A 71,624-nucleotide genomic window follows, 5' to 3' on the forward strand; every position below is an offset into this window, starting at 1 on the left:
GGACAATCAATATGAGAAGTGACATTGCTGCATTCCAAGCACCACTAAAACATAAGAGAAAGTGACCTCAAGTACAAATAAAAGCCAAGGAAGATGCTTCTCCTGAACATCAACTCTCATTAGAAAACAGGAACTATTGGCTCCTTAGTCACATATCTATAATACTTAAGAAGATTTCCCTATGATGTTCTGGGGAACTTCAACTCAAATGATGTGAGCTGGAGGGCTCACACTGCTGGATTTGGGTTTTTCTATATGCCATAGAAGAGTGTTTCCTCCCCAGAACCAGAAGGATCTTCAAGAAGATCATCTTGACAGCTGGAGAGCTGATCACAGACACAAAACCTAGCTACAGCCAGCACAGAGGTGACCCCGTTTCGATTACATGTGCTGGGCACAGACAGAAGAAAGGCTGAGCTGAGAGTAGATCCCTTTGCTTTTCAATCGTGTAAGCCAGGTCACCTGGAAGATTTAAAACAGCAGAAGTGAATGATATTGGGCAATTCTTTGTTTAAAGGCACACTGGCTTCTAGGGAATCTAGGAAAATCTCAGCGTTGGGAAAGAGAAGGTTGTTCCGGTTAAAAAGGGAAGCTCAAAGGGGAGCAAGAGTAGGTTGGAATTCACAGAGAGGAAAGAAAAGAAAGCGAGTAATAATGAACATAACCCGGCCCCAGGCAGAAGGCTGTTAGGTGAAACCTATGGCTTGCAGAGCCGAGGGCAACAGGGAAGCGCTCTTTAGATATAAGAGACTAAAAGTAGTTGTCTAGACAGAATAGCAGACATTAAAAAAAAGAATGCATAAAAGGCAGACGCTAAATATTTAATTTCTCTATTTTGGGGAAAAAAGCTAGAGGAGGTAGCGATGTAATGTGATGATGTGAAGTATCTGTGGTTCCAGCTCAGGATGTTAAACAACTGCTGCTACAGCTTTTATTGTGATCAGCAGCCCTCAGTATTCAATGCCTGAGAGTTTTAGACTGTGTCCCAGGAGCATTCCAGGGTAAGGAGCTTTCCAGAAGCCCGAAGCAGCGCTGACACTGTGCCAATGCCTGAGCATCGATGAGGAGGATGACTTGTGTAATTATAAATCTGATTGTTTGATGTTGATTTTGTGAGAAAGAATGGGAGAGCTGATAAGGGCCTTGATTAATACCAATTTAAGGAGAATAACTAATTACAATCAACACGAGCTAATGGAAAATAGATCTTATTAAATGAAATTGATATAATTTTTCAAGAATGTGATTATAGATTTGATTGATTTAGTACATTTCATCAACACGGCTAAGTTTGACTTCTGCGAGGCGTTTAACTTAATGTTGTCTCATTTATTAGGAAGCTAAAACAATGTGAAATCAACACGGCATGAGCTAAACGGATGAAAACCCCGCTGATATGTTTAAACATATCAGAGAATCATCCCAAGTGGCTGTGTTTCAGTTCATCATTTTAAGCACATGGTAGAAAATCAAAACTCATTACAATCAAAGCTTGCCGGTAAGATTTGGAGTAGGAGCACGGTTGGGATGTGGCTCTGTCTCTTCTTCAGACCTGCGTCTTTTGTGAACCAGATATAAGCAAACACCAGGAGATTTAATGTGGGCACACTTCCAGGAACCAGGATTTCACTGGGAGGAGGAAAGATCCTATTACACAACTGGATAAAGCAGCAGAGTGAAGTATCTCCAGTGTAACATCTAGTGGGACACTGCAGCTATTCCTGGTGTCCGCAACTCAAGAAGGATGGTGATGAATGGGAGAGGGCACACAAGAATGACTGAAGCATTGCAAAACATGCCTTATAGTGACAGATTCAAGGACCCCAATGCGCTTAGCTTAACAAAGAGAAGGTTAAGGGATGGCTTAATGACAATTCAGATGTATTCAGACAGAAATGCAGAAAGGGAGAGCTCTTCAATCTAATAGACAGAGCTATAAAAAGAGCCGGTGACTGGAAGCTGACACTGTAAAATCCATGCTAGGAAGGGTATATTTTTTAAACTGGAAGAAGTAACATCAGAACAACTTCCCCTCAGATGGTTTCATCCTCACTGTCCATTTCAAAGCAATTCTGGGTTTTTTGGATGTTGTAAGGCATATCCTGCATCCACCAAAAATCACTGAATTGACAGAGACACCCACACCACACAGATGGGGTGGTCCTTCTTTGGTTTTATAATGTTCCTAATAACGAGTATGTAAGTCATCATCCCAGAGCACTGAGTGGGACAATTCACTTTTGTCAGAGTTATTGATCTGGCCTTGGTGGAGACTCACACAGACACCTCAATGTTATTAGTGCCTCATCTTTGGCAGCGGAAAGACTGGAAAAGTACTATAAAACCAAATAAAACCAACCCTACCAACACCTCTCTGCTACAAGATAACCCCAAAACGCAGTGCCGAAGAAAGCAGCTCGAAACAAGTACATGAAGAACCTGCAGTGGTGCAGTCAAGTCGTGCTGATCCCTCTCTGCTGTTTTAGCTTGATAGAACTGTTCAGGGAAGTGACACATCCGTAATCCTTAAAAGGTGCTGAAACTGTGAGTAAAAATGTGTAGTTTGGTAACACACTCATCTACACCCAGGGAATCGCAGAATGGGAGAGCCAGGATCATGCACAGGGAAGCTTTCTGGAGGAGCTCTTCCACATCTCTGCTCTCTGGCTTGGGAGCTGCTGGAATTTCTCCTTTCATGGCAATTCTTCAGCAGGAGCCTGGCTGCAGACCCCTCACTCGGGCAGCTCCAGGAGCCACTCACTGTCTTCTTCTGGGACTGACCCACAAACCTGAGCACACATCTTATTGTGCATCCGGAAGTACTGGGGACCAAACAGGTATATGTGTATATAAATATATATTTTTATATATGCTATTTAAATTATTTTTTTATTTGGGTACTGGGACATTATTTCTATGTTTTCAAGCCTGAAAACAGTGGTAGGAAAAGAATTTCCTTCCAAAGAAATACTGTGATGGGTGGAGGTGAGTAGATACCTGATATCCAAAAGCTGGATAATTAAAGTTGGTTCATAATTGGTTATATGTAAGAGACTTTATGTTCTGATAAGGTCTTTACCTTTAAAAGCAAGTCTTTACCTTATATAAAGAATATGAAAGAGATGGAATTTGTTATCTTAACTTGAGCAAAGAAAGACTTTCAAGCCCCTTCACTGCTTATTAGTGATTTCACTGTGGTTCTTCAATAGCAGAATCTATGCAGCTGTAAATTTAAGGGTCCATCCCTGAAGCTGGGAGGCTGGGACCTTGTCCTATCCCTGTTGCCCACACCACTGGCTGAGAACCAACAGGGAATCAGCGTCCTGAGCTGTGCTGGATTTAGCTCTGGGATCATTCAAGCTGCCATTGCTGTCCCCAATGCCTGCCACCTCTTTGCTGCTGTGACCAGCACCGTAGAGGCACATTTGTTAATCCAGTTTATTAATTAGTGGGGAGGAGGCAGCACTGCAGGATGCTGCCAAATGCTGTAGCTAAACCCACACGCACTCCTGCATCTCCTGCGCAGAGCAGAGGGCACCAGGCAGCTCCAATTCAGTCTGCAGGAGTCCTCTGCTCCAAACGCCATTTAATCCAGCTCCATGTTAGCCAGCCAACAAGATTTCCATCGATTTCAGGATTTGGCCCAGGAGCCATAGAGCTGCTTTTGAACTGCATAACTTCAGCACAACGCTTATGTTTTGTCAGTAAAAGCCTGAACCAGCAAAAACTCTTTTAAAGCCAGGGCAGCATCATTACCATAGACATAAACACTACTTTAAGGTGGTTCACCATAAAACAGACTGTTTATTAAAACACTTCACCCTTTAATTTATTCAGCATTTTATACTGAAGAGTATTTTCATTAGGATTCCACTGCAAAACCGAAGAAAGCATTAAATCATTTAATATACTGACAGCCCACTTAATTCATTTAAGCACAGGAATCTAATTCAAAAAAGCAGACCTTACACAGAGCCCTGTGGTTACAGCCCTGGCATACAGGGTCCTATTAATTTCAGGGTAGGGTTTTGTATGAATTTAGCTTGAGATCCAGCTGCATTCTCCTATTTGGTCAGCAACCCACAGCACTGCTGCACCTGCAAGAGGTACCTTTAAGAATCCCGGTGCACACCAGCTTAGATCCATGCCTTTTGCTTTTGCCAATGCTTGTGAGCATCTGGCCTTTTGCAGTTAACATCTGATTTTGTTTGGTCCTTGATGGACCACAGAGCAACCAGCACGGCTGCAGCAGTGGAGATCAGCAGGGAACCAACCGCAGATGCAGCAAGCCCTGAGGTCCTCAATGAAATCTTCAATTTAACTCCCATTAATTGGTATTCCTGACTCTGGAGCACTTGGTAATGGATGGGATACCCACTGCAATGTGATCCTGTATTGGTTTGTATTGGATTAACTAGGAATACTGAATTCTTCAGCTCTGAGGTGGTGTTATGGGGAGGCTCCACCAGCCCTGCCCTGGGAGGTGCTGAGCCCCACTGGGACAGTCACATTAAAGTTGTGGCATCCTGCCTGAAACAAGTCCTCCACTTGGTATTCTGGGTGCTCAGCTCCTTGGACAATCAAGCCCTTGAGGCTTATTACTGCTGTCCCCAGGTCTGCCATAATAAATGGTGGAGAAGAAAATTATCACCTCCCTCAAAGCCCTGCATGATATTGAGGTCCTCAGTGGCTTCTGGCTTGGCTGCTTTCCAGGCCTGGTGTTGAAGCAGAACCTTGGAAACAATAGCATATTGTCAATAAGATGCACAGGACATCATTAATAAACATTAGGGAGATTGATATGATCTGGCAAAAGCAGTGCAATGAAACAAGGTACCAAAAACAGGATGGAGAGGAGGGGAAGAGGCCTGAGCGGGGTGTTTAATGATGGACCAGACTGTGAAATGCAGCAGGGAGTAAGACTGGGATAGAAAACCCTTTAATGAATTCAACATGTGTGCACCCTTTGAAGGCTTAGCTCCCCATTCCCCAGTAATGTTTGACCCACCTGAAGATACCGATCATATAGCAAATAATAACCAGTAAGTAATAAGAATAATAGTAATAATAGGAAGAGCAGGACCCTCATCTCCTATTCATATTTATAATCCAGCAGATATCTCACCTAAAGCCAGAAGATTTATGGGTTTGCATCTATAATTAATATCCTTCCTTAAGCAAGAAAGGGTATATTTTCATACAAATAAATCTGGTGCTCTAGGCCTGGATTTTGAAGACTAATATTTGAATCCCCAGCAAGACACAGTTATTGATTGTACAGATGCATATACAACAGAGACACACCATGCACGTATCTAGATAGCATCATATATTTACTTTCAAAATAAATAGATATCATTTCTCTTTTAAATGCAATAGCTGAAACTTAAGTAGGAAAAAGGAGGAAGATGGGGAGGTCGGCTTCATGTCTGCTTCAAACCATCCCTGCTTCCCAAAGATTCCATTTGCATTAGGCCTGTTGCTAACGGCAGGGCTGTTCCTGGGCGCCAAGACACATAAAGGGCTTTGAGACAAAGGCGATCGATCTCGGTTTGGTTTTATGAGGAAAATAAACAGTTAGGCTGATATAACAGTAAAAGGGTCAAACAGGGTCAGGGCTAATGAAGTGACTCACAGCAGGGTAAAACACCCTTCCTTTTCTCTGTCCTCCTTTGCATAGCTCTCCTCTGCGAGTGACCGAGTGCCTGCCCAAAATCGCATGCGTGGGTGACAGCAGAACATCAGCTAAGGGCTCATTTGGGGCTAGGGACAGGACTTGCCTGAAGGTTTCCTGAAGGTCGAAAGCATCTGCTTGAGGGATGGAAACCTCCAGCCAAGGCAAGCTCTGCCCTTCACCTCCTCGTCATGGCCACAGCATGGACCACACCACTGCACACTGACAGGGATGCTCAGAGGTGCCCCATATCACTCATCCAGGGCTGAAGTGGCCACTGGTGATTGGAGGCTTCCTTTAAGGAGCTGTGTTGTAGGCTTGGAGCTTTGCAACCTCAGGGCGTGACAAGAGTCTCTTGGGGTAACCCCCTTGCTACCTATGGTGGGTCAAGACCAGCTTGCTCAGCTTCTGCAGGCTCTGGTTGCACTTGGGGGGTTCCTCACTCTCTGAATAGTCTCTACTGTTTCAAAATAGGTTTCAAAAGGTTTATTTGTTCTTCTTATTTTCTCAAGGGTTCTCTTTTCACTTTCCTGAGTCATAACCAGCAGAATGGGAATGTGCTGGGCAAGCAGTTGAAGCAAAACTAGGAAAGGACAGCATCTCTGGTGCAAGCAGGGATTGATCTGAACAACACTGAGAATTACTGGAACTTTAAATGTAAGCACTGTTCCAAGGTCAAGGGTGTGAGCATCACCTCACTTAGTGATGCACTTTCCAATGGAGGTAAAGTACTTCTGGATCCAAAGAGTAAATGCATGAACAGAGTCCGAACACTTGTATTTATACTGTTCTAGGCTGTATAACATCCTCATTTAACTGAGATTTTAGTTATTTGTGTTTAAATACTATTCATTTAAAAAGTCCTTTATTTGTTTGGTCACTTAAGGAGCTCATCAGTGATAGTGCGAGAACCCCGTTTAAACCTCATAGCATTGGATGCTATGAGAGGGAAGGAGCTTCTTCCCCCAAATTATGGGCTTCCAGAAGAGAGATTATACCCATGGGAAGGAGAATGAGGGGAATGGCTACAATACTGGTGCAGTGCAGCCCCTGGCAGTCTGGCTGCACCCTGCTTTTGGGTGTCAGCTCCATTCCCTGTGGGCAGGCAGATGGTCTCCTTCCTCCAAATGCTGTTTTGCCATGTGAGGAAGCCTCTGTGGAAGGAGAGGAGAAAAAGAAGCAAAGGAAACATTCTGGCAAGCACACGCAGGAGCTGTGCTGCTCCAAACCCTTGTCACTGTGGAAATGCTTTCCCTATAGACAAGCTGCCCAATACACTCCCTATATGATTGTTACCTCCATGAAAACATGGGCTGCTCTGCAGCTGTGAAAGGGGGAATAAATTCATGGCCATTGCTCCTCAAGGCCAAGTACAAATGGCAGAGGAGCTCTGGAACCTGCAACCAGTGTGGGGTACTGAGCTGAGGCAGAGCTTTGCTGCAACTTCATTTTCATGGTTTAGCATCCCTGCTGTAAATAATTGATACTAATGTAAGTGAGATAAGAGCCAGAGTGTCTGTGGATAGGGAGGGAGTGGATCCGGGTGACATCCACACGCAAATGTGCTTGTGGGTTTATCTGACATGAAAACAGTGAAAAGCCAAACTCAGAGTCAAAGAGGTGGGGAAGGAGGAGGGATAAGGAAAGTAATCTGGGGATCAGCTCCGAGGGCTCTCATCTCTCTGAGAAAAAGCTACCGATATTAATTTCCTTAGAAGAGGATTCCTGCACTACCAATTTTCAGCTCTCCCTCGACATCGCTCTCAGGGTAGTCAATAAGCTGTGTTCCCACATTGCCAGGGAGCTGGGTGGGTATTAACATGGTTTAAGGAATTAAAATGTCATTACAGAGGTTCATGGAGCGCACCCCTTCTCATCAGAGACAGTGCCAACAGGAAAACACCAGTCAGCTCAGTATGCTTGATGCCTTTGGCATCAGTTATCTGCAAACCAGCTGAGTACCAGGAATGAGCTCTCCTGCATTTTAGTCTTTGAAACTAGAGAAGGCAAAATCATATATCTGGCCCTGCAAGGGCAGGCATGAGACGAGGGATGGAGACGGCCACTGCTGGGCTGGAGAAGAGGAGATCTCCCCACTGGGAGCATTTGAATCCAACGTGTCCCAGGGGCCATTACACAGTATCTAAATCCCTATTTTTGAGGCTGCTATTGGCTTTTCACGTCCTTGGAGCAGTCTGTGCCCAGCAGCAGACATTCACTTCCCCTGATGTGACGTGATGCCTGTTTTCATCCTGTCTAGCATATATAAACAAGGATAATGACAACTGTAAAACAGTGACACCAGCGTTGGGCCACCTTTCAGCTCTCCACTTCTCTCTCCTATGTCTCCATCTTTACACCCCACCTGCATTACCACTTGCTCACCGACTCAAGGACCTTCCAGCACCCACTACAAAAGGTAAGCATGCCTGATGGTTTTAACTTGCTGGAGGATGCTGCACTTCAGTCAACGAAATCTGCAGTGGCAATAACTTCATTTTAAGCTATTTCCTTTTAGAAGTAGCACGGGGTCCCTCAGCTCATGGGTCTCTCATGCCTAGAGCGAGCAGGTTTGTTGTACTTGCGTCCCAAAGGCCACAACTTTACACCTCGGTCTCGTAAGCACATACTCAGAGCTCTGAATTTGTTTTAAAATATACTTCTTAACCCCTAGGTTTCATGCAGGAAGCCAGGCTGGCTCGGGAATGCTTGGAAAGAGCAGAATTGACTCATCAGTGGTACAGATGAAGAAAGCTAGAGAGACTTTCTCAGCCCTAATGTGATTTTATGATTCAGTGAATAATGCATATTAGCATAATACTAACTAAAAAAAATCCATACTCATCATAGAATCATAGTTATCAACATTACCCTGTTATTAATTATTAACATTTACACTATCAATCAGCCCCTGGCTGGCTGATAGCTTAAAATCTTGCATAAAGGTTGTTGCAACAATAGCTACAGTAGATCCCATAATGTGCTTCACAGCCAGGTTGTCATATGCTCATCTATAAGGCTTTTCACTAATGCACTTTACAAAGTATCTTACAGTACATGGATGAAGAATGTGGCTGCACCCAGTAATAATTCCATTAATTATGAATAAAGCATTTACAAATGACATCCTTATTTAAGAATGGTGATGAGCACATTTTGTTTTAACGTGGATGCGCTGTATGATTTGTAATTCCATAAAAAGCAATGCTGGCAGCGTGGGTCAAGGAAAAAGGGCCAAGATCCTATGATCTTTACATCAGAAAAGAAAGGGGGAAGACCAGTGGAGAAAATGAAAGACACACAATAAACTGTTGGGATAAAACTGGTCCAGCTCCAAGGTGATGGTTGGAAGGAGCGATTCAATGCACCATGCAAAGCAGAGAGGCAAAAGACCTTATCCAGTGACCCTGCATTGCGGCTGTGTTAATAAAACTCCATCCTATATTAATAAAGCCTCTATTTCCATTGCTTTCTCTCATTTGTGATGTTTTGAGCCTGCTGGCAGCTCATCAAGAATCTTTAGCCACGTAGAGTTTGCCTTTGCAGTGCCTCGGTGCTGCTTTGTCCCATAAGCTTTCTGAGATGGCAGAATATTTATTACATACAATATTTCACTGAGGCTACTTACGTCAAGAGGCTATAAATACATTACTCTTCCTGGTTTACTTAAGGGATAAAAAGTGAGTAGCTAAGTTTACAGATCAGGCTCAAGCTCTATTAATGTGTGGTCTGTTCATTTTCATATATCTCAGGTTTTGAAATTGTTTTCCAAATTAATCCTCTGAGTGATTCTGGACTTCCTGATCCTTTCCAAGCGCTGCTGGTCAGGCTGCTGGTTGTATCCAGGTTATTACATATATCACACATAAAAGGTTAATTTAAACTCATGATGCTTTTCGGCAATGAAGCTGTGAATATTTATGTTGGTCATAGTTTTCAACTGAGAGCCAAGAGCTTATACCAAAGTTCAGCCATTTAAATGTGTGCTAACTGGGGATGCACAAATGCCAGCAGCTCACTTCTGACTGCACTGGTGGGTGGCTCAGAGCTTTGGTGGTCAGCAGAAAGCAAACAAACTCATCCTTATTATTTTCCCCTTTAAGTTCACCCTATTTACAGCAGCCTGGATACATGAGGTGCCTGGATAATTCACAGGCAATGGTGCATGGTGGATGCTGAGTGCAGTGCGCATCTCTGCAGAGTCAGAGTCCAGAGAAAAGAGACATCATGGGAAGATAAAAGATCCCCTACTTTTGGGTTCAGGCAGACCTTTTTACAGACATGAGGCTGCAACCTGGAGCCAAGCCAGGCAGGAATTGGATGTGAGTTATATTCAGCTCTCCATTCAGGTGTTCAGAGGCGACACAGTGCAAAGCATGACACCTGACACAGCCCTTTCCCCACATTTTCAAGTCAATAAACATAGTAAAAAGTTAATATATAGCAGTTATTATGAGCACTGCCAAAGAGAACATTCTGCATTCCCCTCTCCTCTCAAACCCAGGGAAACCCAGGCAGTGTAGGAGAAGCTGCTGTAATTACAGGTCCCCTTGTGCAAGGCTGCTTTGAAATTCCCAATATTTCTCCGAACCAGCAGCGAGTTGGTTTTCAGAGCTGGCTGACAGAGGATTTATTCATTTCGGGCTTGGCTGTTTGCAGCAGTAGTTGGGCAGCAGCAGTTCCACAGTTATCAAGAATCTATTTCCTCGCAGAGTCAGAAGTAAAATAACAAACCCCCTCTGCAAAGCCGAGAGCAACATTTACATTTTAATCTCACAAAACACTTCGGTTTCTGACAAACTGGGTTGTTTTTTTTCTTTCAGGCTATGTGTTATGGAGAGGAAAGGCAGTGAGAAAGCTTTATAGCCCTGAGAGTGAGCACAGGCTGCTTGGTGTATGTGATACAGCCAGAGTGGCACAGGACCTCCACATCCACAGTGACAACCAAGACTGTCACCCTTCAGCACTGCTGCAGCCAGGTGAAGAAGAGAAGCAGCCTGGCCCCAAAAGTTTTTGGTCCACCCTGGGTTTGGTCAATGATAGCATTTTCATGTATCCAGGGCTGGAGGTGATGCTGGCTGCTGTGCACAGTCACTCCTGGCTAAAACCAGAGCCAAGACAGGGGGTTGAAAGGGGGCTTATGAGGGGTTTGCAGTGGTCATCTGCAGCCCTGGCTGACAGGGACGCAGGAGCAGGATGCACAACTCTGAGCCAGGCTGGACCATACAAGGCAAAGGGGTTTCTTGCACCCCTCAGCAGGCTGCACACACAACAGCACCTCATCCTTCTCCCAGTCTGAGCCCTTAATCCCCTGTCTATTCACATCTTTTCTTATAGAGAAGTTGGTGTAAAATGGAGGTGTTGGCTGGACCCAGGATCTACAGTTTGCTGTCTAGCGACAAAAAGCATCTCTCTTTCCCCTGTTATTACCCATGCTGAGGTCCCGTACTGCCTGGGTAGAATCGCTGCAGCGAGATATGAATTATGGATGAAATGAAAAATCCCAGCCCGGTGCACAGAGGGAATATGCAAAGTGCAGAGCAATCACCTCTGTTGCATGAGCCTTGCTGTGAGCCACCTGAAAAGCTCTGCTCAGCCTCTGCCTGCGACTCCCCACAGGGCTCGGGATTCCCTCCTCCCAAGGGCTTCAGGTTTTGAAATGATGACATTCATTAGTTTCAAAAGCAACATCCCTTTATGCTTTGTGGGATCATCATGTGGAGGTGCTGAGGGTGCTGTATGGAGAAGCTTGCTTTCAGCTTTACACACAGAGCATCTCCAGTGGCGCAGGCATTAGGCAGGATGGGTGTCTGCTCCCAGTGTGAGAAGTGCTTGCCCTGGGGCAATCTGGCATGCTGCAGATCCCCCCCTACTTCAGATGTGCTCCTGGGCACAGGAATGCTTGGTTGCAAATGAGGTGATGCAGGGGAGCTGTGGGTAGCATCCGAGGTCGGTTTGCAGGGTACCCCACTGGATTTCCCATGGGTGCAGAGGTGATGGCTGGTTCCTACCAAAGCCCTTTCTGCGGACACAAAGTGGAGTGTTGGACTTGCTCTGGGGAAGCTCAGTCTCTCTACTCATAACTTCTCTTTCAGGGAAGAAAATGCCTCTCAAATGGCGTTTTTCAAATGTCTTTCAATTTTTAAATGCTTTAATTCCTGCCTTGCAAACGCGGCTCTTTGGCTTTCATGCACTGTCTAATAGCATACTGTAAATGTGTTTCCGCGCGGTCATTTCTGAGCGTGCAATATCAACATCTGTGCTAAAACCAAGCAGAAATTTCTCCCTGAAGCAATATTTTGTTCAGTATTATTGTTACTTTTTCTTTTTAACGGTTTGCTTGTCACTGGGGCTCTTCAGCCTTAGTTTGAGGAAACGAAGGCTCCCTGCTTCTTCCTCCTTGTCAAAGCCAGCCTTGGCAGGCAAGAGCAGCAGAACCCTTGTCCCTCCTGCTAAGAGTGTTTTACTTAGCGCTCTCTAAAACTATGCTGCACTGAAGGACCTGTTTGAACTGGGGCTTGGCCACCCTCTTCATCATCATACAGAGCCCAGATTGGCGTGTCAAAGCACTGGAGAAAGACCACTCGCTGCAGCCAGACCAGACATCCTTTGTTGCTGAACTTTGCAGTTAATGAAGACTACTGCTTGGAGATTAGATAGATGCAAAATAACTAAATAGAGAGGTTGCTCCTATAAGAACAACCCACAGGAGGCAATGGTTACCCTCCTGCAGTAGCTGAGATGTTTCAGCTGCTGCTCAAGGTCTGGTGTAGGTAATCCCAATGCCATGCTGTTATCCTATCCCCAGCATGAGCATGCAGGTCATGTTCCAAAAGCCAGCATGGGATAACTGTGGGTAAAGAGGTGCTCATTGAAGATATCAGCAGCACCTGTGTTGAAGGTGCTGATGAAGGTCACAAACAGCTGAGCAAAGTGTGATTTCTGCCTGGGAACTGCATTTAAGTGCTGTTATTTTACCAGCATCCTCTTATAGGAGCTTCAGCAGCCTCTTGTGTTAGACCTGGCTTGCTGCCTCCATGCTTTCCTTTGGAAACTGCTTTTCTAGGCCAACTCATTGCCACTGGGGCCACAGCCCTCCCTGTGCCCACCAGGATGCACTCCTCCAGTAAGGACCAGAGCTCAAGCAGGTTGTGGGATGCTGTGCAGGTGACAATTGCTGTTCTGAGGAAGGGCTGATGTGCAGGATTGGCATGGGATGGGGAAAGGGAGGCTTTTGTACAGGCTTTGGAATTTCTCCGATTAAGTAGGTGCTAAATATCATTTTTTCCCTATCATAACCATAGTGATGGTCATTCCCCTGTGTGTGTATTTAAGCTATCCAATGTGGGCTGCTTTGTTCTTAATTTTGCTTATCTTAAGAAGCCCGTTAGCCCATCACATAGTTCCCCTAGATGAGGATTTATAGGAAGGTCTTGGGAGGGCTCAGAGCAATGTTGTTCCAGCAGCAAAAGCTTAACCTCCTCTTAGATCTTTATTTCTGCTTTGTCCTGGGTTTGACATGGAGGTGGTGGAGCTGCAGCAAGTGCTTGGTTACAGCTACCAGGATGAAGGAGATGTGTTGTCAGTGGTTTTGAGGGTTTTATCCCGTTTGAATGTGTCAGTCAACTGCCTTGAATCAAAGCAAGTGAGAAGGAGCCTTTAATAGTTGTGATTAGGAACTTCAAACTTACCTTGCTTTTTTTATTACAGATGCTAAGTAAATGGTGGGCGGGCTCTTGTAAATCATAACATGTCTATATATATATCAAAGAGGCTCTCTGCTAAGCTGCTGGCAAAGACAGTGTCTATTCCTATTGACTTCCCCCTTCAGATTACTTTTGCATTGAATAAATTCAAATCATAATGTTAAAAATCAGGGATTCTTAACAAGACTCACTAACGCTGTGATTAATGGGAGTGTGATGCAAGCTACTGTGCAGGCATTAGAAGCCAGTTAGCCAATTAGTGTAATCACAGAGGTGGAAATAATTAAAAGACCTTAAAATAGAGGTAGCCTAACAACACCACTTTCCTTTGACCCAAAACTGGTGAGATGAGGATGGTTTGCTGGATTAGGGACAGAGAAAGGTCTGGGACTAATCACCATCAATGGGGTCTTGGGGTTGGATCAGACAAGAACTAAAGCAGGTTTTACAGCAGTGTAATCTAGGCTGCAGCAGAGTCATCTGGCAATGGTGCTTCATGGTACAGCATCCCTCTTCTGTCTTTATCCATTGCCACAAGTTTAGTGGCAAATTAACCAAGACACAGGTACTTGTGCTGAGCCTGGATCCGTCTGGCTCTTTCTTTCTTGTTTTTGTTCCCTTTCATCTTTCCCAGGTTATTAGCCACCATAGTATTAAAACTTCATTCACCTTGCAGTCCCTGAGCCCTCCAGTTTCGGTTTCAGGAAGGGAAGAAATCGGTGTCCTAAGATGCTTAAGAAGAAAATCCTGTTAGGGGATTGCCTATATTTATATAGCTTATAGTGTATTTATGTCTGTTATTCACTGTAAGTTTCACAGGACTCTAACAGCTGGTTGCAAATCTCTTGCTAAGAGGGAAAAGCCTTTCTGGGCAGAGGAGAGGGTGGCAATGGTTGTTAGAGCTGTTCCCAGGAGCTGGGTGACAAACGGACCCACCACCCTGTTCAATCCCTACCCAGGTTGGTGTGGACAGTCCTGACTCCATTGTGCAGTACAGGCACGTTAGTGTGGTGGTGAATCCTAAGCAACCCCCAAAATGCTTGTCTGGAGCTTCTCTGGTCTCCCAGACAGGACTGTTGAGACTCATCTCTTGTTAATGAGAGACATGAGACAGTGTGATGAGCTGGATCTTGCCCTTGGTGATTAGAAGTGACCTACCTCTTGCTGCTGGATGAAATAGCTCCATGTAACGGGCTATAAAAACCCCTAACTGGTAATTTTCCAGTTGGGATGGGTCACCACTATGGCCACCTCCATTGGCTCTCATCATTTCTGCCACGGTTCTGTGCACGGTTCGTTTGACCTGGGTATAATGAGCAAAGCAGACTAAAGTAGCTGCAGCCACAATCAACAATCATCTGCTGAAGCTGATGAATACACCAAGACTGCAAAATGGGTCTTCATTAGCTATTCACATGCTAAGAGCAGCCCTTATTTATTCTGCTTTCCTAGGTGAATCTATTTTTGACTGTCTTTTGTGCTTGTCTGGAGGGTGGGAGGCTGAACAGAGGGTATCACCACTGCCAGGTAAACAGATCATTGTCATGGAAAAATAGACTGTGACACCAAGTTGGCAGCAAGTTGAAAAGCAGAAACAATGTGATGCTGTTTAGAGAAGGAAGGAATCGTTTTCCCCAATGACACCTCTAGTAGGAGGCAGAACTCTACCATTTACTTGCAGCTCAAATGAGGTATCGCAGCAGTAGCATTAACTGTGCTTCCAGCTTGTCTTTTCATTAACCTTTTTTTATTGCTGTAGCAGGGAACGCTGTTTCCAGGGATGCTTTGCAGGGCCATCACTGGAGATGCAAGACTAGGATGTCCCAACTGGATTCCCATGCGTGTGTGTTGCTACTGCAACCAAGTGGATGAGCCTGGTGCATGTAGATGGGCTTGCAATGGAGAAAGGAAACTTTATATATGTGTGTATATATATATATAATATATATATACACACATAAGTCTGCTGAAGAAGGATTTTGGAGCAGCAGGTCATGGTGAGCTCTGCTTCAGGGGACCCTTTTGTCTCCCCAGCTTGGCTGTGTGAATCACATCCTGGCCGTGCAGACAGAACAGTGCTGAACTCCTGCTAGCATCAATGTCTTCATGTGAAAGGTGCCTTTTTCATCTGCACACCTCCTTTTCCACACTGGCCATCACTTAAACTTTCTCATGTAAGCTCTTCTTAAAAGTCACAGCTTTCACTGTGCTGGGCCCAGTCGGGTGCAGATGCCTGTTGCCCTCTTGGCCCCATCAGTCTGCAGTGAAGGCTGCCCTCTCCTGACATTGGGAGTATCTGAGGGATGCAGTGGCTGAGCTAATTCCCAGCAACCTTGGCCAATGCTCAGCCTGCATCAGGCACAGTGCAATGATGTCCCATTCCAGTGAACATAGACCAACACAGCCTCATGCATCCCCTGAAGGTGCCTGATGCTGGCTCCAACCTGCATCCCCCTCCAGCAGCATGTGGGTGCTGCTTCAGAAACCATCCAGAGCACTGCATTGCTTCTGCAGAAGGTATCATAGAATGGCTTGGGTTGGAAAGGACCTTAAAGCTCATCCAGTTCCAAACCCCTGCCTGAGGCAGGGACACCTTTCACTAGACCAGATTGATCAAAGTCCCATCCAGCCCAGCCTTGAACACTGCTAGGGATGGGGCATTTCCATTTTACCTCCAAACCTGCCCAGCACCTATGTATATAATCTGGCAGTGTGGGAATGAATACAGTGCTCATCTGAGTTGTCCTCTTCCAGATGAGTCTGTAGTGCCGCAGACTGTATGGGTGATGCCACAGTTAGCGGTGTGTTGCTCTTGGAAAGCCTTTTTGTATGAAGAGCGATGCAAGCTGAGCACTTGCACCTCCAAGGTTTATAAACAGCTGACCTATGAAAGATTACTTTTCCCCTGTGCGTTTGATCTTATTTGCTCCAAAGGAAACATCATCTAACTTTCAAGGGAATACTGTGATTCTTCAATCTAACATGAGAATATTAATCTGCTCTAAGAGTGCATCCATTATGCATCTCGTGCCTTTGTCCACTGGAGTGGGAATCGCAGCATCCTGAACTTGGGACACCAGGACCTCAGCCCCATGTCGTCCCATCAGTGACACCACTGTGGGGCTGGTTCTGCACCAGTTCCTCATGGAAAAATTGGGATTTCTTGGGCTTTGAGCACCTTCAAGTTTTGTGGGAGAGGTGAAACCCTTCCCATCCAGCCCTGTGGGTCTGGCTGAAATAAAACCCAGCTTTGCAGCTCAAAGTAACCACATTTGCCCTGCTTCATCCCCCCTGTGTCACCTCCAAGAAGAGGCCATCAAGGCTGTTTCCCTGCTGAAATGTCAGGCTCTGCACACCGTGTTCAGTGAGCACAGCCCCAGCTCACACTTCTGACCGTGCGTTTCCTGTGGGTCCCTAATGGTATCTGTGCAATCAGCCTGTGCTGCTAGCACCTCCCCTCGCTATTTCAGGGGACCACAGAGGCCTTTCCGGGAAGGCAGTGGGGTTTCTATGGGGCTTACATGTGAGGGGAGCTGTAAAGCTGTGTCTGTATTGAGCTGGAGCGGCAGGGAGGGTGATTTGAAGGTGAGAGGTTATTTATTTGTGGGCAGATGTGGTTCTCTCTCTGCTCTACAGCTTTCTGCCTCCCACCCACCACGAGTGATTTAGAAGATACTATTTCGCTCAGGAAGTGCATGCTTTTAGATACAGACTGCTTTACCTGCGGTATATTCCCTCCTTTCTCTCCTTTGTGGCTTATTCCTGGAGTCGGGGCCCCCCAAGCCCCGTTGGATGCAGAGAAGGACTCGGAGCCACCTTCCCATTTTGTTATGTTTCCCTCTGGATCAGGTTGGTGACATTCCCAGTCCCCGGAGTGCTGGGGAAGATGGATTTAACTGAGCCCACAACGATACCCGCCTCCGAAAGTGCTTACTTCCCGTCTGGATCAGCTTTCCTTGTCTTACCACTAGATGGGAGAGTGAGACTGGGCTACGTCTGCTCCGTCCTCATCCCGATAGGAATTCCGAGGGGAGCTGAAAACAGAAACGCCCGCAGGTCGTTGTGCAAATCATTCCATATGGGGAAGGGAGTGGGTAACCACCAAAGTACCTCTTTATTGCCCCAAAAGTGCGTGTTTTGGGGAGGCTGCCTGGTGCACCTCAATACTGGTGTCCCAGCAGTAGCCACTGTGCCCTCATGCATGGGGGATTCACTTACACAAATACTAGATAGGTTCTTGGGATAAAATACTCGACTTTTTTCATATCCATCTGTCCTGCACATAGGGAAGTGGGAAAAGCGCTTGCAGTTCACTCCTCTCATCCGCATCCCAGATCCCTCTTCCCAGGAAACCAGGTGAGATAAAGAGAGCATCATAATCTCATCCTTCCCTTTTATACCTTTCTCCTATAGGATTCTTGTTTAAGGATGCCCCCACTAATACCATTCCAGGTTGGAAGCCGGCCGGTGCAATGACTGCACATACAGGAGGAGAGTCCATGCCCTGGTCTGATGCTGCTCAGCCCTGGCTCTGCTGCAGGGAAGGAAAGGGAAGGCACACAACTCATTAATGTTTTATTTAATTTACTCTCACTGCAGCACTTCCCATCTCCTGAGATTCTTCCCAAGGCTTTGCTGGAACGGGTATGTCTGGGAATTCTATAGTCGCTAAAGCATTTTTCTCAACCAAATCAGATTGCCCAGTTTGACTACTGTTAGTATTATAAGGTTTGGGGCTTTTAAAAATGAGCATCTCTTGTTCCTTCCAGAGATTTCACAGGATCTGGAAGAAATCTCAGTTGCCAAATCCCTGTGTGACTGTGTCAAAATACGTAATCCCTATAACCTGGAAATGATCTTTTTTGGGTTTTTTTCTGTTTGCCCAACCTTCCTAATTTGCAAGCTCTTTAGAGAAGTGACTCAACTGATTTGTTTAGTGGCTGGTACAGTTGGGCAATGAGTTGAAATCATTCTAACAACCTCCCTAACTGCAGTGTCCTTGGCTTGCCTCTCCTGGGCTCCCCTGGCTTTGCCTCATCAGAAAATACGTGTCATTATCCTGTTAGAGAGAAATAGAAACCTCTTTAGAAGAGGAAGTTTGGTTTTGGGGATTTTTTTGTGTGTTGTTACTGGACACAACTACTCCTATTTTCCATAAGAAACAACCACCCCACCCTGTGTGTGCTATGAGGCCGCTGAGTCACCGGCAAATAGCACTGACCAGCTCATACACATCACTGGGGAGGGACCCAAAATCCCCTTCCAAGGAAGAGAAGAGACATCTTTGTTCAGCTGGTGTTAGAGATGGACAAATGCTTCCTGGAAGCAATAGGGACATTCCAGAGCTGGCAGGTCCAGGGAATATTTGCCTGTGTAAATGCATCTTGTAGCTGCTGGGGAGAGCGGGGTGGGAGCATCTCCTATATTAGTGGGGCTGGGTTCACCCTGCTTTGTCCATGAGCTCTGGGATGTGTGGGGATGAAAAAGCAGCCATAGGGTGTCTTATAGATGGTTAATAATATGTCTGCTTCTGGCCATGGACACTCCTGGAAGCAGTTACTGCCCTTGGTCAACTGAGAACTAAGAGACTTAAAAACCAGAATAAGCACTAACTGGGGGGAGCAGCTACAAAGCAACTGGTGGTATGGTGCACCCTAGTGATGCCATAGGATCAGAGGGATGATGGCACCACAGAGACTGACTTCTGATCTCTGCCGACTGCAGCTTGTCACTGTCTAATGCCTTTCAGCATGCCAAGTGCAAAGTCAGGCCTGCTTCAGCAAGAAGCTGAACTGATTAAGTTTCTCTCTAATTATAACAAGGAAATGGCATATGCAAGTGTTACTTTAGATAAGAAACACATGGCAGGCACCAAGTTAAAGCTGTATCCTCTAAACCTCTCCAGTACGTGAGGCTGAGCCTTGAATTCTGGCTGCTGCAGGGCCAGTGGAAGAAGAGAAGAAAGGATCTGAGCATGGCCAAATGTGGTCAATGGGGCTTGTTTCATGGGAGCCCTGAGGGATGGTTAGGGCAGGGCCTGGTGCAACCCATGTGCATGCATGGCATTTGCTGCAGTAGTAGGCAGCTCCATCAGCAATGTAAGAAGTGTGATGTTTAACCTGATAAAGCATCCATGCAGGGACTGGGATACAGCAGCAGAGTAGCAGAGCACAGCCTTGCTGGGATATGTCATGTTGCTGCATGTTGCAACCAGAGTCCTTGGGTAGCCATCTCACAGCATCCCTATGAACCCTTGTAATGGTGATTAAAAGCAGCTCCATGAATCTGAAACTATACAGCTGGGTTTCCAAAATCAGCCACAGTGAGTGAGATCCAGACCTTATCTGAGACAGCAACACAATTACACACATGATTTCTTGTCCGTGTTTACAGGAGCAATATTTATCCAAAGTCTTTCTCTGCAGGAAGCATGTGATGTGCTTTGCAGTCACACCAGAGCTTTTGGTGCTCTCAACAATTAAACAAATCAATGTCTGGAGCAATATTTTCTATGTTTGCAATCTCTGAGCTAATTATAGCCTGGAAAATCAATGGCTATCTGGAAATCTTTCCAATAGAGCTAACTTATCATGCTGGGATATATTCTTCACAAACACATGCTGCTCGTGATCATCTCCTGGATTATAAGGGCAGGTGATAGATCAATCAATAGATGTCTGTCAATAAGCATCTGTACTTCATCACACTGCAATGGCAACGCTAACCAAAATCTGCAGGGGGGATTGGGCAGAGGAAATAGCATGGTACATGAGACCTGGAGCAATGTTTGTGTCAGCTTTTTAAGCCAAAGCAAGAAGAGTTGAAAGACTCAGTTCAACAGGGATCTTCAACAATTATTATGATATAAAGTCATTAAAAGTTCATGCCTTGGTTATAATGTCACCTTTTTCATCAGGCTTTATTAAGGAAAAAAAGTAAAACTTTGGTGGCTGAAAATAACCTCTTTCTGTAGTCTCCCAGCCAGAAAGAAGTGGTGTGAAATGACAGTTCAATTGTTATTACACTTCAAAAACACATATAAAGAGGAAGGGTGTTGCTGTGATCTGATCTCTTGCTGTACAAACATGCTGTGTTGACCATGGCAGCTCAGCTGGAGCCCAAGCCCAAACCCCTGTGTGGATGCTCTGCACTGCTTCCCATGCATGGCCCACGCTACAGGCATCTCATCTGGGATGCTGCCACCGCACTTGTTCCCTTCCTTGGTACGGGGGAGTTTGTGCTGCTGCTAAAGGAAGAGTAAGTATTTCCATGGGACACAGAGCCAGAAGCACAGCCAGTGGATAAGAAGGAAAGACCACAGTGCAGGTGATCTTCCCCACGGTCCCATTTGCACCACTGCTTGGTACAACAGAGCAATGAATTATGAGCTGTCACAACATTTTATATGTTTTATCTGGTTATTCATTGCTTTTTTTCCCACCAGTGAGCAGAGGAAACGTGGGATTGGGGTACATTGGGGTACATCCCTCTACATGGGGTACATCGGGGTACATCCCTGTACATGGGGTACATCAGGGTACATCCTTGTACATGGGGTACATCTCTGCCAGTGCTCCCTACCCAACACAGGGCATTTCTGCAGCTGCAAGCACAGCTCTCCAAGCTGGTGAACCTTGTCCTGGAGCAGAGCCTCAGCTCTAGCAACCCATGAAGGTAAGGTGCAGAGGATGCCTTGTTGGCCCCTACTAAATAACAACTTAGCAGGTTAGTTGTGCTCAAAGAATTTAAATCCTGAAGCTTGTCATGACCCATGTAATGATGTGGATTGTAATGATTGTTATTATTGATTACTGTTTGCCTTTCTGCAGGACTCACCTGTAACAGCTTAGGAGCTCCTGTTCATAGTGTGGGATACAGGCACAAAGAAAGGAGTCCTGGAGTCTGACCCAGAACATACACTCCCATGGTGTGGCTTTGCAAACCAGGGCTGCTTTCTGCCCAAGAACAACAGTTAACAGAATGTTGTGCTTATCATCATCATCACAGGCAAATATTCCCTTTTAACCCCTAAGGCTGAAACAACCTTGGTGTTAACTCAGAGCTACCGGATGCCATGCACTGTTCAGGCTCTGCAGGAACACACCTACAGCTCCTGCACTGAGCTCCAATTGTTTTCTCTTTGGGTGATGCCATCTTTGGACTTTTCTATCCTTCTTGCCAATATAAAGTCGTATTTCATTCAAATAAAACTTGATTGGAGTGCAAGAGATCACTTTCATTTCTATCTTAGGAAAGAAAGGCTGCAGCATCTGCACACCATCTAATGGAAAAGACCTGAGAATAAAAGAGCTCAGGCCCTTCAGAAATCTTTCAAAGAGAAGCTGCAGCTCTCCTTCATGTCCTTCAGAATTAACACATCGCACTTTGTACATGCTCAGCATCAAGGTTCCTAAATTTGTTTCCCAATAACCCAGAGATACAGAGATACATGGGATTGCTGCCTCTCGTGATGCTTTCAGCTATCAGCACCTTGGGGACATCCCAAACTATGGGTTTGCATGGAGATTATTGGGTTTAGTAGCTGCCAGAGGATGTGTCCCCCATTAATTTGTCTAATCCTTCCTTGAGCAGATACACTTTTCGTTCTGCAGAGCCCTCTGGCAATGGCTGCCACTGTTGGATTCCTTTCATTTACAGGATCGTTTGCTCTCATGATAACAAATGCAGCTCACGGTGCTGAGCAGGATGGATTCTGATGCTCCAGTCTGCAAAACCAACAGGGTCTCACAGAGGTAGGATAGTACAAAGTCTGGTAAATATCCCAAGGGGGATTTTCCAAAGTGTATTTCCCACTGCGAGCCAGCGCTAGTCACTGCTCTTGAAAAATCCCTTTATTATTTATTATGGTCATTCCTGTGAATGAATTTCTATCTCAAATTAGAGATATCATAAAACTCTAAAGAGTTTTAATTTGATTATTAAATTATTCTGTTATTTTTTAAAGGAAAAAAATCCAGTTCTGCACTTCCTTCCCAGAGATTTGTTGCTTGTTCTGCAACAGATGTGAGTCAGGGAAGTATTTATAACAGCAGTATTAGGAAATGATTATTCAGGCAGCAGAACTCTGTATTAGACATTATGCCTTTAAATAAATTGTTTATTTCTGTGCTAACCTCATCTTGTAAATACATGCGCACTTAATGGTATTAAAAATGTCAGTGTTCCTAGAACTAGATTTTACATGATGAATATACAACTGTTCCCTTTCTTTCCTAGTCAGCATTGTGGATCCTGGAAAAACAAGGATGGTTTTATTTGATGGGCATTAATAAGGTTTATTTCTGCACAGATTTAACCCGAAGGTTGTCATGATCATCTCAGGTCCCACGTGGCTTACAGGATTGAACTTGAAGGAACATCATTCAACAGCCGCTGGTGATGGAGTGATTCCAGGCCTGGGAATGCCTCCAGCCAACTGACTTCCCTTCTGTGGCACCAGATTTGCATTCATTAAACCCAGAGTTTTAATGATTTATGGAGATTAATACAAAAATAGCAGCCCAGAGGTTCTGACGCTCCCAAAGCTTCTGACAGAGGTACAAGACATCAGAAATCCATCCCCATGTGAAACACTGAATGAAAATCATCGTGGAAGAGCTGCAAGTGTTAACATGAGCCATAAAATCAGGGGGTTTGGTCAAACTAAAATGACCAGAGCCTCCTAAGCCCGAGGAGATAGAAACCCCTGTGAGAACAATAATTATTATAATGTTAATAATAATAATATGATTACCATTGTTAATTACTATCACTGCCCTGATAATTCTCAGCTGTAATGATGGATGGGGCAGAGATGGCCCAGGATAGAGATGGCCCCATCCTTTCAGAAACAGCCTCTGTACCAAGCCCCAGCCAAGCCAAAACCTTGTTCCTTTCAGTTTTGAAAGAGAAGCCACCAGCAGCATGAGCTGCTGACAGAGCTCTATATCCAATCTGGCTGAGCTTGGCAGGTGAGGGAGCAAAAGGAGGTAGTCCTGAGATGGGAAACTGGCAGAGGTGAGGAAGATTGAGGCCAGATGTTGCCAAGGAAAACTGATGCTCACCTCCAGCAGTGCAGGGGACCAGGCTGTGTCTGTTCATCTCCCCTCCATCTCCCCTTGAGGTGCCTGTGGCTCGCAGCAGGACAAGGACTACACTGGTGAGCACTTCTCTAATTCTTCTTCAATACGTTTCTCCCTTTCCTTCCATTGCATCCTTCTCTTTTGCAGGTTTGCAGAGCCAGGAGAGGAACCGAGTGAGGCTTGACTTGAGTTCATGCCAAGCCCCCAGTTCCCTTGTGCTTAAGTCCCTGCCACCCTGCCCTTGTTCCCCTCTGTGCTCCCCAAACCTTGCCCGGCCTTTCCACCCCCTGCCTCCCCCAGCTTTCATTGCATCACACACGCTTCATGCCTTTCTATAGCTTTGGCAAATGAATGCAAATGAATTCCAGCTTCTTCTATGCCTTAAAATAGCTGCAAACATCCAGGATAAGCCTGGTCCTGGGAAGATGCTGGGTTCTGGAGGAGCCACTCCTGCAGCAAGGTGTGCATTGGCTCATGCTGAGCCCTGGAGGCTTTAAAACTGGAGTTTAAAACAATCTTGCCCCTGGGACAGACTCCTTTCATTTACAAGTGAATCAGCAGAGATGGAAGGACTGATTTGCCATATGCTGCCCAGCAACTTCTAATGATGTCTGTAGGAGACAGGTTTCTTTCAGGTAACTACCATCTATTCTTGCTGCACCTTCTCCTTTGGACACATCCGTTCCTACTAGCTCATGCAAATCCATAGGACAAGCTTCATATCTTTACATCTTCCTCACCCAAGAGGATGAGACAAAGAAAGTCACCAAAACTGATGCAAAAGAATCCCTGTGCACCACTGAGGACAGCTTCACCAAGGGCAGGATGGACCAAAATGTACTTAGAGAAGGAAGCATAACTGAGGAGGAGGGATGCATCACCCTGAAGCTGGACACATTGATGAATGCAGCTTGGCATGGGTGAACAGGAAATGTGGAGGGGGTTCCCAGCTCAGATGCTTTTGACGCACTGCTTCACCTTTGCACATTTGTTGTCCTTTCCACCCTGTTTATTTAAAAGAGAACCGCTTTGAAACAGGGCCTTACTCATCAGTGATGCTGCAGCAACAGCCAGAATAATGCCCTAAACTTCAGCATACAGGAGAAGATTAATCTATAACAAAGTAACCTCAGTGTGTGCCCATGCAGCAAATGCTTCCTGCTTTTCCTGACCATAGGATGTCACAAACAGCTCCTACACTTAATTTTGCTTTAAAAACTTATTCAACAACTCCCAATTTAGCACAGTAAGTGAAAGCAAAACCCCTCAGGAACCCGTCCAAATGCAAAGAGCACTGCAAGGATGGGACAAAAAGGCAGCACCTTCCAGCAGCATCCTGGAGCCACAGCCTGGGATGCTCCTGCCCCTGCCCTCAGGTCCCTGTGGATCCCTGAGCTCTGCAGCAGCTGTGGGAATGATGCAGCACCACTGGCTCTGCACCAAGCAGAGGTGAGCACCGTAGGGCTTGGCTGGAGACCTCTGACCACATGTTTCCCTTCCTCACCACCTTGCACAGAGTTAGCTGGGGGTTTCCATCACCCAGGTTATCTCATGTACTTTGGGTAATGGAGAACTGATTGCAGTTTAAAGAGCCAAGTATAAAGTGCCTGAATTATTTATCTTTGAACATGCAGAAACAGGCCAAATTCCCAAGTGATGTGAAACAGCTCTTGTAAGAAATGCAAAGAGGAGCTGCATTGGGAGGCATGCAAGAGCTGCATGGGCAAACCTATGCACATGTCATGTCTGATATGTCCTGCCTAGGTGATTGATGTCCTGGAGAGTGTGGAGTGCTCAGGTGTGGATGCTGATCCGGAGGCTCCCCTGTTTAACCAGGCAAGGGCCCCACCAACCCGTGTCAGCCCAAACAGCAGTAAAAAAGGCCCAAACACATTAATGCAAATCCAAGGGGTTCGGTGCTTTTCCACACCACTCCCTCGGCTCTGCCTCTGCAATCATTAACCCAGCCGTGCCCGGCTGACAGTGCCTGATGCTTTATTGCACCAATACAGACAGCACTGTGAGAGATGTAGTTATGCCCCAGATAAAATAATACCCGTGCATCTGCTCTCTGGCTTGTTCTCCCTTTCACACGAGGTCAACTCAGTGCAATGACTGGAGGTAAAGAATAATTTCCCTGCCACAACAGCCATGGGTGCAGTTCCTTCCAGCACACTTTTCCCCTCGGTGTGCTGGAGGGATGTATCACAGCATTTCTTCCTGCCTATCTCAGGGATGCAGGAAGGCTGGGATACTCCGGGATGGGGCTGCCTGAGCCCTCCATGCGGGTTGTGAGACCCCAGGTGGGCAGCGGGACAGGAAATTGAGCGGATTTGATTAGATGCACCTGACCATAAGCCTTGCCCTCGCCTTATCCCGCTTACGATTGCTCCGTCATCCCTTCCCTTGCTGTTCCTTTCCTCCTTTTCTTCCTGCTCAACGAGGGATGCTCTCCCTGCTCTTCCTCTTTCCCTTCCCATCTTTTCCCCCTTCCATCTGTCCCTCTCCCATCCCTCTTTCTCTCCCTGCATCGCCCGCGTAGCCCCCACTTTCGCCCTGCTCTCAGTTCCTCTCTCCCTATTGGCTGCGCCGCTGTCGGCATCCGCCTCTGATTGGACAAAACGCCCGTCAGTCAGAGCGGGGGGCCTGTCCCCGCGGCTGGTGCAGGGGAGCGCGGTGGCGGCAGGACGGCAGCTGCGGCTCCGGCAGCAGGTACCGGGGCAGGGATGGAGGGAGCGGGGTGGGCACAGAGGTGATGGAGATCCCGATCCCGTTACCCTACATGGACACACACACGGCAGGAGCTACCGGGTGGTACCGCACGTGTCTGCGGGAGCGGCGCGGCTGAGCCCCGAGGAGGCGGGGATGGGCGCGGATCATCTGCCGCTCCCCGCCGGGGGATGGAAAACCTGGGGTTGGGGTTTAGCGGCGGTTCTGGGGGGGCTTGGGGCTGGGGGAGGCAGCGGTCCAGGCCTGGGGTGTGCAGGTTGTGGTGTGGGACCGGTGGTTCGGTGATAGGAGTCCGGGAAAATCCTGTCCTGCGGCAAGGGAAGGGATGGGGATGGGGATGGGGATGGGGGGGGAGGGGGGTAGTCAGCAAAATAGCCCAAGTCACTGAGATTTTCCATTTACGAGCTGCCTCCGGTGATGTTTTAAAGCTGGTGTTATCTTGTAACTGAAACACGTTACAACTGATTCATTGTGGTTTGGTGGTGGGGTTCTTTTTTCCTTTCCTTTTATGAGAACCTTGCTTTTCTATTGGAAATTAAAAAGATGCAAAGAAAAGGGAGAAAATGAGGAAAGCTGAGAAAATAGCTAAAGAAAAGCTAAGGAAATAATAATAATAATAACTTAAAGCTGAGGAAATAAAGATAAGTGGCACGACAAATTGGTCCTTAGAGCAAGTAAAAAGTATGTTATTAATAAATCAATTCTGTTTCAAGAGGGTTGTAACAAAAGTTAGAGGAGGAAGTGGCAGGCAGCATGCTGGGCTGAAATCGGAGCATTTCCACCACCTGACCTATATTACTTTATGAACCTATTTGTTCAGATGATACAAAGCAAAAGCCTTGTTATAATAAAAGCATGGTTTTCAATTCTGAGAGCTCAAAAGGCACAAGTGGGCGTTAATCGCACGAGTTGTTGCATTAGTGTTTTAGTGCTATTTTATAGGCTGGTTTTATCAGGCAACATGCTACAAACATGGTGTTACTCCAGTCTAGCACCTCCTCTTTTGATTTCTGGGCTCTTACTTTCTATAGTGCCACTTGGTTGTAAAAACACCCTAAGATAGTATTTGAAGGGGAAAGAGATCTTGAAAGAAGCATGCCTTGGAAGGCTTTAAACACAAGAAGAATGAAAAAGGATGCAACGGCTGGGAGAGAGGGTTAGTCAAATAATGAAAGGGGAGGAGGGGAAATAGTTATTTATATGCAAAGAGATGTAGCTTGCGGTGTACCAAAAATGATCAGAAACTGAAGCAGCAGCATGAGGGACAGACCAGAGCCACCTGCCCTGCCACTGCTAATGTACTGGGGTGTGAGGAGCGTGTCCAGGCGTGACAGCCTTGTCTGTTGCTCTGTGCAACAGCCACTCCTCTTGTATTGCCTTAATCCACCCTGCACGTGGGGCAAACCCATAAAGTGATGGTGGCAAAAGCATTATGTGCAAGCTGAGGATGACAAATGAGACTGGAAGCAGCAGTTCCTGTGGGGGTTGGACGTTCCTGACCAGCAGAACCAGGAACTACTGGGCAAGTACTTACTAGAAATCCTTACAGAGCTCAGAGGTTTGTAGGTGAGGGGCAAATGGGATCAGCCACTAACAAAAGAAATATCCATTGGCTTATGGAGATCAGTATCCAGCTGCTCAGTGCCCCACAATTTCTGACTGCAAGCTCCTTGAGGCAGATTTAATCTTTTTGTGTGTGTCTCTACATCATGGAGCAGGCTGGGGAGGACCTTGCCCTCTGATGTGGGGCTTTGCATCCAGTAAACTAGCACAAAAGTTAATCATGGCTCTGCTTGATGCAGCTTATTTCGCTCAGACCACCCCAAAAAGCATCACTGAGCACTGTTTAGTTTTCCTTTATTTTAACTGAGTGTATTAAGCACAGAAAACTGCATTTGCCTATGGGCTTGTTCACAACCTACAGGTGAAGGTGCTTATATGCCAGATTACCAAATACTCTGCTTTACCATTTGGGTTTCTTGTCTTCTTCACCTGGTTCCTTGAGCTGCTGCCTGTAAATTGATTAATCTGAGCCATTTGCATCTTGCAGGATCCCATTAAGGCAACAGTGAAGACTCTGCAACCACTTAGCAGAGCTGATGGGTTGTTGATAGTGGGTTAGTGAGGTACTGAGTATGATTTGGGGTGGGTGGGAAGAGGTTCCCCCTTTGGATTTTTCTGCTTAATAAACAGAGATCACCATGTTACAGCAACCTGTTGGAGTTGTTAACCATGCACGGGCTGTTTTGGGTTAAATACATTGGTGTTTTGGTCTTGATTTCAATGGCCAGAATGTTCCCCAGCTACCCCAGCCCTGTCTAGCTGTGGGACCTGTAAATGCAAGAGCTGCTCCCAGCCTGGGATCACTCTCTTTTCCCTTTTCAAACCAATCTATGGCAACCCCCCCCCAGTGATATAATTACTTTTGTTCCATCTTGCCCTTGAGTGACCTCCCGGCGTACCAGCAGTGATGCTGAACTGGAGGAGTTGAGAACAAAGAGTTTCTACAAACACTTTGTGGGAGAAATGCTCTGAGAGAGGTCAAGGACTTTGTCTGCTTTATGAATCCCAAACAAAAGCATTTATCCTGCTTCGGTAGCTGTGATGAGTGATTGTAGACAAGTACTCAGGGCTGCTAACTTTAATAGGTTTTGCATCAGGCTTCTTGTTAGTACAGCAGAGAGCATGAAGTGAGGCAGTGAAGTGTTTAATATTAACAGAGTAATGTTATTCTAACCTTAAATCTCAATTCAGGCTGAAATACCCTAAGTTCGGTGTTCTAGCATGTTGCTGCTGTCAAAAATGTCCTGCCACTTCTCTACTGTAAATGAGCTTGAGCAATAGTAATATGGTGGTGGTAGGAAATACTCTTTATTCTTGTTTGCCTCATTCAGCAAGGTGCTGAGGCTTCCCAGCACTTTCTGGAATTCTTGGAGCATTGAAGACATTAGTCCAGTTTTTATCTCTTGTTCTATTCTACTCACATACATATAGTTACACTAAAACTGGATTTGATTCCTACTGATGGAGGTTTATTGCTGAATGGCATTGGTGATCTTCAGCCATTTGCATTCTCAGAGCTCAGATTGGTTCCATCAAGAAAGACAGCGCTGAGAAGTGTTGTATAACCATCATTCAGAGGTCTGAGGGGTTAGGGAGTTGGTTTCATGTTGGGAAAGCAAGGCCAAACGTTTTGGGGTTCTTCCAAAGAATACTCTGACTTTGCAATGTTCTGGCTGAAAAAATCCAAGGAAAAGTACTTTTTGGCATTTTTATAGCTATGGCTTCATATTTGTGCATTGAAGTGTTTGGGTGTGCTAGGAAATGGGAGTTTATTTTTCTAGATAGCATTAAGAGAGGAAAGAAGCCCACACTTAGATTCTAGAGTTCTGATAAATGATACCAACCCATGACACAGTCCCCAAAACACATGAAGGATCATGAGCTCTTTTGGATTTTCTTATAGGTTTTCCCTCATAGCCTTTCCTTGGAAAATTGCATCAATCCTTTTAGGTTACCATAGCCCAAAAAACTGGGTTTGAAACTTGAATTCAAGCTTTCTATTGTTTTAAATGCCTCATAGCAAACAGAAGCTCAGTCCTTGTCCCGCAGCAGCTGCAAGGCTGCTCTACCTTGTCTTACCTCCATGACCGATCTGATCCTGCACTGCTTCAGCTTAATCCGGGCAGATGCCATGGGGCTTTATGTTAGCATAAGAATTCCACCCCAAAAAGGGATTTCCTCACAGTGCTTTCAAAGCAACTTTACGGTCATCTTTGTATTGTTGGAATGGATTCAGTTTCATGGAGGCTTTAGATCCTTAAAGCCGGGATGTGGGGCTTGGTTATAACACACTCAGCCTTTCTGGAGTCCTCCAATAACCCTTATGAACCCATGATACCTTTAGTGTTGTATATTTGCCTCTTATTTAGCTCAAAACCTTGAAAAGAGTATTTTAAGTTGTTGAAGAAACTGAACTGAAAGGAGTGAAAAGTGGATTCCCAGCCTGTGGTGCACTGATTTTCTGTCTCTGATGTTCTTGTTATAAAATAGCTTAAAATATTGCCTTTTTTTCCCCCCAAAGAGGCAATAAATGGGCTTCCTTATTACCACAAACCAGCCAATCTTTATTCCTTTGACCTACCTCTAACTTTGTGTGAGCGATCTCAGAAACCCCACTTGAATGTCTTCTGTGAGCAAACGCAGGATGGGTAAGCTGCAATGGAAGGATTAGGCCCATCATTCCTCAGGGAACACTGATCAAAAATGAGTCCTTTGTGAGTTCGGTCAAGCTGATGATCAAGCAAAAAGTTGTCCTGCTCTTTGTGTTTCCCATTGCACCTTGCGGGGGCTCTAGGATGTGAGTGGCTCCTTACCAAGGAAACTTAAACAGTTCCCAAGCCAGAAGTGGGAATGCCACTATGCTGCTATGTGAAAGCAGGAATCCCTTGATGGTAGTTTTCAGATGTCCAAGTAAATCTATCCTCCAACAGCCACTGCCTAATGCTGTGATTCCTTGTGAAGGAGGAAAGGGAGGGTACAAAGTAGAAGCCGTCTCCGCATGGTCCACAGTCAGCAAACCCCTCTGACTCCCAGCAGATGTTTTGGGTTGACAATAGGAACACTATATACTTGCTTATTCCTTTATCTCAGGAAGAAATGCCATTTGGCAACAATTTGCTCCCTGGCAGTAAGAATGAGTTGCTGACCTGATTGAGTGTTGTCAGATGGAGGATGCTCCAGCCTAGGAAAGGGACAGTTTGCAAACCATGTGGTGCTTGCAGAGAGCTCACATATATATTGATGTGTGTGTGTATGGGGTTGCTGTTTCATACTGAGTTGGGTTTCTTAGAGAGGCCTGTTAAAGCAGAACAGTATTGCTCAGCATTTTTCCATTAGCATCTCTCAAAGGAATCAGTTGGAGTCTCAGAAGCCAAGATTTACCTACCATCCCTCTCAATTATGCAACAAGGATGTGCCCTATTCAAAGAAATCCCCAAATATACCACCGTGTGTCAAGATCAAGGGTACTGCATGCTCAAATGCAAAGTAACTGCACGCTGACATTGAGTTTATTCTAAATGGTTGAAATATGATGAAGTATGTTACTTTTGTGTAGCTCATCTTTGGAGGGCGGATGGGGAGTACTTAGTGTCAGGAAACTTAGAGGCTGCAAATGCCAAGTCAGAAGTCTTATAGCCTGTGCACCGATCTTGACCAAACCCCGTTGTTCCACTTCAGATTTGTGCTGAATGGGTTAATTCTGTGCCATCTGGCTTTGTGCTAGATCAAATATTGTTTGTGTCGTGGCTTCAGCCAACATGGAGCCAGAATAAATGCGGAGTAATACGTTTTGCTAATCAAACAGAAATAGGACTATGTGCCTGTTCGTGCTTCAGGTCATACCTGCACTAAGGAGGGATTTAGCAGTACACAAGGTAGTGATGGTGGGGACATGGGAGAGGGTCGAGGGCTGGAGCACCTCTGCTATAGGGACAGGCTGAGAGAGTTGGGATGATTCTGCCTGGAGAGGAGAAGGCTCTGGGGAGGCCTTAGAGCAGCTCCCAGTGCTTAAAGGAGCTGACAAGGAACCTGGAAAGGGGCTTTGGACAAGGGCCTATAGGGACAGGCCAAGGGGAATGGCTTGAACCTGCCAGAGGGGAGACTGAGCTGAGCTCTTAGGCAGAAGCTGTTCCCTGTGAGGGTGCTGAGGCGCTGGCACAGGGTGCCCAGAGAAGCTGTGGCTGCCCCATCCCTGGCAGTGCTCAAGGCCAGGTTGGACACAGGGGCTTGGAGCAGCTGCTCCAGTGGAAAGTGTCCCTGCCCATGGCAGGGAGTCAGGACTTAGATGGTCTTTAAGATCCCTCACAACCCAAAACATTCTATGATTCTATGGAGCGAGGGCTGTCCGTAACCTGAATAGGATGGTCTTGCTGCAGGCAACAGAGAGACAATAGGAATATCAAACTCAAATTGGGCACATAACTTTAAACACATAATTGAGAGAGACAAATCCCAGTCTTAATGCAGTATGACTTCCTAGGGAATCACCTGAGATGTAGACATCAGGGTTATTTAATTTTGTGTTTTGCATGCCATAGTAACTTCCTAGGTGCTAATCTGAGGTTAACCGAAACAGAACAGCTGGAGTTCTACTGTATTTTGCAAAATGGCCCATTGCAAGCAGTGAGTTCATTTAAGTGCTGCCTGGGAGGCTGTGCTGTTCCTGTGCTTGGCAGGAATCTCAAGACTAATACCTAAGAGGATTAGAGAGCATCGCTGAATGTTAAACAAGATCCAGGCTAAGCGGTGTGCACCAGTGAGCTTGTGCTCCGGGGGCTGTTTGGGGAAGCTGTTACTTGCTGATCTGGAAAAGAGTGGGCTTGTGTGGAAAATACTCTTCCCTCATCTGAACCTTTCCTGTAGTGTGTGTGTTGTGTTCCCACTTGATGCAGTGTTTCCACCTGCCCATTTCATGGGCTCTTGTGCTCACTGAGGATGACAGCCATTGCAAAGGATGCTGATGACAGCTAAAAGCATAAGAGAGTAAGAAACTTGGCTCTTTTAATGTGCTCCCTTCAGCTCTGTATCCAGCCCACCAGTACGGGGTTGAGCTGGAGAACTCGTCATGGAAAGCTCAAGCTAAGGACTGTCACTGGCTGGTAGAGCAACATGACCTTGTGGTATGTGATTTTCCTCAGAAAGTCCACTTGCTACAGAGAAAAGGTGTTTGGCATCAATCTTGTCTCAGGAAAGAGTGAAGTACTGAGTAATTTAGATGTTGACCTCCTACCACCCTCGTCCACATGTAAAAGAGACAGCATAGAAGCCATGCGCTGTGCCAGCTCTTCCCCTTGACAGCACTGCGTAGTGCCTCACATGGGATTTCTTCCCATGCTGCAGCAGAAATCGGGGATTTAAGATCTGTGTTTCTTCTCCAGATTTTGATCTGTGTGATCCATTTGAAAGGAAAAAGTCTTTAAGTCCCCATGAAGAAATGGTTCTTCAACAGTGAGGGTTCATTCGAAACCCATTCCTAGCAGCTCCCTGCTCGTGGTCTGCAGCAGCACAGGCATGACAAGTGCTCTAAGGAAAAACAGTTGTGCAAATGTGCACATTTCTCCATGGGTTTTGAATGGCTGACTGCAGAAAGGAGGGTAGTGGCCCAAGTTAGGATATATATAGTTTTGGCACCAAGCATGATTGTGTATTTCTGTTTTTGCTCTTATAATCAAGTGAAAAATAGATTCCCAATACCTGGCAAGAGTGTGATACGTGTAGAGATCTCAATGAAAAGGCTGTTATCCAGCAGTAATGTAAGAGAAAAGCCAGTGGAAAGGCTTTGCTATTCCAGCAGTGACTGTTGCCCTCTGTTTGAGGAGGATGCAGTAATTCTGTGTAGTATTAACACATCACCTCCAACAGAAGTGCCTTACACTGTTTGTGCCATATCAGTTTTTTTGTGATGTGGCTTCCACAGTTTCATGGTATCATTTCCTCTGTTTTCCCCTATTTGTTTTTACTTTCACAGTGGTCAGAGCAGGAGGATGAAAAAGAGAAAGTTTCTGTAAACCATGGCAGATGTCAGCGTTATCCTATTACATTTATCCTGTACTCGGGGCCCTTGCATTGTGTAACACAGGATGTTGCATTCTTTTGCATCTTTATTGCTTCTATCTTTAGAAGCAGCACATAGTCGTGTCTCACATTATTTGGGTTTTGCTCATTTTGCTTCATTTCTTATATTGTAAAGGGTTTGCTTGGATTTGCATCTTCTGCATAGAACCAAAGAAGGGATAGCATAGAGACTAATGGGTAATCACTGGGAAAAGCTGACTAATGCCTCATGCAGAAACATTATCCTGAATATTTAATACCCTTAAATGACTTTAAAAGAATCCAAATGATGGAAAACAGTGGCATGCTATGGGCAGAGCCAGCCCTTGATAATATACTGGTGGTGTATCTGTGTTTGAAGACCCATGAAGACACCCAGCTCCATGGCCAGCATGAAAACCTTCTCATCATTGATGAAACTTGTGGGTAGGAAAAAGATATTGAAGCAAGAGTGACTTTAGGGAGAAAGAGTTAGTTATTATAGCATAAAAGAACCTTTTGTCTGGTTAATCTTTGCTATGGCAAAGTCTAGTGGCCGAATTAAATCTGCTTTGTGCATTGGTACTGCAGGTTTTTAAAGATATTCTAAGGCAGCTCCAGCCAGTTGTATTCGAACAGATAAGCTGGAACAAATAAGTAAGCTCAGAAAATCTGGCTAGATTTATCTTCAAAGCATTTTCAAGCAGTTAATTGAAAATTATCCAAGCCACCTTCCTGATTTCTTGCATATTATTGCATTAATTCACCAGCAAATGGAAAGTGCTTGGAAAAAAACACAAAGGATTTGAGAGTGCTAAGCTTTGCTATTTGGAATTTATATAATTATAAGTGTGTTCTTGCTCATGTGATAGTTTAAAGCCAGTTTCTACTGCTCTCTGCCATGCAAAAGACACTGGTGGAACTAATCATGTGAAAACAATCTGCGATATGGGGGTATTCCTGTCTCCATCCTCTGCTGGGTACCTCCTCCCCTGCACTTAAGCTGTCCTTGCAGCACTGATGGGGTGCACGGCATTGGGTGTAGGGTCTGCTGGCTGCTCTTTGGGTGTGTTTCTCATTCCTGAAATGTTTCCATGTGTGCAGGATGATGCTGTTCCTGTAGGAATTGCTTATGAGTGGATCTGGGCTGGTCCTGGTGCTGCTCCTGGCAACAGCAGCATCCTCTGTATTGCTGAACCACAGGGATGCTTTTTAAAAGCATGCTAAAAGATGCAAGGCTCATTCTTCAAGAGAGGTGGGTAAAGTTCTTCAGTTGCCAGGAAAACAATTCAGTCTTGCAGATGAACAACCCCATCCTTCCTTGCTTGCTTTAATCTCTTTTTGACTGAGCCAGTGCCTTGAGTACAAACCCCCTTCACAGGACTAGGACATGATTTATCTCACTTCTGGGAGGCTTCCTTGTTCCTAAAGCGACGAGTGGATTACACTTGATCCATATGGCGTTTATCAGCCATGACAGAATTAGCACTGATAATCCTCTGAAGCCAGAATACCTGAGAAAAATTCAGTATGTGTTATCAAGAGAAATTAATGTACAAACCCAGATGAATTTGTCTCTTTCTGGAGTGACATGAGCTTGGTACTTGGATGTGGACTTTCCCAAAGTATCTACTTGGGAAGGTCAGTCTCACTCTCATGTCAAGGAGAATAACTGAGACCAGAGCAGCCACTGAGCATCCCCTGGGGCTGCACTTCCCTGGTTTGCAGTACATTGTCTGATCATTTTAAATCCCCTGTCCCTGCTCCTTAGCAAGTATCTCTGTGTATGCCATAGAATTGAAGAAATGATTAAGTCTGGTCGTAAACCGTAAACTGTGCTCCGCTATGGAAAGCACAGCTTATGAATAGATGTTATTTACAACAATAAAAGTCAGAACCCATAGAATGAAAGGGAAGATTAACTATTATTGAGCATGCTTCAGCAAATAGGATTATTTTGCACGTCAGTAATGAGTTAATTTGGAACATTAATTTAATCACAGTCTTTGGCAGAGACACAAAATGCTTTTAATTGTTCCTGTGAGTTTTTAAACAATCACCTGATGAAAACCTTGTAAGTTTTACTATTGATTTAGTGGTAAATATTAAGGTGGGTGGGGGGAGTCTTTACAGATTTCACTGTGGAATACAAATCATGTGCTTTCATTGCCTTGCTGCTTCTGTTGTGTTGGCTTGGTGATGTTGGCAATCTGGAGCCAGCTGTACAGCTGAAAAAGAGTCAAAATCTTGCAGGCAGATGAGTAAATCTATAGCTGTGAGATAATAGGTTTTGGGACTGATTCAATGTAAGCAAGAAATCACCATCTGAGTCATTAAAGCCAGTGATGAATGGGAAGCAATAAATGCATGGCTTAGATGAATAAGGATGATTAGAAAGTTGGTTGGGGTTGTTTTTTCCCTGAAGATCATATTTTGTCCTCTAAAGTGGCATATGGCTCCTATGAAGGCTGATATTCCCAGTGAATGTGTCATTGCCAGTTTATAAATGCTTCAAGGGATAAAAAGCAGCTCAGTAGACAGCACAGAGCAGGAATGGGCTTCCTGCCTGTGGCACCTGGGAACAAGTCATTAGCCCAGTTCCATTGGGAAATGGCCATGGCGTAGGCTTTGGGGGCAGAGAGGCTTCTGTGTGTGGGGAAACATCTGCTGCTTGGAGGAAAGGCTGGTTGCTTGCTTGGATGTGTTTCACACTGTGTTTGCTGCCAGTAGGGCTACGGGTACCCATAGTTGAAGGGGAGGATGATGTGGTCACTTGGGTCCAGTGGCCCAGACTCCTACGTCAAGAAGAAGAAGACTTTAATGAGGACCTGTAATCTCTTTCCTGACTCATAAAATATCAAAAAGTCAATATGTAATGTCAATATATATGTTCATGAAGTATCAAGGAGATATCCCAGTGCTGGTAAAGAGGCAGTAGGAATGTTTCCTCCAGTGTGAAGGTGAGTCAGTTTGGAAGCCCTTGGCTCTTGGTCACATCAGCTAACTAACAGAGATAGGCTTTTTCTATCAGCTGACATCAGTGACAGCAAAATCAGTCCACAGCCAATCAACCTTCTTTACAAGTGCAGCCAAATGTAACATCAAACTTGTGTTTAGTATGGGAAGCACACAGCTGAAGTCAGCTGGCTCCTGTGCAGGAGGCATGTTTGATTTACATGGACACAAATAGTTCCACCCCTTAGAGCCTGATCCAGTACCTCATAATCTCTTCTGACTTTAATAGAGTGCTAAAGCACTCTTATTTATTGTTTCCAGTATTGCATCCAAAGATGAGGAAACAGATTTAGAGCCGTAAGAGTCATAAGAACATTGGAGGGATGAAAAAGTGAGAAAATACAGCTTTGCATCCAAGGCATTTTCTTTTTGTGCCAAAAGATTGCAACAGTCTCTGCAGCAAAACTTGAACACCTGCAGTTAGTTTTTGCTTTTACAATCAAAGTTATCCTGTACTGTACTCAGTCAGCTGAAGTAGAAGTAGTGTCCTCCTGTTCCTGTGCCTGCAAGAACTGCTGGTACAGGGCAGCACATCGATGCTCGTGCATGCTATTATCTACCAGGTGAATGTCAATATGTTTTTCCTCATTCCCTGCTGATGAGGTTGATTCACATGTCAAGGGGAACACTTTTATAAGGGTCTCTTGAACAGACACTGGCACAGGGTGCCCAGAGAAGCTGTGGCTGCCCCATCCCTGCAGTGTTCAAGGCCAGGTTGGACACAGGGCTTGGAGCAACCTGCTCTAGTGGAAGGTGTCCCTGCCCACAGCAGGGGTTGGAACTGGATGAGTTTTAAGATCCCTTCCAATCCAAACCATCTCATGATTCCATGAAACTATTGGGAAATACAGGATGCTTTGAAGGTGTTCTCTAATAGAACAGTTCTTGCCTAGTATTTGTTGCGTATGTAAGACCAGTGTTCAAGAGACAACCTTATTGTCATCATATATACATATATATATGGCGTATATTCAGCCAAGGCATTTAAGGAAAATTACTCTTGGTTGCTGGCATGGTCAGGTGCTGTGATGCACATGAACCGGTTGAAAGAAGGCAGTCTGCATTGGTAATTAGGTTAGAGTCAGCTGCCTCTGCCCTCCAGCTCCCTCAGAAATGGCATGTAGTCTAATTAGTTATAGAAAGGATTTTACGGAATAGTTGTAAACGGATCTGAGGGCTTGGAATAAAATCAGTCTGACTGTGGAAACTTTTCAGGATAATTATAAACTATTGTTGGCAGAGTGGGAAAGGGAGACCAAAGGACTTTTAACAGTGGGGAGCCTGTAGCTGTGCACTCTGGTCTCCGCGGGACTAAGGAGAAGGACAGAGGTGGTGAGGGTCTGGTGTCTAACCAGGGTCTTCTCTAAAGGAGGGGTAAGGGGCTTCAGTGGGCAGGGACACTGCATTTAGAGGTGCTTTTCTTTAATGCTTTTGAATGTTTATGCTCCATCCTTGGCAGTGTTCAAGAGCAGGTTGGATGAAGCCTTGAGTGATATGGTTTAGTGTGAGGTGTCCCTGCCCATGGCAAGGGGGTTGGAACTGGATGCTCTTGAGGTCCTTTCCAATCCTAACTATTCTATGATTCTATGTTTTGTTCTTTTCTCTAACGTTGATCATGTCCTGACACCTGAGGTACTAACACATCCCATGGTGCGGGGCACACATCCAGCTGAACTACATGGTGAAATGCTAATAATTATATATATATTTAAATATTATATATAATAATTATATATACAGAAAGGACAATATTTGAGGGTTTGAGCATGGTTTTGTATAAAGATGTGTAAAGTTTCTCTCTTCACAGATCAGAATGGTCTTGGCTCAGACCTTTTCCATCTCCCTACTGATGTAAGCGCTGAAAACTGCATCTCCCAGCCAGGCAGGTCCTCACCACCCTGGCCTCCAGCCCTGCCTCAACCTCCCGCTTGACTCTGTGTCCCCGTTCATGGCAATGCCTCAAAATTCAACTGGAGAAAATGGCTTTTGTTTCACTCAGACACTTGACTTCTCCCATTCACATCCTCCTCCTGGTGAGGCCAGCCGGGCCTGCGGTACCCCATTGAGCAATGGCACTGCATCCTCTGGAGTGCCCAGCCCCTCTGATTCATGTGCTGAACCCCTCTGCTCCACCACCCCTGGAGAGGAAGAGACCCAATTCCATGAAGGGATTAAGTATGTGTCAACCGAACAGGAGGACTTGGCATGCGGCTGGGGGGGGTTCACCCCGGGGTGCTTACAGCTCTTCAACACATCCAAAGGTGTCTTGTTCTTCCTCTGCGTGGCCTCCTTCCTGCAAGGCATGACAGTGAACGGCTTCATCAACACGGTCATCACCTCCATTGAGCGACGCTTCGACCTCCGCAGTTACCAGAGCGGTCTGATTGCCAGCTCCTACGACATAGCTGCATGCGTCTGCTTGACCTTCGTCAGCTACTTTGGGGGCAATGGCCACAAACCACGATGGTTGGGCTGGGGCGTGCTGGTCATGGGCTTGGGCTCCCTGCTCTTTGCCTTACCCCACTTCACCACAGGACCATATGAGGCACGTTCGGCTGTAGAGGTTGGCATCTGCGGGGGGAACCAAAGCCTGCCCTGTGCCCAGGCTGCCTCCAGCCTCTCCAGCTACAGGTTCATGTTCATGCTGGGACAGTTCCTGCATGGGATGGGAGCCACGCCGCTCTACACGCTTGGTGTCACCTATTTAGATGAAAATGTCAAGACTAACTACTCCCCTGTGTACATTGGTGAGTGGAGCTGCAGCGACAGCTCTAATGCATGGGATGGGTGGTGAGAGAGCTGGTCCAGCTGCCTTGGCACCAAACAGTGAGGAGCATTCCTCATCTTTTGTTCCCAATAACAGGCAAAGGGGCAGTCAGAGGGAAGTGGCAGCTGCTGAGCATGTTCTGCTTAGTTACAGGCAGGAACTGCAAGTGCAATGGGATATTTTCACTCCCTGTAGATCAGGAGGTGCCTCCTGCTTCTGGCATTCAACCAGCTGGGGAGAGCCCTCTGGTGTGCATGGCATTAGCATCTCTGGCAATTAATAGTGAAAGCCATACATGATCTATGCAATGGGGCAGTACAGTGGGGATGGTCACTGTGCTGCTCACATGCTGCTGGTGCAAAGCACAGCCAAGAGAAGAGGCTCAGTTCACTGCTCTGTGTTGCTGATCACTTAGCAATTACCAAATGCTTACAGTCCTACCTAGGGAATTGCTAAAAGAGATGACTTTTAAGCAGTTTCAGGATTTAGCAGTCTGCTCATGCTGCTGTATCAGAAGGGATAGGAGGAGATAACCATAGAATGGTTTGGGATGGAAGGGACCTTAAAGCTCCTCCAGTTCCAACCCCTTACCACAGGCAGGGACCCCTTCCACTGGAGCAGCTGCTCCAAGCCCCTGTGTCCAACCTGGCCTTGAACACTGCCAGGGATGAGGCAGCCACAGCTTCTCTGGGCAATCACAAGGTCCTCAGCAAGTGGATGATCTTTCCATGGCAGCAAACCAGAATGTGCCAGTGGTGCTGTATTTAACATAGACATCTTGTATTGTCACTGCGGAGCCCATGCTGCTGCTCATCATGATGGCAGTCAGGATGTGGCAGCGGGGTCAGCTACATTCCTGTTATATCCCATTGCACCGATTTTGCCTGCCCCATATTATAGGAATTCCCACGCTGGATGCAGAAGTTTCCTTGGGACATAAATGTGAGATGAGAACTTGTTAAAACTGCCTGGCTTTGTTCCTCAGTGGCTTAGGAATAAGGCTGTGAGGCAGTTGGAGGCTGAGCATCCCGCATCCAGGAGGGAATGGGGCTGCTGCAATGGGGCAGGGGGATGCTGGGCACCAGCAGCATCCCTGGCTGAAAGGCTGCTGTTTGTCTTACATGGCTTGTTTTCCCTTTCAGCTGTTTTCTACACTGCTGCAATCCTTGGGCCTGCAGCGGGTTATCTGGTAGGAGGAATGTTTCTAAATATTTATACTGAAATTGGCAGAGAGTAAGTTGTTAAAAAACAATCTTGTTCCTTTCCCTTTATACTGTGCTTCCTTTGGGGTGAAACAACAATAAGGATCTGGAGAAATGACCTGGTGGCTGGGTGGCAATGTTCCCGTGCTCTTCAGCATTGTTTCTGCAGGGGGGGTGAGGCTGGATGGGTGGCTTGCATCAGTGCTGCTTCTGGAAGATGACTGCTGACAAACCTGTCAGCTTCAATCCTTCCTCACGCTGCACTGCCTGTGCTAATGGGGCTATGAGCAGCAGGTGAACTTCTTGAATGAGTTCCCTAATGAGGCAACACTACCAGCAGTGCTGCTCGTCCTCCCGGTCACCCAGCCAGGGTGCCAAGTCCCTCCTTGCTTCTTACTATCTGTAATTTAATCTTATTTCCTTTACAGGCTCTGTGGCAAATGAATGGATTCCAATTGGGGAGAGGGTTTTCTGGGGAAGGAATGGGTTATTTTTACCAGTTTTCTTGCAAAGGGTGGTCCTGGGGGTGGCACAAGGATTGCAGCAACCCCCAAAGTGCAAATGTGATGGGGAGAGGTGAATGTGCAAGGCAGAGATTGAAGGAGAATTAAATGATGTCATTTCCCAGGCTTGTTCAGTGCTGTGTTCTCTGCTAAGGCAGGAAGGGTGGTGGATGTAGCATTGCCAGGGGAGAGGCTGGAGCTTGGTTTCCATCACTGATATCCACCCTGTCTGTTCCCCCCATCCCCTGCCAGCTCCAGTGCATGGCACACCGAGCTGTCCTGCTCCGTTTTAGACCACAGCCTCTCTCCCTTGTGTCCTTTTGGCTTTGTTTCTTACAGAATTGACATCACCCCAGAGAACACGCTGTGGGTTGGGGCATGGTGGATTGGCTTCCTTGGGGCTGGAGCAGCCTCCCTCCTCATCTCCATCCCCATCCTGGGCTATCCCCACCGCCTCCCAGGTATGGAGCACCGACCAGGGCTTGAGGGAACTGGGGCTGCATAGTACTCATGCTCACCTTGGGGCTTGTAGCCTTATGCACATGTGTAGATGGGGACACAGGGGTAGGGGAAGAGCTTCCAGTGTTTAAACAGTAATTCCTACATGGGTTTCCAGCTGCCTCTTTCTCCATTCCTCCCTTGCAGCCATTGGCTGAGGGTGGATGTTGTGTTGCATCTTCCTGCTGCAAACACACCACTTCGGCAGCATCTGCATCCCATGTCTCACATGCTTCTTGTTCTTTGCCTCTCATTTTCAGGATCCCAACGTTATACTGTTATGAGGGTGTCAGAGGCTCATCAGCTAAAGGATGGGAGCCACAAAAAAGCATCGGATCCGGACTTTGGGAAAACAGTTAAAGATCTGCCTCGGTGAGAAAGCCACCCCACACCTGAGGGTCAGGGAGCCCTATCCAGCGGTGAGAGCTGTGGGCCCAAACTGAGCTCACTTTCTGTGATGCTAGCTGGAAGGTTTTGTCCATCTTCAAACCTAATGTTGATGCTTCCTTGAAGAGGAGATTGTGAAGTGCCTGGTCCCATCAGTGGGTGGGGGCTCTTGGCAAATGAGCTGAACTAGACATTGTGCTAGGGATCGCTTGGGAGAGCAGGGGACAAGTGACTGTTCCTGTCCCTGTGAAGATCCACCTGCAGTCATATCATAGAATCACAGAATAGTTAGGGTTGGAAAAGACCTTAAGGTCATCTAGTTCCAAATCCCATGCCATGGGCAGGGACACCTCACACTGAACTATGGCACTCAAGAATATGCAATGCACTATTTTACTAAGGGTGGCTTGGTGTAAGCCTGTAGCTGAAAAGAGATGCACAGACATTGCTGCCTCCCTCCCTTTCCACACCAGCATTATTTCTACCTGTTGGCTTGTGTTTGGCCTCCTTGGGTGTTGTCCAACATCTCCTCCCTCTCCCCTCAGGCCTTTTCTTCCTTTGTTCTACTTTTGCTCATGTTATATGCATGGTTTTCCCTTTTAATGAGAAAACAACCCCCTTACATCCCCATTCCAGATCCAGGGAACAAGATATTCTGCACTGTAGCCTTCAGTTCCCTTTTTCTTTTATTCTTAGATTATTTTTTCCCCCCTTTTGCCTTTGCATCTTCCAGCCACCTTTATGTGTTACTACTTCTTATCTCTTGCAAAGCAGTGACACAGCAGCATTCTTAACCACAGGGCCTCTTCTTGCTCTGCGGCATGGGCAAGCATCCTTGTGCCAAAGGAGGTTTGGCAGGAAATGGTTTAAGGGGATCCTAGGTGGGAACAAAGCAATGGCCAAAATAGAAAATGGTCTTTCCACCTGGGAACAGTGGCTATGGATCTTTGAAATCTTTTATGATTTTTTGTTGTGTGTTGAGCTGTATTTAAATGGATGCTGCTTTGGTTTAGCTGGTGGGCAAGCTGTGGATGATGCAGAGAGATCTGGGTATCAATTCCTTTTGGAGCTTGCAGTCAATAAAGGGATTTTCCCCTCTTGTATTTCTCCCAGTACTGTTCTTAGGGAGGAGTTTGCATCCATGTGTGACGGCTGCCCCATGCAAAGGCAAACACTCAAGTGTTGCCAAAGCCTGTGCTGCTGCCAGCAATTACTTGGGAGCTTTAGTTTGTGGTATTTGCCTTTGTGCTGGCAGAGGAGGATGGAAGCAGGTGCTCAGGATGGGAGTGTTCAGCAGCAGTCGATCTGTGTTGTGTCAATGCAGCTACTCACGTTGGCCTGAAATTCTTGGAAACTTCATAGGAAGTTTACCAGGGGTTAAAGCAGTTTTATGCAGAATATAACATTGAACAGATTTCAATATGTTATTAAATGGCATTCTTGACTGGGAGCCATTTTCCGAGGTCGTGGCTTATTCTCCACACGGAAATGAAATTCAAAACCTGCATTTAAATAATGATAAGGTTATGACTAAAACCAACACAAACAGCACGGCAGAGAGGGATGAAATTCAGTGGTTGAGGCTTGTGTATCTGGAGCAAAGCTCCTACTGTTTCTCAGTGCAGGCTGTCCGACAGCAGGTACAGAGTCAGTTCTCTGGGTGCATCTTCTTTCACCCCTTGTTCTGGAGGAATAAATACCTAAAGGTGGGCAACTCATATCAAACAATTCAGATCAGTCCAGACCTTAGTGTGGCTTTTGTTTGAAAGCGAAAACCCAGCAGACTTTCATGTTCCCTGGTTTTGATTAATAAAAGGGAAGTGCCTTAAAGGCTTGCTCTTCTGGAAGCTTGCATTAAAGAGATCACATCTGTGCATGCAGCTCTTAGGGACACGTTGACCATACTGGAAAACAAGGCCAAAGGACACTGTTGCTTTTGTTTTAGTATGAGATTGGATGCTGCACACTTTCTCACAGCACAGACAGCAAGTCTCAAAGATAAGCACAAATACTGACAAAACAAAATACTCTTCCATGCCATCAGGTCCTTTCTCAATGAGTTTAATGAATTGCTGTATTCACAATGCTGCCTAAGAGCAAGAGCTTACAGGAATGCAGTCCATACAACTTAATTCTCTGCCCTGAAGAGACTTCTGTCTTAATTCTTGGGTTGAAGAGGCCTGATAAAATAGCGTTTTCCTTTCTCTGGTTCCATATGATTGCTTTTGAGATATAACCCCTCTTGTGAATGCAGAAGGATTCAAGCATAAGACACATAGAGCTGTGCCAGGAAGAGGAGGCTTTGTCCTAGTGAGCTACAGGTTTCAGTCTGAGGGTCCCTCACTGGTCTGTCAAGCCCTGATCTTCACCACAAGAAGCTGGGGTCAGTGTTTCCCTCATCCCTCTTAGATTAGGTGGCAGAGTGAGGCTTTGGTTTGTCTCATGGATCTATGGCAGTGTCTGTGCAGTGTGAAGGCAGCTGGTTTACATTCCTGTATGTGCTGCCCTCTGTTCCATTGGTGGTGGTGACAGTAGGTGTTATTTTGCACTGGGAAAAGCCCCCATTTGTGTGCTCTAAAGCTCTATAAATATCTACCATTAATGAATTGTTAGCCTGTGGTCATGCTCTGTTACATCTGGGGTGTCCTGGACGTGCAAGGGTTTCTCAGAGGATGTGGCTCAGGTGGTCCCAACCTACTCAGCACGTCTGCTACACAAGGCAAGAGTAACCTCTGTGTGCCCATATCAGTCAAGACTTGCAGGATCAGATCTTTATAGATGGGGGGACTCTTCTCTTGGCAATGCAGAGCCTTCTGAAATCCTTTTGGCTGCAGAAACTGAGGACAGTCAAGACTATTCAAGAGTTAGGTGGTTTGTGCGCGTGTTTAAAATCCTATTGATAGCAGTGAAAAGGTCTGTGTTGACTTTGGTAATGTTTTATGTGCTGTAGCTCCTCAGAACTATGTCATTTGTCTACAGATTGGATTATGTGAGTAAATCTTTACTCTTGGTGCTGAAAGGAGTTCCTCTGCATTTTCCTGCCTGCAGGCACAAAGTGGGGAACTCCTCTCTTTTTCTCTTGAAGTACAAAATGAAGGCATTATACCTTTTTCTACATCAGCCACAAGGCTTCCAAGCATTTTCCTGCGAAGGGATTAAGCTTTGTGCTTCCAAATAAAGCACAATCAAAAAGATCATTGCTGGAAAATAGTTTGGTAAATTAAGCTAATCCCAACAGCTAGATGATGGTTCCTATAAAGCCCCCTGTAATCAAGTGTAAGAATGGGTTGTATTTCAGTCTTTCAACTTCTTTGCTCTTTTAGTATAATGAAATTCTCCCCTTTTTGTGGGTAATGTTGCATAAATATGATGCTGAGCCTCAGCACGTCTCACAGTTGTACTACAGTTGGGTTCTCTCTGATTTCATATTTCCTCCAAATCAGTTGGTGGTAAATAACTGTGCCTTTCAATTCAGTGAGCATCCCACAGCACCCCTGTCTGTCACTGCCATCAGTACAGAATAAGGGGTTTGTGCCCCTCTCAGCAATGGGATGATCAGTGGTACTGGTCGGGGCTACACTTGGGGAAAGTTATGCAGCAGAACTTCAAGCTCATTACAAAACACCCCCTGCAAAGCAATGTCAACCCTCTTGGTCCAATATCTGAGATAGTGAGGGGTAATTGAGACCATCCCATGTGCCTGAGGGCCTTTCTGCATCTTGGAGATGGAATTGTTGTGGGATCATCTTCCTGCATATAAATGACACATGGCATTTTTTTCAGGCATATCCAGGGCACTCTTCTAAATCCCAGTGGGTCAAAAATAAGATGTGTTTATTCAGCAGATACATTAAATTTTTAAAGTAAATCTGTGCTTACACTGAGTGAGGATTGGTTTTTGTTTTCCAGTGGGATATAAGGTGTTTTGGAGGTGTTTCTTCCATATAGAAAGGCTTGCTTGGTATTTCCCCTGAGCTGCAAAACATCCATGGTTAGCACTCATGAGGACATGAGTAGCGTGTACGTAGTACATATATGAGGATGTAATGCAGCTTTGTTCCCTGCTCTGGGTTGAGTCGGGAGTCCCAGGATAACTGCCATCAGGGACTAATAAACCTATAAATGATTGAGATTTAGTGAATAGTAGTGTTCTTTCAGTTATTGCCTCATTTAGGAATAGAGACATTCTCCAGAAAGCAGCAGCATCCTAGTCTGCGCCAGTGTATAGGGAGAGGTGGGGCTATCCTCAGCATCCTTCCTTGACTGGTAGGACTCTAAGTGTAAGTGGAGAAGTTCAAACTCCAACTTTGTGCTGCTTTGTTTCCTTTCAAAGAGATACAGCATGGTAGGATGCTGCCGTATCATATATGTAGTCCTTCTGACTTGAAGATAAGGAACAGACCTGAAATCAAAACAAGCCACAGTGATTCAATTCTGGTACATTTTTCCTTCCCAGGTCAGTGCTGCTGCTTCTGAAGAACCCCACCTTCATCTTCCTCTGCTTAGCAGGAGCAACTGAAGCCACCCTCATTGCTGGGATGTCCACATTTGGACCCAAGTTCCTGGAGTCTCAGTTTAGTTTAAGTGCCTCTGAAGCTGCTACCTTTTTCGGTAAGGAAACCCCTTTTTGCACTGCTTTCTCATTTTGCCAACAAATACAAGAGCACTGTAGATCATGCAGAATGGAGACAAACACACTTTGCAGTTCATTTACAGGGCAGCTATCATCTTCAGCTATTAGATAGGGTCGTTTCCCACCAGCACATCTGTACCAAGTGCATTTTCAAAGCTGTATCTACTGACATCAGGAAGAAATGTGTTGTTTCTGTAGCCATCTGTTACCCTCTAGAGGAAGGCAAAATAATTGTAGTCTGTTCCTTCTAGTGCATTACCAGCAAATATTAACTAGATGTTTCCTTTAATGGGGGGTGTCTGAATTGGGGCACATATCTCATCAGCATCCTGCAAATAGGAAAATCCTTGGTTTCTGTATCATGGACTGAGGAAGTGGTGCCCAACAAGCATCAATACTTAACGATGTGCTTCTCACAGAGTCTGTTTTAAGATCTCTGCATAGGAAAAGCTGCCTTATCAGGCTCATGCCACATTACCTGCGTTGTTACAGAGGACCACGTACTGTAGCAAAAGCCTGCTGAACTCCCACCAAAAGCCAAGCAGCATCCAAGGGGTTATTCTCATGCAGACACACTGGAGCTGATCTATTCAGACTTGAAGACTCCTTGCTGACATTTCCAAACTTCCTTGTGGGTTTTCTCCAGGTTATCTGGTTGTGCCAGCTGGAGGGGGAGGCACATTCCTGGGAGGATTCCTTGTGAATAAGTTCAAACTCCGCTGTTCAGGAATCATCAAGTTGTGTTTACTTTGCACGGTGTCGAGTCTCCTGGCTATATTCATTTTCTTTATTCACTGCCCGAACATGCCGATGGCAGGAGTAACCCAGACGTATGAAGGAAGGTAATAACAACCCTCCCCTCTGCCTTGTGCTGCGGGGCCAGAACAGAAGGGTCATTCCAAATACATGGTGCTGGTGGTAGTCCTGTGTGAAGGTGGATGGAAGGGGATGTCTAATCAGTCTTATGGGCAGATACTAAGGGTGAGATGCAGAATACAGATGTCCCAGTTTTTGCATCTAGTAGGAGTTCATGGAAGAGGCTCCCTCTTTAGTGAGGGAGGGGATATGAGCAGTGCCACAGTGTGAGATGCTCCACTCCTCAGTTGCTGTCACAGGGTCCCCAATGTCTATCCAATGGGATAGGCAGGAACAAAAGTGGGAATCTCCTCTCTGAATAGAAGTTGTCTCCCTATGAGCTGGTCACTTAAACTCCTTTGGTAGCTGTGGGAAAGAGACAACTGGAGGGCATGATTCCTGTTCATGGTTAAAATCAGGTTAGATATAACCCTTCCTGCGCCTGGCTTCAGGCTACTTGGGTATCCACTGCATCTCCTACTGTCCATTCTTCTTCTCTTACTCTACCTATTTCATCTTGGGAAATGCTGTTTGGTGTCTTCCCACTGACTGCTCCTCTATTTCCCTTAGTGCTTTGCCCAGTGGCCACCTAAACCTGACAGCAGCCTGCAATGCTGATTGTGGCTGTCTACGGGAGACCTACAGCCCTGTCTGCGGGAGTGATGACATTATGTATTACTCTCCCTGCCATGCTGGGTGCAAAGAAGTATCCAAAAACCTCAGGAATGGCAAGAAGGTATGTCTGAGAGCACTGTGTTAACAGGGTGGTGGCACAGCATCTTCAGAGTGATGTGGTTGGCTCTGCAGAAGTGGGAGAGCTAATTTATCCTATGAAATAACCTGTTTTCCCAGGTCTACCACGAGTGTAGCTGCATTGACAAAACCCTCCTGCCCGGCCCTGGTGATGCAGAGGCAGGGAAATGCACCTCCTCCTGTGCAAAAAGGTCCCTGCTGCTGCTGTTCATGTTTGTGGTGATCCTCTTCACCTTCCTGAGCAGCATTCCTGCCCTGACAGCCACTCTGCGGTAAGCACAGGGTCACCACATCCTCTACCAGCACTGTAAGAAGCCCCAATATCACTCTCTGCTTATTCATGGGGCAGATGTGATGGAAACCACCTTGTTACTGGCTGGAGACATCAGGACTAATTCCCTTCCATGTCTAGCTGGAAGACCAAACTGTCAGCTCTGTTCTCTGACATGGGACACACACGTCTATCCCAGTTTATGGCAGTGCAGGGGGACATTGTGCTGGGGTGAACCTCTATTTCCAGAAGGGATGGAGGTACCAAGAGTGCTGGATCCTGGTCCATGGTGTCACTGGGAGGTACCATGCAGCTTGGCAGCATGTTTAAACAGTCTCCTTTTGTTCCCCAGGTGTGTCTCTGACAGGCAAAGATCATTTGCACTTGGGATCCAATGGATCGTAGTACGAACACTAGGTATGGAGCAGAGTGAATCTGTGCATCAGGGTGGTTTGTTGGCTTTGTGGACCATGTGCCCAGATGTTATCTAAGAATAAAACCCATTGGGTTGTAAAAACCAATTGGGATGTGCACTGTTGAAAGAAGGATGCTTCCTATTGTTTGCTGTCATTCAGAAAAACCTCATTCCCTTTGTATGTGATTGCAAACTGAATTAAGAGCTCTGTAACATGCCACAGATGGGGTAAAGGAGCAATGTCCTGGCAACATACCCTTACTTTCAGATAAAAGGAGCAGAGGCACTGAAGCTCCTGTGTTGTCTTTTGGCTCTTGTGTGACACGGAGTTTGGGATGGTCCCATTGGACTCTCAGGTCTTGAAACTCAGCATGTTTTGGATACCTGGTGGCTCTAGACATTGCAGGATGAGTTTGCTTAATCACAGTAGTAGCAGAGCCTGATGGTTTTCTGCAAGCACTTTTCATCTTGCCAGGCTGGTGTGTTGGTGCTGCCTAATCTGAAGATCCACTCTCTCTTCCCACAGGAGGCATCCCTGGCCCCATCGCCTTTGGGTCCATGATCGATAAATCCTGCCTGCTCTGGCAGGACCAGTGCGGTGAGCAAGGGTCTTGCTACGTTTACCAGAACTCAGCCATGAGCCGATACACCCTCATCGCTGGACTGGTCTACAAGGTGATGCTGCTGCCTCTTAACTTCCCTTTCTGATAGAGCAAGCAGGTCTCTGGGCCCTGAGATCCCAATTGCTCTGGGAGAGGGTTTGACAGAACTGGGTTGTCCTGCTCTTTTCCCCTTCACACAAGAAATGTTCTCAGGGAAGGCAAAAGCTCTATTTGCTTCTTGCCAGGTAATTGTGCTCCAGGCACCATCATTCTCTCAAATTCCCATTACTTTCTAGGCTTACAGCTTCCATTGCACCACATGAAATATGCCCTCTTCTCACAACAGTTACCAAAGTGATTTTTTGCTAGAAATGGAGTAAAATATATAACTGTAGCGTGTTAGGGAGAGTGAGGGATGGCACTGTGAGCAGGCTGTAAATAACCATTCCCCAATCACAGCTTAGCTCTCTGTTTCTTGTTTATTAGCTGAAACCCCTTATTTTAACTGCTCCCAAACAAGCACTTGCCCTAGGTAGCAGTGTTAGCAGTTGCTGTGATAAAGAGGCTTTCAAAAGCCTTCAGCAAATGGCTCAGGCAGTGTTGTCCATGCAGCACTGTGCCTTCTATGTCTGTGTGAGGCAGAACAGCTTCCCAGATTCCCACTGCCCCATTGATATGGGGCTTGCTGCATTCTGATTTTCACTCCCTCTAGCCTTGTGTGCTGTTCTGCTGCCCAGGCTGACCTTGAGCATCATCTCCTCCACAAAGCCTGGTCAGCAAATCTAATTCCAAATGAGGTTTAGGCACCTGGGCTGATGGGGAGCAGAGTGTAATGGGGTGTCTTCATGCTGCAGGTGCTTGGGACAACCTTCTTCCTCATTGCCTGTTTACTCTACAAACCACCACCACCAGAGTCAGCTGCAGGAAGCTCGGATGCATCTGAACATGGGAACCACCAGGAGCACAAACCTTCGCTGCCGGCTGGAGAGGATATATAGCACTGTACACATGCAAGTGACTTTCTCAGACTCAGAAATGCAATGAGAAGGATGTTATGCTGTCCCTAGGGGGTTTAATAGTAATATTATCACTTCTTTTTTAGTTCAAGATAAATAATTTAATCAACCACTGGTGTGCTTGCTATTTTCTTAACAGCAGAAGCACATTTCAAGTTGTGTGCTGATGCCATATGCAGTTATTTAATTTAATTTAAATCAAGGGCTACCGTAGCTTTATTTTATATCTGTGAGAAGCCAGAATCACGTTCTCCACTCGTGGAAATAAGCATCTGTAACTCCAATGGAGCATGTGGGGCTTAAACCACTGGAGGGTCTGGGCTGTAGTATCTCAATTGTAAAGCCAACTGTAGCAAAACTTCTATGGAGACCTCCCAAGCCTGAGAAGAGCCCTGGTGTCCTGCAGTCTGCATTGCAGCAAGGACAACTTGGCTCTTAAACTACAGTATGCAAAGCAGATGGCCCTGATGGTATCCTCCTCCTTCCTTGACACAGCATTGCTCCTCTTGTTCCGGAGCAGGACATCTACTTATGCAAACCCAGATGAATGTGTGATGGGAGATGGGTTTGAGGTGGGCTTCACTAACAGATTCCTTGGTACACTACAGGCAGCCATCCACAGGAGCTGCCGAGCACTGTACGTTCACTGCCTCATTCCACTGCAGGGTTTACACCTTGGTGACCCTTCTTTTCCTCTTGCTTTGTTTAAAGGTGATGCCTTTTGTAATGTACTGTGTGAAACTTGAACTTACTTCTTGCTGTTTGTTGGGTGCGGGAAGACACGAGACACAGATCTATGCAATGCTTCTCTTGGGTTGCTCTGTAAAGACATTGGATTTGGGTAGATGAGAAAAGTCAGAATGAACTTAATTCATATGTAGACCATTAGCTTAAGGGGTAGCTTGCCCTAACCAAGGATTGCCTTGTGGAAAGGGGATGATGGCTTATAACAGGCTCTGTCTGCAAGTAGAGAGGGCAGCGTTCCCTTTGAATGCATGCTTGTAATATTGACCTTTCTGAGGGGGAAAAGTGGGATTTGGATGGCTGTATCTGGCTTCCTTCTCAACTCGGATCAGGCGAGGTTAGTGCTTAGTCTGCCTGTATTTGCACAGCCACACAATCCAGGTACAGCTCTGGGGGAGAGCTGTGGCCAGCCCCTGGAGTCCTACACTGTATAAACCACGTTCATGGGGACTGGACCTATGTTACTGAGCTGCGAAACTGGTGCTGTTTTTGTGCCAGCTGCTACTTAGGATTCCCTTGTAGATGTTTTTGTCTATTTTGTGTATTTATGCTTTCCTACATTTGTTTTCTTTGTTAGCAAAGGACCAACTGTCAGAGCAGTAGTGAAGCCGTTCCTGTTGCAGACAGGGATGGGAGTGTGGTCAAGTCAAGAAAGCAGGTTCTTCCATTCACAGATTCCCTTCCACCAAACCCAGGTAGTGACCTTCCTGCTTCCAAAGCCCTTGTTTTCCAGCCCCTGTCAAGTGCTCCAGTAACTGCTGGAAAACTAAGAGGTGAGATGGAGGATGGCTTTTGGCTGCTTGAACACAGGCAGCTTGTGCAGCTTTGATGGGGCACAGGGTGCAGGAAAGCCCTGTTCTCCTAGGAGACAGGATTAGTCCCACTGATGCAGGACTTAACTCCAACACCATCCCAAAACCAAAGGCTTCTTCACAACCTCACCTGCAGACACCACCCTGCGCCCAGTCTTTGCCCAGCAATTGCTCTTCCAGGTTGCAGACACTTTGGGTGCAAGCAGGGATCTTAGATGGGGAAGATGCGTGAATGTATTTTGGGTGCAGATTTTATGTGTGATGTATTTATGAAAGGCAGAAGTTTTTCTTAATATATACCTAGATGGATATTGCAATGCAATTGTAGTGTTTATAAAATGAGCTTTATCCAAGTGTGTGGTTTCCAGAGCAAAACGAAAGCTTGTGGGATTCTGGGCATTTTGATGTTGCTGTGGGACTGGTAAGTCATGGATCTAAGTAAGCAGCAACAACAGGTTATGTTAGGTGTACAGGTAACTTAATACATTTGAAAGTATGTTTCCCACTCTCATATGGATTATATTGCTATCAAAGCATAGAAATATAATCAGTATTTCACAGGTACTTGTGTGTGTGTGTTTTGTCAGTTGTCACTCTTTCCAAGCTACTGTTCTCTGCAGGAGCAGGCTGGATTCATGATGCTTGGGAATTCCATGCCATGGAGCCTCCTGTTAATGGGGTCAGGTCCACACCATGGGGTCCAGGCTTCACTGCAGGTCACCATGGTGCTCCAAGGAGGAGTTTGGATTCAGGTTTGTGCTTAAATCATAGTGTTAGGAAAGCTGCTTGTGGATGCAGGAGCTGCAGGCAGCACTGTCTGACTGATGGGACAGCAGTTGACATTGAGACCCTTGTGGACTAGTGTCTCTTACTGACTTGCCCTTTCCTGAGATGGAGAATAATTGTTTTGAAGACAAATGAGGTTTTTGATTGCTGGGGAAGAAGAATGAAGAGGGCAATGTAATGCCTTCACTGCCCTCCTTCACCCACAGAGCAGCCCTGTTAAAGCCACAGCGTTCCTACCAGACCTCCTCTGTGTAAAGGAGGACGAAGTCCTGTGTCACCTGTGGTTTGTTTGAGGGATGATTCATGCTGTTAAAGAATATGAGCAAACAGTAGTTGGTATTGAGGAAAAGCCACAGGGAAGTAAAACAAATGAGTGCCCAGAAGGGAGTCCAAGCAGGAAGAGCTGAACCTTATTTATTTGTAGACAAAATCCCAATGAGCTGTTTTTTTCTAGTGAAGAGTTTGTTTGGAAGCTTCCTGGAGATTTTAAAATGATGGCAAATAGAAGCTCTGACTGTGATGCACAGGTTGTTTTTTGTGGTGTTTCTTACCCTATTCCTGCTGCTGTGGCCTCTTTTCTATGTCTGGGTGTGCAGAAGAGCCTCGATGCTTCCTCATCACCATAGCTGTACCCCATCAGCTTCCCTCCACAGCAGCCCAGCTGCCTTCTTGTCAGAGGTGGGAACAGGAGCAAATACTGGTAATTCATGTTTTATACTTAATATAATTCAGGAAGGGAAAAAAGGGGCAAAAAAAGGGGGGGGACAGAAAGAAAATATTGTCGTATTTTGATTGCATCAAAAAGAAGAACCCCCTCTTTTTATTTATCAGAGGTGGCCAAGATCCTTTTCCTGACCATCACTGTGGGCCAGGGTATTGCGGGAGGGGAAGGACCGTGGCTCCTGTGCCACTAGATGGCAATGGAGACAGCAACAAGGCTGAGTGGGGTTTGCTTCAGCATCCCTATCCCGGCATCTCTGTGCACTGGTTAAAAGCAGGCTCTTGTTGGTTTATGGAGAGGACAAGAGCAGAGCAGCACACTGAATGCCAGGTTTGACCAGCAAAGCAGCAAATACATTTTATAAGACCCGAATAATGTCCCAGTGAACTTTCAGTATATAGAAACAGATCCAGGGAAAATAGATGCAGCAGGTGAGGCTGACAGACAAAGCTGTATTATTTTACTAAAGTGGGAAATTCCTATTCAAAGCTTTCCCTTCCCAAGCAGCTTTGAGCTGTCGCCCAAAAATCGGTTTTTTCTCTATATATTCCCTCTTTTTTACTTTCTTTCCTGTGACTCCCATTAGCCTCAGCCTTTCACCTTACTCTGAGCAAGGTGATAATACCCCAGCTCCACTTCCAGAACAGCACTGTCCCTTCTGTGCAGTGCCATCCAGACTCATCTTTGTGTTTAACCTCTGTTTGCAGGATAACCTGTGCTAATCCCCCTTCACCTTCATGCACCATGGTTACTGTGTTGTCACTAAGCTGGAGATGAAATGCAAGCATGGGTTTGGGTGGAAAGGAAGAGGTATGGGGATGCTATCCCCACCTGGGTCAGAGGCTGGAGTTCTGCAGCTCCTTCCCCTTCACTGGCAAAGCCTTGGGCAGTGGAACTGGTGGGCTTTATGGAAAACATGACTTGCAGAGACCTAATAACTGACTGAAGGGGAGTAAAGGCTGTGAGAGTGAAGCAGTGAAGCTCCCACAGGCTGGCAGAGGGGTACATGGTAGCACCAGAGCAACCTGAGTGATGTAAGAAGGATTCACAGCTATTTCCTAGCTGCTTCTCCCCATAGCAAAATCTTCCCTTGGTTAGGTAAGGCCAAACAGTGTTGCTCTGCCCATGCAGTATTAGACTTCAGAGTTTCCTCTTGCTTAGGATAGAAATTGCATTGACTGAAGTTGACCAAGCAGCACAGAGTGAAGAACAGAAGTGAAAGAATGAAATCTTTACATCCCTACAGGAGATCTTTGTTTTGCTTTTATTGTGCAAAAAAGCCTACGTGTGGCTCTGAAGGATGCTTGCTTTGGAGCTCAGCAATAACCCCAGGGTGCTCTGGTCCAGCTGAGCTCAGTGAGTTATTAAGCCCAGTGGGCTCTGGGTCAGATCATAGTTAATCAATTCTCTGTCTTGCTTTAAAATCAAACAGTGGTAGAGTGGTAAATGAAGGAAATGTGTGTGTTGTACCAGCACGGGCAGACTGAGCCCAGCAAACGTGGTGGTGGCCACGAGGTGTGGGGGGTGGCTGAGGCTCTGCTATGGGAATGGTGCTGGATCTCTATCAGAAGGGATTCGAGGGAGCAGAATGTGCTGGTGTTTTCTGTGGCTGCAATAACTTCCTCTGGAACAGAACAAATGCCAAAATGTTCTTGTCTTCCATGAAGTTTTCATGTTGACCTGCAAGCAGTAATTTCAGAAGGTGAAAGCAAGACCATCCTGCTCCTTTCTGATGAGGCGCTGTTTCTTCTCCAGCCAGGGATCCTCTATTCAATTACATAGAAACACACAGAAGACTAAATTTCACACTGAAATCTTCAGCTGTTACATCTTGCCTCTTTCATTACCAGGTAACTCTTGGTTAAGAGGGACCCAAGAAACCTCCTTGAAGTATGTACAATGGGATGAGGCAACCAAAAACTCATTACAAACCTACCCTTATAGTAAGAGGGAAGTAAAGCTACTATAAAATTAGTATTGCAGTAGTTCAGTGACACACTAATGCAGTAGTAACTATAGAAACTGTAGCTTTAGACATGAATGTTCAACATATTAATATGCCCTGGTTCACACTAATATGAAAAATGAGATGTCTTACTATTCTAGCTGCTTTGAAAGTACAGAATCTGTCCCAAGGGGAGCAATGCTTTGCAAGTTGATGAAATTACAGTTAAAACCTTCCACCTCAGCAGAGGGAAGAATTACAAATCACAAGCTAGCTGAGCCCTTATGGCATTGCAGATAAAGCCTGTTCAGTAGTTGTCACCTAATCAATATCTATGAAAACCATTTGAATAGGGAGAGTAAACTACCAGTCATCTTCGCATGTCTTCATTTCAAAGGGTGTGTGGAGTTGCCTTGGGAGATGTAGAGGCTGATTTATGTTTTACAGAAGGAAAAGCAATGGGGTTGAGCTCAATGCACCAAAAAGGGTTGAATTTGTGCTATCAGCTCTGATGCAGAGCCAGCAATTATCTCTTAATACTAATTAGCTTCCTTCATGGAGCAATGGGTTCATAGCAGCTCAAGTGCAGGTCATGGCACTTGCCGTGCTGAAGGCACAAGCAAATGAGCTGGGTAATTCGTGCTGCTTTGCCATTGCTGGCTGAGAGCTGGCATTGCACGGGAATACAGTGAGTTGTGCTGGAACATTCAGCCTCGCAGCAAAAGGTTGTTGGGTACTGGTCAGTTTGTGCTTTTTGACATCAAACAGGATCAATTATGGGTTTTCTGTCTAACTCGCTTCATAAAGACATGCTGCTCCCTGTGCACGAGTATGGCTTCTCCTCAGAAACAGCCCAAGCTGCTAAAGAAACCCAATGTGAGACTTTTTGCTTGTGGTTAATCAGAGAATCATGGAATGGTTTGGGTCAGAAGGGACCTTAAAGATCATTTAATTCCAGCTCCCTCCCACAGAGAGAGACACCTTCTAATAGACCAGGTTGCTCAAAGCCCCATCCAGCCTGCTCTTGGACATGTATATTAAACAAGTTTCTCCCTTTTTTTACATGATAATCTGCAATTCCCAACCAGCAAACTGGGAAGATTATTTGGATTTGTACCATTCTTTTAGCTGCATTTGGATGTACTCTAGGGATATTTCCTCATTAAAACATTGCAGTTTTTTCTTTCCTTTTCTCTCTATGTGAGGAGCTGGGCACTAAGCAGTGTGTTACCTGCACCTGCATAACTCAGATAACCAGGAAGAAAAGTGATGCAGAATTGGGACAGTTTATCAACATTTTGCAGGGATCCCACACTTTACAAGTGAGTATTAGTCTGGACTCATGTTTCTGGCATCTTATCTGCTTCTTGCCTTGCTCTGAATCAAATAATGCTCTTCCCATAGAGATAAGCCTCATCTCATTTTTCCAACCCCTGTTGTTATCATTATTGTGAGGATGTCGATAGCCTCAAGTAGGATGGCTCATGGGAATACCCACTTGGGTTTTACATCCCTTGTGAATGCTGGGGAAGCTGGAGAGCATCTGGTCCTCCCTTAGAATCACCTAAACATCATTCTCTGGCTCTGTGGGACTCTGGGGGGGGTGTCCCTGCTGTATCCCAGAGCAGCCAGATGAGCTGCTAAACCTCTGCTCTCAGCCTCCATAACATAAAAGCTGTAGGGATAACTACAGATCTTCCTGCATCACTCTCTCAATGTTCTTCTACCCATCCCTGGGGTGGATATGGGGGGTTGTTGGTACAGGCACAACCCAGCTGCTCTCACCCAGAGCCTGGGGAAATACCTCCCTCTGAGCACCCCAGAGCCAGATGGGTGCTGCTCCTTGGGGGGGCACAAGTTAGAAGAGGAAAAAAGAGGCTGTGCTCATGTTTTGCTAATCTAATTAGGCAAAAGAACATCATTAATGCTCTGTGTGTCTAATTGATTAGCATTCCCACTAAGCAGAGTTGCTCTCATTAGCAGAGTTTCCTAGCTGCCAATGCCCTTTGCCTGAAGTTGCAAATATGTTGTGTATTTAGAAGGTGCATCTTGTTTCTGCCCTTGTAAAATACTTTGCATTTTTAGATGGCTGTTAGTGATGAGGGGAAAGGGAGGAGGAGATAAAAGTACAGAATAAAGAGCCAGTCTTGGAATCGAAGGGTTTGATGGGTTTTGTGCCTCTTTAGCAGGGGAAAGGTGCAAGATGTTGTTTTTTCCTATCCTGTAACAGTTGTGAGCTGAAACCCTGGAACTGCACAATTACAAAGGTAATTAATATTAACACTGGAAGGGAATATTTTCCCAGGACATATTGAGACAGGACAAGGGGAATGGCTTTAACCTGCCCGAAGGGAGACTGAGCTGAGCTCTTAGGCAGAAGCTGTTCCCTGTGAGGGTGCTGAGGCGCTGGCACAGGGTGCCCAGAGAAGCTGTGGCTGCCCCATCCCTGGCAGTGCTCAAGGCCAGGTTGGACACAGGGGCTTGGAGCAGCTGCTCCAGTGGAAGGGGTCCCTGCCCGTGGTAGGTGGGTTGCAATGGACAGCACTGTTTTCATCCCATCCCATTTGGAATGGGTAATAAGCTTCCTGAGTACTCCTTGCTGCCTGGCCCAGGGCTGTGTTATCCCAGGAAGCCTTTACCACAGCTCTGCTGCCCCTTGCAGAGCCTGACATAGAATCATAGAATAGTCAGGGTTGGAAGGGCTCTTAAGGTCATCAGGTTCCAACCCTCCTGCCATGGACAGGGACACCTCTCACTAAACTGTGTCACCCAAAATGCACTGATCAGAGCAATCCTCAGGCTTCAGCCCCTGATTTTGGTATAGAAATACATTTAGATTGTCAAGTTATTCCTTTTTCAAGTGACGGAAAGCAAATTCTGCTTCATTTCCCCTTTTCCCTGCCCTACCAGAGGGATGAAGGAGGTTATAGGAATGCATCAGACTTTCTTAGTTATAGATAAGTTCCCTAAGTTCATTATGAGATGGGTCTGAACTTGTAGGTGAGCAGTGTGAGAGGCTGTTTTTAATGGCCACGTTGCCATGTTTCCCAGGGGAATTTTAACCATATCTTATTTATCTTTAGCAGAAAATGGTTTACAAGTTATGGCCCATCTGAGCCCAGTCAAGGCAAATAAAAGCCCAGAGTGGGGCCAGCAATACAAAACCAGCCCTAATGATGGAGTGGGTATTGCATCCCTTGGCTACGTTTGGTCTCATTCCTGGGAGCAGTGACAAATCCCATGTGAAGCTGGGTCACACTGGGACACTTACAATTGAGCAGCACAGCCTTGGGTGTGCTTCAGCCTTTGCTGGCAGCCAGCCCCTCTTTGGCTTGTGAGAACAGGGTTTATTCATCAGGAATGTCCCTTCAAATCAAATCCCAAAGCAGATGAATGCAACCAATGGAGGCTCACGCTCACCTCCTGCATAATCATTGTTGAATTTTGTTTCTGTTTCTTTGAGAGAGGGGGGAAAAAGTTACTTCCAAGAAGCATTTGCAAGTAATTGTATTTACAGCATTAGTTTTGTGCTCATGGGCTCTCGGGGGAAGCAGTGGGAAAGGCACCAGAACTGGGCACATTAGATCTGACTCACAGATAAACTGCTCAATGGATCCACTTCCTCGACTGCTGCTATTTTAGTTCACCATTTGTGTATTTTTTCCCCTTTCTTTTAGTACGTTTCCTCTTCAACAGCCGCCTTCCAGGCTTTGCACACCAGCAGGACAGGGAAACCAAAGGCTCAACAGGTTAAAGAAAGATCCTACTGCAAATGCTGCCCTGTCTGAGCTGCGTGTTATTGTAGTTTAGCCTTTCCTTTTTTCCTGCCCCTCATTCCCAAAGGGATGGAGCTCTCTGCAGCAAAACTCAGAGCCTGGAAAATAGTTTTCCAACCTGGATGAGGAATGTCATTAGTGCATTAGGAGATAGGGACAGATGAGTTTCAAGCAGCAGCTTTGAGAGGTGCTTTGTTATCCTTCCTTTTCCAAACAGCTGCCCTCGGCATCTCTCCCATCCCTATCCCCTCCTGCCGTCTCTCCATAGCCAAAAGTTTCAGCCTGCAATGGAATGATCCCCAGTGCTGTATTAAACCAGACAAATTCCCTCTGGAAAAGCACCTATCCCATACCTGGAGTCACAGTGCTTTTGAAACACATCTCTTATTTTAGGTGCTTCATCCTAAACCAGAACTTCTGTGGATCTGGGGAGGTGCTGTCTCTATCTATGCCAGCTTTGGTTTTCAAAGAAATACCATCTTATCTCACCCAGGATCCTGCAAATCCTTTATCTCCTGAGAGCTTTAGCTACCAGCTTTCCTGGAATTCTTACACAAATCCTGTCAGTAGATTAAAACTGGTCTGAGCAGCTTATACCCACTGGGGTGTGGGGCCAATACCCCTGGTTGTTGGATGTAGAGCATCCCTCTTGTAACCCAGGCTGGATGATGACCCTCCTCCTGCATCTGCCCCTCTCACACCACAAAGGAGGCTATTAGCTCTTGCCTTCCCCTTCCTGAAAGCCCAGAAAGAAGTAAGACAGACAGGAGGGTTTCATCATCAGGAATAATTGCCATGACAACGTGATGTTCTGTGTGCTCTATTAAGCCAACCTTGGGGACCATGGTCCCGGTGAGGACTTGGGTGTCCCAAAGGCTTTCTGTCACGTCTTCCAGCCCTTCTGGGGGTGTCTCAGACAATGTGGGGGATCCAGAGCACTGCACATTGTGTATTTAGGGACCTGAATCCTGCCTCCAATCTCGGCCTGTTTCTGATATTTTACATTGCAAAAAACCACCTTGCTTTCCCTCTGGCATCAGGTTTTTGTTTGATATTGTATGTTGCAAGAGCCGAGAGCAGGAATACGTGAACGCATGTCTAGGGGAAGAAAGAAACATGGTAAATGAAAGATCAAGTTATGAATTAAAGATAAAATTTAATCACCAGAAACCAACTGAGAGCATGCAAATGCTTGAAATGGATGAAGGAGAAAGCGCTCGCTGAGCATCACCACATTTGTTTCTATAATATCCTCTTTGTAGAGATAAATCTAAACACAATATGTAGTTTTAAAAGAGCAACATTTAACCTTCCCATGCCAAGTGTTTTGATTTAGGCTTCTCTTAATGTCCCAGATGTAATTAAAACTCCTAAACAGCTGTTAGGAGGGGTGAAAATGCATCCTTTTTTACCTGCAGCCAATCGAGGGGTATAATTGAACCCAGGCAATTAATGAGACACCAGGGAGAGATCATTCATGTTACCCTTTTGTGTGTGTGCTGCTCTGACAACAGTAATGCTATGGGCTTCCCTTACCTGTCTTTCCTCTGCAGGGTTCTCCATCTCCCTGCCTGAAGCTTTGTCTCTTTGCACATGTGAAGCCATGAAGTTCACTTGTGGGTAACTGTGGAAGTAAATGCATTTGGTACAGTCTCATCTTAGCAGAGCCACTGCCAAAATGAGCCTTAAACTGCATCTTCTTGCTTTCCTACAGCTAACTAACCAGGTGTTAAAAACCTGGTTAATGGCATTAAAGGTTACCTTAGAAAAGATCTAAGTGAGAGCAAAGCTAAATTTTGACCCAACATAACATGAAGACCAGGTAGATTAAGTTAAAGTTCCATATCAGACCAAAGCACTGCCAAGCTTAACAGGTTCAGTTTTGAGTTTAGATCAGATAATGCAAAGATTTGTGGATTTGCTCAATTTTAGGTGCCTGAGGTCTGAATCAAAACACCAGGAGGGGTTGATCTTGCATCTCATTGCTCAGCGCCCAGTTGGGCTGAGTTCAAACCCATCTGAACATATGGGCTCTGCAGCTCTGAGTGCTCAGGTCCATCTCTGACCACCCCTAAATTGCAGCATCTGCACAAAGCTCCTGGGAACTGAGAAGTTTTACTTGTCTTTATAAAAGTTAACATGTTTTACTTGTCTTTATAAAAGTTAACACGAGGGAGAGAACATTAACACAAGTTATTCCTCCAGACACATAACAGGTATTTGGAAAATGGGCTTCATTCCACTAACTTGGGTTTTTTTAGCACTATCTCTGCTGGAGAAGATGCCAGATACCAGGAAACACATATGGGGAAACTAGTAGCTGAGAAAGAAATGCTGTGTCTCATTCTTACTTACTCGTACCCTTAAGTTCCTATTGATTCAATGTTCATCAGCTGCTTTTCTCCTAATCAATCCCCTTTGGTGGGTAAACCTGCTTCTTATTGTCTTCCCTATTCATGGGCTCTTTAAAGATGCTCTGAATTCTAAGCTGCTCTTAGGCTGTGGTCTGCAAAGACTAACATATTTCAGGAATCTTGTAGTTGCAGGAAACAGAAGATGTTCCCAAATCCCATGTGTTTTATTTTCCTGGCTGTGACAGCACCTAACCAGTTCTCTGTGGCACTTGTCTCTGCCATTGTACCTGATCCTACAAAGGTCTTCTCATGTCTTTCCCTATGGTGTTATGAGCTGTGTTCTCAGCTGCCTATTTGGGTAATATGATCACTGTAATTAGGGGGAAAATGCAGAGACAAAAGAAGATCTGGGATGTGCACGGAAAATGATGAGGCTTGTTCGTGATTTCTCATCACTTTCATGATCAGTAATTGCAGTAAATGAATATACATGTATGTAATGCATAGCTGTGTCTAAAGCATACTTCCCAGACACAGAATATAAAAAACATCATCATTTGATACCAAAGTGGCACAAAGCCACTTGACATTTATCATTGTGAGCATCAAGATTGTTTTCTTGCCACTGCAGATCCCTGAGGATACGTTTTGCCTGGTTATCTCCTTTCAACACATTTTGCAGAGACACATGTTGTAAGAGTAGCAAGATTGACAAAAATAAGAATTCGATTGAATGTAGAAGGCAAATCTAGTTCTTGTTTGGCAGGATCTGGCAACTGATACTTAAACAGCTCCTCATGCATATCAGATACACACACGCCACTTCAGCTGAGAAAATCACTGCCTTCCCGTCTGGAGGAGCATTCCCCGTCTCATCATGGATCATCAGAGCTAAAGCTGCACAAAAGCTGTGTAAGTGCATCAGTCTGGGGAATTCAGAGCTGTCTTTATGAACCTGTTATGCAGTTTGTATTGAAGTGGTTTAAACATTGTCCCTGCCCAGGGTGTAAGGGGAATAAGGTGTGGAGTTCCTGCTGACTTAAGCAGGTAAAGCCAATGGATGCTCTTCCACTGTTTCTGGGCAGAGGTTGCTGTTTTCCACCACCAGGTGTAGGAGCTGGATTGCTAAAACCCATGGCAGGACTTAAAATATTCCAAATTACCTTGCCCAGCTTTTCATTCTGGTGGAGATTTGCCTTGAGCAGAAAAGGAAAACCTGATGGGAGGTGGTGAAGAAGCAATAGCTGGTGGAAAGGGTTGGATGCTTCCAAGATGTGCTTTCCATTTTGTAGTCTCTCTGGGCATTTCAACAGTCACCCCATCTCCTGAGCTGGCCACAGTACCTAGCACAGGGTGATGGTTTGGGTCTGCACACCTACAGCTTATGAATGGCCCCAGGGTACAGCTACAAACACTAACTGGTATTTGAATTGATGGACAATGGACAGCAGCTCTGGCTGACACCCCTGGGTCTGGTCGGCAGTAATCCCAACGCTTTGCACCAAGTGAATCACAGGAACACAATGTGCTTTATTAGAAGTTCTCCTCATAATTTATTAATTAGTATTTAGACTCGGTACCAGACAGCAAAATTAAATCAGCATTGTGAAACAGCAGTGAGGGAGCAGTAATGAGCAGCTACAACTTACAAGAGTCATTATGAGACTGTCCCTGTGACTTTAACTACTCATTTTGCCATATTCTTTGGCATTTCTGCTCTGCCTGGTTTATTTCTGCTAAGGGGAGGATGTAAGTATTGCTCCTCTCCATCCTCCCCCTCTTGCAGCAGGAAAAGCTCCTTGCTGACCCGCCGTGCCTCTGGCCAGGACTTTGGGGATGCGACATTATGGTTGGTGGCACGTGGGGAGGAGAAGAGTACCTGAGACTTCTTAATGGAGGCTGAATGGACTACGTTGTGTTCACCCACAAAGCCAGCTTTGAACGTTTTGAAAGAGAGTGAGCGACTTTCAAAGCCACCTGCCCAAAACCACAATTACATGGATTCAAGAACAGCATTCCCAGTCTTTCCTCCTTTTGATGATGCCAGTTCAAACTGGCAGCAGATCCTGACTTCCATGAAGAAGATGTAGCCTTCTTCTCTTCCCATTCTTTTTCCTGTTTGTGTTTCAACCCTGTTAACCTGTTCTCAAGATTTCATTGACTTCACAGTAACACTGTTGTATTAAAATTGTCATTCACAGCTCTTCAGGTGTTTTTCTTTCCCTCACTGCTGCTGCCATGGGTGCACAAGAGAGTCCTTTAAAGTGAAATGGTGATAAATTGCCATCATTGCTGAAAGATGCTGAATTTCCTAGTCATGGCTTCATGGCTAACTTGTGGGAACAGCAGCAAAGACCCCAGGGCTCCTCTCACTTGTGTTTGGAAGGTGATCTTTGAATTAAAGGCACCAAAAGAGGATTGCACCATCTGAAGGGTGAGTGCAGCAGAGAGCACCAAGTAGTTTGCAGGGAAGGAGATACCCAACCTGCCCAGCAAAGCAAAGCTTGGCAGCCAGGCATTACTTGCTGCAGTCCTTACTTGAGTAAACATAGGAGAACTCATGGGATAAACTCAGTTCTGGATCCCCTGAGGAGTTCATGGGATTGAAATTGCTCGGAGAAAAATGTTGTCCTTTCTGAAGTGTTCAACAAGCCCTAAGAACTGTGCTTGAACTTCTTGTGCTGTTAATGCAAATGGAGTTCATCACTGGGAGTGCCAGGACCCGCCTGAATCCTCACCAGAAAGGAAAGGGAAAATGTTCTAGTAATTGCTTTTACTGGCTTGTGGCTATTCACAGCATTCTCTGAGGCAAAAGAGAGTGTCTAAGAGCTTTGTGATCCTTTATCTGAGCCCTCTCTTCAGTTAAAATTGGGGATATCCCTGTCTCATTTGGCTGATCTCCTGCGTAGGCAGCAAAGCCAGATGCTTTTTAATACCTGTTGGTAATCTTGCTACCAGAAGTTCCAAACCCCTCAGAACTGTTATTTTGTGTTGTTTTCTTTTGTCTTTTTAAAGCACAGGGACACATTAATTACCCCCAGGACTTAGGAGAAGCTTCTTGCACACAGTCCCAGGTTTGTTCTCAGTATCCATGTCAGACCACGTTGCATGCCTGCGATATAAGGAAAAGGAAGGTTGTAAATCCCTCCGAGCCTGAAAGGCTAATGCATTAGCTTATTGCTTCCCCTACCCTCACTAACACCAGAATCTGTTAGTGATTCTGATGGAATTAGGAGAGATGGTCCGAAAACCAGGAGAGTGGATTATTTTCCTCCAAAGCCGTAAATACCCATGAACTGCTACTGCACATCCCCATCTTTGCTGAGGATCTTGTGTGAGAACTGATGCTACCATACCCAAGCAGATGTATAGCAGTAGAGCCATATGTTTTAATGGCTTATGGTTCCAGGGGCGGGGGGAGTGGTTACTGCAATCACTGTCCTATGGACAGCAGCCACTGTTAGGGAAGGTAACATAGAGGCTGAGGCAAAGTGTGTGTCTTGACAGTGTCTTGACAGGAGGTGGTTTCACAGTTGTAAGAAAGAAGTGCTTGAGGTCTCTGTGACTGCCTGGAAGAGGTGCCAGGGTTTTCTCACTGGCTTGGCCCTTCTTGCTTTCTCCTATCAGCACTTGGAGGGGCTCCATCCCACAGCTTAGGCTGCTTGGCTTCCTTCAACGAGCGCTCATTCACAGACAGCCTTCTGCTCTGCTTGCTGCTAATCAAGTAATACAGCTTCTCTGCCAGCCACCTGGTGCCTTTGTTAAAAGAGGAGTAAACCTCAAACCTTTCTCATTTCTTAAGGGTGAAAACTGACAACTTTTCCCATGTGTAGAGTGATGAATATGTAGGAAATTCAGAGGTCTCATCCGATGCCTGATCCTAACTTTAAAAAAGATCCTCAAAGAAAGACACATCTGCTCAGAAAACACCTATCCTGGAACTTAAATATTGTGCAGTTCCTGCCCTGTCTTGTGATTTTACCATATACAGTTCTCACTTGAGTTCTCACTAATGAATAAAATCATACCTGCTAATGCAAGCTGGTTAAGGCACCCTGTGCCAAATGGAGGAGAGATTGTGTGAATATTTCACCCCATCCTGGCCGAGATCAAATGAAGGAATGATGAAAAGTCACAATGTATATAGTGTTTCAAGCCGGAGGTGATGGAAAACAGCATGAGAAGCTCTGCTGGTGACTGGATTTGGGTTGCGGTACAGCAGCAGTGAAGCTCTGGATACCACATTGCTTCTGTGATTCAACAGCCCTGAGGGAAAGAAGTGGTGGAGAACAGAGCTGAATCACCCCATCCATCAGGATGCAGAGGCAGTTTATATGTACCATGAGTCTCTGCATGCTTGAGTTTGTATCCCACACATCTTGTATTATTCATGGCTTGGAGCTGTAGGTATTTACTCAATGAAAAGACTGTGGATGGATCCTGATTTGATTCACATCCTACAGGTAATGGTGTCATTCTGCTGAATTCACTGGGATAAAAGAAATGTCGATGTGGCCAATGTGTTTTGCATGCTGGAATAACAATATATACATGCTTATGGAAACTGTCAAAGGACACATAGTGATGGAATTGGGAAATCATAAAGGCATTGGAGAAACATTAGGTAATATCATGTCTATAGGCCACAAGGCTCTTAAAGCTCTACTCCTAGCCATGACAGTGCTAATTGTGCTTTATGATTCATTTGCTTTGAGGAGAAATACTGTACCTGCAGGACATAAGGACATCCTTGAACCACAGGGACCTTCATCAAAGCATAAAGAGGTTCCAACATTACCATAGCCTTCCTTCTTCATTTCAGGAGCTTCTTCAGAGTCTAAGATGATATTGGTAGGTCTAGTTGCCACTTGGAAACTAAGGAATAAAGACAAAGAAATCAAAGAAAACGAGTTCTTAACTGCATTACCTACACAGACATAGCCAGGTGAGCCCTTGCTGCAAGCCATGTGGAGAAAGCAAGTGTGTGCAGACCTATTAAACTTGATCTTCTGGTTACTAAAGAAATATAAATTTGCTATGCCATAAATTTGCCTTTTTTCTCTCTTCGTTTTCATTTTCATTTGCCTTTAACAGGGTTTTAAATACTGCTTCCAATGTAATATGCTTCCTAAGCAGCATTAGTGCTGAGTCTAAACCAAACATTATCTGATTAAATCTTGACCCAAATGAGTTTGTCTACTTTCAGTGCTTCTAAATACATATTTACCATATGTTGCCTCATATGCTGCTTTTCTTTGTTACTGATGCTTTGGTCCAAATGTTGTAGTGATCATATGTTGCTTTTAGTCATGAGTCAAACAAAGTTTCAAGTTTATAACCACTTTTACAAGTCTGAAAATTAATAGCATCAACATCCTGGTCAATCCTAATGCTTTCACATCTTCCCGTCTCCAGAAATGGTGGATAAAGCCCCAGTGGACAAGTGTCTTTCCCTCTTCTAAGCCTGCCCAAGCACACAGCATCACGCAGCTGCCCCAGGACCCATTTTATGGTGCAATGTCATGTATGGGTTAGATTAATCTATTTCTCAAATGAGCAATCTATAGCTCCAAGCAGTCTCTGCTGCCCTGCAGCAGGTTTAGCTGAGCTGCTCATCCTTTGGACAAGACAAACGTTCATGGACCAGGTTCTTGAGCTGTGTGACAGTGTTGCCATCATGACCAAAGACACTGAAATCAGAGCACAGAAACTGACTGCTGCCTCCTTCTCTACGTGCAGGAGGGGATGCTCAGCAGCAAGGGGCACCTTAGACGGCAGTGGAGAGACAGGAGAGCTTGGTGAGATCCTGGAACAGAGCTAGAGAGATTCCAGACATGAAGCTGCAGTAGCTGCATTTCCACCAGTGCCTGACCTCAGCATTCCCAGCTCCCCTGGCTGCTGTGCAGATGGGCCAAAGCATCCCAGGCACTCCATCAGCCACCAAGAGCTGCAGAAGCAAGAAGATATCCTAGTGCCATATTCCTGGGTCCAGCTCTGGCTGCACATTGGGTCCCAACCAGCGTAGAAACAAGCACAGGGGGGTGTTTGCAGGTATTTGTCATATCTCAAGTCAACCTCTTTGCTTGCTCAGCCATTCTCTCTGTTCTCTTTAAGGGTGATTATAAAATCTGTATGCTAGCTTCACATAAGTGTCAGTCATCAGACAGCAACAAAGCAGGAGATTTTGTGAGCCTGGGGGTATTTTTATTCATTTATGAATGGCAAGCAGAGGGACACCATCTGTCATGCAGATATTTCCCCCCTCCCCTTTCTACCAATTGTTTCTGTATCTGCAGCATGGACAGTCCTGTACTTTGTCTTGCTACTGTTCATCAGTTTTATAAAGACTAGTAACATTGGAAGCATCTAAGCAGGGCCCCTCAGTGCATTATCTGCATCTTCCTGAGGTGTTAGCAGTAAGTTTCAGTGATCTGTAGGTCTGGACATGGCAAGTTTCTTCCCAACTTTGTGGTTACATATTTGAGATGCACACAGAAAGAGTTTCTTTCATAGTTCAATTTACTGGACAGGCAGCAAATCCATAGGCACAGAGCACACAGAGAAGGGGTGATGTTAGAGGTCATGTTTTCAGGTTAAAGAAAAGTATTTTGAGTTTCCATCTGTGTTTTAATTTACACCAGGTCTGTGTCTCTGTAGCTGTATCTCATTGTAAGTCGTCTTCCTCCTATCTGAACATTTGCAGGCTGGTTTTTATTCCCAAAGCAAAGCCCTTATGCCATAGGCAAATTCCTCACACGGACATGGAGTTGCTCCAGCCTCGGTCAGATGTATCAATCAGGTCAAATCCTTCCTGATTTTCCTGGGAACTTCTTTGGTTTTGTTCATATTTCCAAAGCAAATAGAACACCGTATGAATCACATAGTCTGCTGCTGAAAAGCATCTTGCTTTTCAGGCTGGACACAATTCTTCTTAAGATGCATACGTATCCATAACATTCACACTTGTTTATTGACTTCAATCGAAGTTGGCAGTGCCTGCAAACCCTTTGAGCAACTAGAAAATCTAAGTCTCTTTTAATGTACTTGAGTATTTGCACTGTCAAAGTGAGTAGAAATTCAGGTTTAATGTTCATCCCAGTTTGTTCACAGACTTCATTTTCAGGATTCTCCCTTCGATGTGAAGGTGACATAAATGTAAGTTAATGGTGTTAAATATTCACCCTGAATTCCTCTCTCCCAACCCTCTTTATGCTCACCTAGTTGCTTTCACCTAAGCTCTTCCTTTTTCTCCCTGTTTCCTACCAAACTGCAGTTATAGGTGAAATATTTTTTAGTTCAAGCCAATTACTGGAATTATTCAAGAATTCCATTTAAAAAGAAGTATGGAATTATAACAAAGTACCTCAGAAGATTTTAATCCCTATACCACAATGCTGCCTTGTGGGTATTGCTACATATCACCTCACCCCAGGCTGAACTGGGTACCCCAAAACAACCACTTCAGCTCCAGCTCCACAGTCGTGTTGTAGCTGTGCCAAAGATGGTCCCATGAAACACACCTACAGAAGAGCATCCAAAGGGAGTGGGTTTCTGTCTGAATAGCAGCAGTTACTGTGTTTAATTTAAACATTTTAAATCCTCTCACCCCACGCTCAGAATTGATTATAAATGTAGGGATTTATGTCTTCTTTCTGCAGAAGAAAACCTTCAGTGGGGAAGGAAAGTAAAGGCTACTGTTCCTCTCATGGACCCAAATTCACACATGTTGCCCATACCATATTGTCTCTAGTATTGACATGCATTATTCATGCCATCCGTAATTATATGCCTTGTTGCACTGGTGCTGCTGAGCCTGACACCAGTAACAGCAGTTCTGAGCTGTAATAGCAGGTTACCTGCAGGTTTATTGCAGATTAAGCTGCTTTCTCCTTGCTTTATTCCAAAGCAAGAACATTTCTTTGCATACCATCAAATGAGATTTACTACACTCATCTGTGCCAGGGTAGGAATTGCCCTCCAGAATGGGAGTTGCTGTTGGAGCCATGCAAAAGCCATCATAAAAATCACTTAAATCCACTTAAGTCATATAGGACCAAGCATCACTGCCAGGATGTCAGCAAAGCCAAGGGCTGCAGGAACTGTTTCAAGGGAGGTTGCATGTGAGGTGTTTGCTCAAAGCCAAAACCAAGCATGAGCATTCGCTGCTATTTTCTAGGTTGGCAAAAACCACATAAACACAAGCTGTAATAATTAGCTCAAGATAGTAATCTACATATACACTGAGTAGAGGAAAGGGGATGGAATTTGGCCTTTCTATTTCTCCACTCAGTTTACGTGCTGGCATGGGAAGGTTGAAACACATTGGTGGTGACATCCAAACCCAGTCTGTTAGTCAGCTTCCAGTTAGTTGGGATGTGGGGAAAAGAAAATGTTCCAGATTTCTGGAGCAAGTCTGGGCAGTCCAAAAGGAAGCATAGGATTGACCTGCAGAGCCCCATCACCGATCCTAAATACAGTGGGAACAAGACTGGGACAAAAGGGCAAGGCATTGCAGTAGGTCTGGATCTGCTCCTCCTTTCTTCTCCTGATGAGACACAATACAGGTGAAACACTACACATTGATTCTGCATTGTTGCGCATTGATTCTGGTACAGAATGGAGGACAGGAATGCTGTAGTCACCAGATACCAGTGGGAAGTCCTCATTTTGGGGGATGCCCTCCTGACCCAGCTGGAACTGGCTAAGGCAAGGGGAAAACTTCATCTTCGTAACCCAGAATTACCTACATGTCCTGGATAGTGGGTCTCCAGGAATTTGGGGCACATTTCTTTGTTTCCAGCTTTACCAGCTGCTTGGAGTTAGCAGGAGTTTTGCCATGGCCTTCTGAGCAGTTGAAGCTCCATCCATGAGGATACCATGTGGAAACCCTGGCTGTGCCAATATCTGGAAGAGACATCTCCATCAGCAGCTGCTGTTTGCTATGGAGCTGAGCAGAGCAGCTCTCTACCATATAGGAGAGGCAGAAAAGGATTCTCTCTGTGAAGTAAGTGGTCCCTGGAGGAGTTATAATAGCAGGCTATCATATGGTAGAAGCTGGTGGGCAGAGGCTTGTCAGTGAAGAGTGATTCATTGGATAACTGTTTTACAGAAGAACTCGCAGCACTAATCACAACTTCTCGGTTGCTAATGGCTTAGAAGAGTTAAATAAAGAGTGAAAATAGCTTCTTTCCTTCTGAGTCCTCTATAAGTATCACACTTGGAAGGAAGTCAGCAATCAGGCAAATTAGTAATCTATAGAGAAATCTTCTTTCAATCTCTCTAGCTGACTTTTAGCAGTAGAAGAAACACAACCCACCAGGAACTGAACATGAGACTATTGCACCTATCCTGGAGTAGGAGCATCGCTTTCTCCCAAATCCTCTGGGATTAAATTCAGAAGCCAGGACAGGATTAGGATTCATCTCTCAAGTAAATGTGCCCACTTGGACTCTTTGTCTTCAGCTCTTCTACCATTCTTCAAGGCTGGACAAAGATAAAGCTGTGAGCTGCCAGTGAGGAAGCTAAAGCAGAGTTAGGTGCTAAGTGTCCTGGGTCAGTTCAGCATGGGCAGTAGGAGGGAAGGGACCAGTTGTGAGAGGACCCTGCAGCTGGGTTTTGTGGTGGTCTGATTGGTTGGTGAAGGTGGGATCTGCACACCCACTGTGCCTGTCTGCTGCCCAAAACTTACTCTAAACCAGTTTTGCTTAAATATGCAAAAATACCTTTTAATATAATCCCTTTTAAATCTTGAAGGAAGCATTTGTTTGATCAGAATGCTTCT

The 71,624-nt window shown here is 45.6% G+C and overlaps 1 protein-coding gene across 1 annotated transcript; it reads left to right on the top strand.

Moving 5' to 3' along the window:
• The first annotated feature begins 26,123 nt into the window (after positions 1-26,123).
• Positions 26,124-50,814, top strand: SLCO4A1 (solute carrier organic anion transporter family member 4A1). Its single transcript, XM_005146846.3, has 12 exons — positions 26,124-26,174; positions 38,611-39,550; positions 40,713-40,803; positions 41,615-41,736; positions 42,034-42,145; positions 46,617-46,771; positions 47,440-47,635; positions 48,219-48,384; positions 48,501-48,673; positions 49,025-49,089; positions 49,614-49,762; positions 50,544-50,814. Exons 2-12 carry the CDS (start codon positions 38,752-38,754, stop codon positions 50,685-50,687), a joined length of 2,172 nt encoding a protein of 723 aa, XP_005146903.2. The 5' UTR covers positions 26,124-26,174; positions 38,611-38,751; the 3' UTR covers positions 50,688-50,814.
• Positions 50,815-71,624: the final 20,810 nt, after the last annotated feature.

Source organism: Melopsittacus undulatus, chromosome 10 (genome assembly GCF_012275295.1).
Source record: "Melopsittacus undulatus isolate bMelUnd1 chromosome 10, bMelUnd1.mat.Z, whole genome shotgun sequence".
NCBI lineage: Eukaryota > Metazoa > Chordata > Aves > Psittaciformes > Psittaculidae > Melopsittacus > Melopsittacus undulatus.

Bases quoted from the DNA above. Each gene is read 5' to 3' on its own strand.
- SLCO4A1 (XM_005146846.3), top strand. From the start codon at position 38,752: ATGGCAATGCCTCAAAATTCAACTGGAGAAAATGGCTTTTGTTTCACT. The intron at 46,772-47,439 runs GTAAGGAAACCC...GGTTTTCTCCAG, and splicing joins TGAAGCTGCTACCTTTTTCG to GTTATCTGGTTGTGCCAGCT. The intron at 47,636-48,218 runs GTAATAACAACC...TATTTCCCTTAG, and splicing joins ACCCAGACGTATGAAGGAAG to TGCTTTGCCCAGTGGCCACC.